The sequence below is a fragment of the Setaria viridis genome, chromosome 5 (genome assembly GCF_005286985.2).
Source record: "Setaria viridis chromosome 5, Setaria_viridis_v4.0, whole genome shotgun sequence".
Lineage (NCBI taxonomy): Eukaryota > Viridiplantae > Streptophyta > Magnoliopsida > Poales > Poaceae > Setaria > Setaria viridis.
Genome location: NC_048267.2, coordinates 31,122,723 through 31,194,811, shown reverse-complemented (window position 1 = coordinate 31,194,811; position 72,089 = coordinate 31,122,723). Strand labels below are relative to the sequence as shown.

Here is a 72,089-nt window from a genome sequence, read left to right as displayed (position 1 = left end):
AGTCTTCTTAGATGCTCAGGAGTCTTATTTTCACTTGCATGTGGGCCTGGCACGTCGGTAGCTTCGGGATGAAATTGATCTTCAATAACTTTCCAAATCTCCGCTTAATCTTTTTTGATTCTTCTTTGATCTCGAAGTCATCCTTGCCATGTTTTTACAAACTTAGCTCTTAAATCATCTCGAATGATTGCTTGCCAAAGATGGGCATCAGGAGGCGCTAGAGGACCCTAGGCCGATCGGCCTGGGCTCCTCTGGGCCGATCGGCCTAAGCCCTTCGTAGTCCCGTTGGCCTTCGTCTTAGTCTGGTTCGATGCTCATTCGGTGCTTTATCCAAAAATATGCTTTTAGGTACAATTTCCTGCAAAAATAAAATATCCTCCAAAATATGTTGCACATGTGAAAATGACCGATTTATTAGGTGTGATCATTAGTTTATGTATTAAATTCATGTCATTATTAAAGATAAACATGGGAAAAAGTGTGTCAATAAAGAGCGTCAGCAACCGCTCGGCCAACGTGCGCATCCCCGCCGCCGCTCCCCCAAGGCCCTGACGCCGTCCCTCCGCTGGACCGCCACTCCCCCGACGCCGTCCATCCACCACGACCGCTGCTCCCCCGACCGCCGCTCCCCTGCCATTGTCCCTCCCCCACTACCGCTGCTTCCCCTCCGCCGTTCCCCCCCACTATCGCCGCCGCCCTCTTCCCAAGTGCCATTGCAAATAGCAAGGAAGCCAAAGAAAGAAGAAGAGGGGACCTACCAAGCTAAAAAGACCCCCAAATGGCTAACAGACTCCTATTAAACATGTTGGAGATGAGTGAGTACATCTTCTGATACCCTTTTTCTTTGGGAAATTCATAGAATTGATTCGTTTCATTGCCTAGTTAATGTTTCAGTAGTGGTTCACTAGTGGTTGTCTATGTTAATGCTTTAGTAGTGGTTTTCTTTTCTAGTTAATGGATATGTAGTATTACTGTCCACAAATTTTCTTGTATAATGTTGCTATCCTATAATAAGTCTTCACTTTTTCTCATAGACAATTTAAGTTTGTGAACGATTCATCTGATAAGAAAATAGTGATTGGTGGTCAAATAACAGAAATCCTAAAACTTGAATACCCTTCCATTGTTAAAGATGGTCCTAAGAAAACATTTTATGCAAAGACATGGGATCATTATAGTATTACCAGAGATGAGCATTGGATGAGCTGATCATTTCAGAGAAGAGTTTTGGGTGAGTAAAAAAGTTCAAACATATGTCATCTTTTTGTTCAGCTTTGTAGGATTTATTAGCATAGGTGTACATGGGCTGAGTATTCTATTTTTTAGTGCCGAGTATCTATTCAGTGAGTGAGGAAGACAGATTACATGCTGAGGAAGTTGTTGAGAGATTTGCTGCCAAGCAATGCAAAAACATGATGTATGAGCTTCGTGTGAGTGCTGTGAAGGTCTATTATGACGATTTCCTAGATCAGCGGCTAAATGACAAAGTTGCTCGCAAGAAATTGCTCCGTGAAACACAATATTTGAAGGTTTGGCCAGAATGGATTTCTGATGAGGCATGGCGCAAGATATGTGCTTATTGGTGCTCACCAGGTTTCTTAAAGAAGTGCCATCTTGCTCAAGGATCGCGGATGCAGCCTGACTTTGCTCAAAACAGAGGCGGATCTCGACCACATAGCCAGACCAAGTGATATTTGGTAAGTCAATGTGACTTTCTATCTTGTATTTTAGTTACTTCTGAATTGTACATTAGTTTCTGTTGAAATAATGGGCCTAGCCCATAAGGAATTTTAGAATTTCAAATAAATCTCAAAGGCCCATGTGGGCAAGAGGTGGAGTGATGCAAGTCTTTAGTCCCACATTGCTAGTGGAGGGGAGGGATGACCAACTTAAATATGAAAGTTGTCTCCACTCCTCCAAGCTATGTGTGTGGGGAGGGAAGAAGAGCTCCACACGCGTGCGCTCGCTCGCCACGCCGGGCCGAGCCGGGCGAAGGGCGCGGGCGCGCGGCACCTGCGTGAATGGTCCGCCGAAATCCGGCCCCTCGCCTTGCGGGGGCGCGGCTTCCTTTTGCCGTTTTATTTTTTGGTTACTTGGTCTTTAAGTCAGCGAGATATATGGAATCCTAACCGGTTTAGATCACGATCGCGACGTGAGAATCGTGGGCTCTCCTATATATGCGACCTACCGGCCTCTACCATAAACAGATCTATTCGAGCTAGGGTTTTTTCCTCCTCTCGCTGCTGCGCCGCCACCGTAGTCTACTCCATCCTGATTGTTGGCGTGCACCGGCGATTGGGAGAGCAGGTCTCCGGAACCATCGCCTTCAGCGATCCTGCACCGGGAGAGGGCGAATAAGGTTTTTGGGAAGCGCTCTGCGCGACTGCTCGATCGCTTCCTCCGCTTCGTCAAGTTCTTCGTCGACTCCTTCACCACGGCTCGTCTACCTCTTCGTCGCTCGGGCCTCACTCGCCGTCGCGAACAACGTCAGGCTGCTGATCGTCATCGGCTGCTGTACCCAGTAGTCGTCCAGGAGCCGGTCTTCATCAAGAAAGAAACGTACGATCTCTTAACTCAAATTATGTCTTCCATACTAGCTATTATGATCTGTTGTAGTCTGATAGCACTGGATAGTATGGTAGAATGTGTGATTCTATTTGCAATGATAGACTTGTCTAGATCTTGCGTAGACATGTCTAGTTTAATCTGCTATCTGTTCATCGTATTCATGATTTATTTCTGGATTAAATTAAAACTAAAAGTGCTTATATATCCAACAATCCAAAAACCTTATTGTAGGCACTTTAGTTTTATGGCTGGATTTCTTGATACACTGAGGCCAGCACCGTTTGTTGGTGTGCACTTCAAGAGGTGGCAGGTGAAAGCGACGCTGTGGCTTACTGCCATGAAGGTGTTCTGGGTGTCCAATGGCAAGCCGGAAGGGGTTCTCTCTCCTGAAAAGGAGAAAGAATATTCGGAAGCCAACACAATCTTCTTGGGCGCTGTGATTGGTGCACTTGCAGAACATCTGCAGGATGTGTACCTTCATCACACGGTCGCAAAGGAGTTGTGGGACGATCTGACTGCCAACTACGGTGGCTCAGATACTGGCACTGAACTGTACATCATTGAGCAGTATCATGACTACAAGATGGTTGATGGAAAATCTGTAGTCGCTCAGGCTCATGAATTACAGTGCATGGTGAAGGAACTCGATCTGCTAAAGATTGTCGTGTCCGACAAGTTTGTGGCTGGGGGCATTATTGCCAAGTTACCTCCATCCTGGAGGGATTTCGCCACTTCTCTCAAACACAAGAGGATAAAAATTTCTGTTTCAGACCTGATTGCGTCTCTTGATGTTGAGGAGAAAGCTCGGGCTAAAGATGGACAATCTAAAGCTGTTGAGAGTCAGACCAGTGCCAATATGGTGCACCAATCACATCACAATGGCAATGGTGGCAAGGGCAAGGGTAAGAACAATAAGCCTAAGCAGTCCACTACCTTCAAGAAGAAGAAGAACAAGGAGAACGAGGGATGCTTCGTGTGCGGTTCTACTGACCATTGGGTAAAGAAGTGCCCAAACCGCAAAGGAAGAAAACCTCCACAGCAGAAGTCTGTGACCATGGTGACCAGCGCTGGAGACGGAAATAGTGGGTATGGTAATTTACCTTCTGTTTTTTCAATGTTTCAGTCTACTAACACTTGGTGGCTTGATACTGGTGCTAATGTTCATGTGTGTGCGGATGCCTCCTTATTTTCATCTTACCAGGTCGCTCGGGATTCCTCCGTCCTAATGGGGAATGGGTCACATGCTTCTGTTCATGGTGTTGGTACGGTAGATCTGAAGTTTACTTTGGGAAAAGATCGTGCAACTGAAGAACGTGCAACATGTCCCTTCTATCAGGAAGAATCTAGTTAGTGACTCCCTTTTGTGTAGGGATGGTTTTAAGGTAGTGCTTGAGTCTAATAAAATTGTCGTGTCTAAGAGTGGACAATTTATTGGTAAAGGCTATGAGTGCGGAGGCTTGTTCCGCTTTTCCCTTTCAGATTATTGCAATAAGTCTGTGAACTATATTTGTGATGGTATTAATGAGAGTGATGCTAGTGTTTGGCATTCACGTTTATGTCATCTGAATTTTGGTTCTATGTCTCGACTTTCCAGCCTGTGTTTAATTCCGAATTTTTCCATTGTCAAAGGTTCTAAGTGCCATAGTTGTGTGCAATCTAAGCAACCTCGAAAACCTCACAAGGTAGCCGAGGAGAGACACTTGGCACCACTTGAACTCATTCATTCTGATATATGCGAGATGAATGGTGTGTTGACCAAAGGTGGAAAAAGATATTTCATGACTTTGATAGATGATGCGTCTAGATATTGCTATGTATATTTATTGAAAACGAAAGATGAGGCTCTTAACTACTTTAAAATCTATAAGGCTGAAGTTGAGAATCAACTTGAGAAAAAGATCAAGAGAATTAGGTCTGATCGTGGTGGCGAGTATTTCTCTAATGATTTCGACTTGTTCTGTGAAGAACATGGTATTGTACATGAGAGGACGCCTCCCTATTCGCCCCAATCAAACGGGGTTGCCGAAAGAAAGAATCGCACCTTGACTGACTTGGTGAACGCCATGTTAGACACCAGTGGATTATCTAAGGCATGGTGGGGGGAGGCTGTATTGACTTCATGTCATGTCCTGAATAAAGTACACATGAAGAATAAGGAGAAAACTCCCTATGAAGAATGGATTGGAAGAAAACCATCACTTTCATACTTACGCACTTGGGGTTGCTTGGCCAAAGTTAGTGTGCCAATCAACAAGAAACGTAAGTTGGGACCTAAAACTGTGGATTGTGTCTTTTTGGGATATGCTCATCATAGCATAGCCTATAGATTTTTAGTGGTTAAATCAGAGGTGCCTGATGTTCATGTTAATACCTTGATGGAGTCTCGTGATGTTACGTTCTTTGAGAATATATTTCCTATGAAACAATTGCATAGTATGTCTAGACTATCTTCTGATATGATTGCTGAGACAACTCCTGAACCTATTGTGCTTCCTGATCATGCTGAACAAACACTTGAGCCAGTTCATGAGGAGGTTAACAGTGAAGCTCCTAAGAGGAGCAAGAGACAAAGAACTGCAAAGTCCTTTGGTGATGATTTCACTATCTATCTCGTAGACGATACTCCTAAGCTATTTCAGAGGCATTTGCATCTCCAGATGCAGATGATTGGAAAGAAGCTATCCATAGTGAGATGGACTCTATTCTTTCTAATGGAACTTGGGAGGTTGTTGATCGACCGTATGGTTGTAAACCTGTGGGTTGCAAGTGGGTGTTCAAAAAGAAGCTTAGGCCTGATGGTACTATTGATAAGTACAAGGCTCGACTTGTGGCTAAGGGTTATACCCAGAAAGAAGGCGAAGATTTCTTCGACACCTACTCACCTGTTGCGAGTTTGACCAGTATTCGAGTATTACTTTCCCTTGCTGCCTCACATGGTCTTCTCGTCCATCAGATGGATGTTAAGACAGCTTTCCTTAATGGAGAGTTGGATGAGGAAATTTATATGAATCAGCCTGATGGGTTTGTAATAAAGGGTCAAGAGAACAAGGTGTGTAAATTGCTGAAATCTTTGTATGGGCTAAAACAAGCACCTAAGCAGTGGCATGAGAAATTTGATACTACACTCATATCAGCAGGCTTTTCTATCAATGAGGCTGATAGATGTGTGTACTACCGCCATGGTGGGGGTGAGGGAGTTATATTGTGCTTGTATGTCGATGACATACTGATCTTTGGTACAAATCTTGACGTGATCAAAGAGGTCAAGTTATTTCTGTGCCAAAATTTCGACATGAAAGATCTTGGAGAGGCTGATGTAATTCTGAATATCAAACTGATCAAAGGAGAGAATGGGATTACTCTCACGCAATCTCATTATGTGGAAAAGGTCTTGAGCTGGTTTGGCTTTAAGGATAGTAAGCCTTCTCCCACACCTTATGATCCGAGCTTGATACTTCGGAAAAACAAGAGAATTGGTAGAGACCAATTAAGATACTCTCAGATTATTGGATCACTTATGTATTTAGCCAGTGCTACTAGGCCTGACATCTCATATGCTGTTTGCAAACTGAGCCGGTTTACCTCTAATCCGGGAGATGATGATTGGCATGCGCTTGAGCGAGTCATGCGCTATTTAGTTGGCACTATGGATTACGGAATTCACTACTCCGGGTATCCTGCAGTACTGGAAGGCTATAGTGATTCAAATTGGATATCTGATGTTGATGAACTGTATGCCACAAGTGGATACGTCTTCACTCTTGGTGGTGGTGCTGTTTCATGGAGGTCATCCAAACAGACTATCTTAACGAGGTCTACCATGGAAGCAGAACTTGCAGCATTAGATACAGCCACAGTTGAGGCTGATTGGCTACGTGAACTCTTGATGGACTTGCCTATTGTCGAGAAACCTATGCCGGCAATACTTATGAATTGTGACAATCAAACAATGATAGTCAAAGTGAACAATTCTAAGGACAATATGAAGTTATCAAGACACGTTAAGAGACGTCTGAAATCTGTCAGGAAAATGAGAAACTCCGGAGTAATATCAGTGGATTACATCTCAACTGATAAGAACTTAGCAGATCAGTTCACTAAGGGGCTGTCACGTAATGTGATAGACAATGCATCAAAGGAGATGGGTATGAGACCCATATGAGCTACACCGTGGTGGTAACCCAACCTATGTGATCGGAGATCCCATGAAGTAGGATCTGGGAAGAACAAGCCATGGGATAGCATGAGAGTATCCTACTAACCCACTCGAGAAATGATGCAACACTCTCAAACCACTGCATGGCAGGCTGGCTACTGCCTTAATATATTTTGTTGGCTTTAATTAGCAAAGATGTTGCCCCTGCAGAACATTTTGGAAAAATATACCTATATGAGCCCGACTGTTGTAAGGTCGCAGTCTGTGAGACTTGGGTGATCTCTATTAAGCTCATGAAGGGACCAGGGGTACGACCTATATGCCCCACCCGCGGGGTAGGCTACAGGCAGCCAGGTACTAGTCCCGACTTTGAGTGAAACTTGTCCGCACAAAACTTGCAATTCAAGGCTTAGTCCATTGTTCAAGTTGTGGATGAATGTAGCTTGAAGCTCTAGGCGAGAGTTCAACTTAACAGTCCTCACCGAAACACTAGTATATAAACAGCAGTGAGAAACAGGCAAAATCTCTGATGGGCATTTGAGATCTGGTGGGGGATTGTTGAAATAATGGGCCTAGCCCATAAGGAATTTCAGAATTTCAAATAAATCTCAAAGGCCCATGTGGGCAAGAGGTGGAGTGGTGCAAGTCTTTAGTCCCACATTGCTAGTGGAGGGGAGGGATGACCAACTTAAATATGAAAGTTGTCTCCACTCCTCCAAGCTATGTGTGTGGGGAGGGAAGAAGAGCTCCACACGCGCGCGCTCGCTTGCCACGCCACGCCTCGCCTCGCCTCGCCTCGCCTCGCCTCGCCGGGCCGGGCCGGGCGAAGGGCGCGGGCACGTGAGAATCGTGGGCTCTCCTATATATGCGACCTACCGGCCTCTACCATAAACAAATCTATTCGAGCTAGGGTTTTTGCCTCCTCTCGCTGCTGCGCCGCCACCGTAGTCTACTTCATCCCGATTGTCGGCGTGCACCGGCGATTGGGAGAGCAGGTCTCCGGAACCGTCGCCTACAGCGATCCTGCACCGGGAGAGGGCGAATAAGGTTTTCGGGAAGCGCTCTGCGCGACTGCTCGATCGCTTCCTCCGCTTCGTCAAGTTCTTCGTCGACTCCTTCACCACGGCTCGTCTACCTCTTTGTCGCTCGGGCCTCACTCGCCGTCGCGAACAACGTCAGGCTGCTGATCGTCGTCGGCTGCTGTACCCAGTAGTCGTCCAGGAGCTGGTCTTCATCAAGAAAGAAACGTACGATCTCTTAACTCAAATTATGTCTTCCATACTAGCTATTATGATCTGTTGCAGTCTGATAGCACTGGATAGTATGGTAGAATGTGTGATTCTATTTGCAATGATAGACTTGTCTAGATCTTGCGTAGACATGTCTAGTTTAATCTGCTGTCTGTTCATCGTATTCATGATTATTTCTGGATTAAATTAAACTAAAAGTGCTTATATATCCAACAGTTTCTACTATATTTTGTTATTGCCGCTGTGTTGCTGATTGCGTCTCCTATGTCCAAGGCAAAGAAGTATGACCCTGAAGCTGCCGCTGACATCAACACTTACTGCTGCATGAAGTCAGGTGTAAAAAATTGTGATAGCAATGGCAAAAGCTGTCTAATCCTAACAGAAAAGGCCCAAAGGCGTGTTGTAAGTTGCCACACTTTGTTCCTTTCAAAATTTTAATGTTTATAACCTGATCTGAAAGATAACTTGAGGTTTTTCCTTTATTAGGATGATTATTTTGCTACTCTTGAAGCTTTGCATCCAAATGACTTTGAGCAGCGTAAGAATGATGGGAAGCTTGATGCTGATGCCCTGTACCAAGTAGTAGGAATGGCTTGGCTCATGGCCGTGTGCCAATAGCAAATGGCGCTTTAAGGAAATGTGATATGAAAGCAAGTGCTAGGGGTACAAGACAATCAAACTCGGGGTCTTATCAATATCTTGTAAGGCGAAACGCACAACTGGAGAAGGGCTACCAGATTGGTCTAGTTTTGTGCAAACATATGCCGGTAATTGAGTTACCTCAACTCACTTTGTAGCCACCTAATGATTCTTGGAAGCATTTCCTGATTGTGCCACTGTTAGGATCTTTTTGCCAAGATGAACATGTCAGTACTAGAAGAAATAGTCGCCATTCTGCAAGAAGCAAATACTTGTGCACCATCAAGCGAGCAGGTGCAGTACTACCATGCACTTTATTTGATCTTGTTCTGTACATGCTGCTGCAAATAGGATCATTGCATATCTCAGAGGATCATTAGTGTTACTGTCCAAGAATACTTTATTTGATCACTAGTGTTACATGCTGCAACTCAACTTTCTGCCCTGGAACTGAGCCTATTTACTTAGCAGATTTCCAGCTGCTAGTTAGTGAGAATAATAAGCCAACCAAGGTAGTGATGGCTGTAGCTATTAGCTTTCAATTACAGGTCCTATTGTAGGTCTCGGCTGCGTGTAAATAGAGAAGAAAAAAGAAAAGGTAGCGAGCAATTGCAGCACAAAAAAGACTACTGTGTATGTGTGTGTTCTGTGCGTGAGCTCCTGGGCTACCTGTGAGGCTTTAGGCCTTTCAACTATAAATTTTGATTCAAAGATATGCTGCTGACAGTGTCAAATTAAAGACACATTCCAAGATATGGTCTAGTTTACCCCCCTTGACTGTTGTAAACACATTCCAGTATGTCTAAAATGTTACTGTCCATCATGTTCATATCTAATCTATCTTTGTGTTAAAATGTTACTGTCCATCATTGTGTGCTGGATGGAACTAAATTTTTGGTGCAATGCTTTTAGCAGTTGAGATCTAATCAGACATGTTGAGCTTCTCATATGTAGCCAAATTTATATTGCAGTTCTTCCAACCATTCACCCTTTTGATTTCTATCTACTTGCAGGTTAGTCAGTCGTCATCCGAAGCTGAAAATGGTGCTGGTAGCGGCACTTTAGGCAACAGGGCTTGTGGCAATGGCAACTATGCATCTGGCAACAGCATCAGCGCATCTGGCAATGGCAATGACGCTTCTAGCAATGGCAACGATGACAATGAAGATGACCCTACTCTGGAATGAAATGGTGAAGGGTACAGCATGCCTCTTTTCTTTTGTGAAGACTTGCTTTTTGTGTAGTATCATGTGGTAGAAAGTGAAAATGCCTCTCCTTTTGCTAGCAGTAGGACTTGCTAGTTTTGTGCAGTTGACATCCTATGTAGTCGACTCATGAACTACTGATCTTGACTTGCTCCTTGGTTAAAGTGTTGGAGCTGGGCATGCTGGACATGCATGCTGCTATGCCTATGTGCTAGCCAGACATGATGGACACTTTGGATGATTGTATCTGTTAGTGCTACTTGAATTAATCTGGATGGCTCATGTGACATGTTTAATGTGTACTGTGTCTTATCCTGGACATTTGAATTAAATTGATGTTGTATGAATGTTGTGGGGCCATTTGAATTAAACTGATGATGGTAATAGATACAAAATGCAGGAGGTTTTCCCTATCGGTGCACACCGTCAGGAACACTGATGAATTCCCGTTGGCCAACAGGTCTATCCTGACGGGGCCCGCTGTCAGGGGAACACGTTTGGTTCCTGTCGATTTTATGTTTCCTGACGGTAATTCCTGTCGGTTGCGGCCACAGTAACTGCAACTGGTCGGCCGGTTCCTTCCCGTCAGGAGCTGCCGACGGGAATTGTTTCCTGTTAGACACCCGTCAGGAGTAACTGGTCTTTCCTGAGTAGCTGTCCCTGTCGTCGTGTTCCTGTCGGTTCCCCGTCAGGAAGGTTTCCTCGCCCCTGTGGTAGTGGTTGTCTTTCTAATTCAAAATATACGTAACGGTTTCAGTTACAGCTATGTGGTGCACATATACTCCGACAGCAACCGACAAAAACTCTATGCCATCACCTTTTCAAAATATGAATTTTCATGGACAATTATCCTGAAGATATTAAAATAAGAAATAAGGAAAACATCCAAAGGTGATATTTTTGCTGTCTTTGAAATAACACTCTGACGGCCGATTTATATTAAAATATTACGTTTCGAAAAAAATTAAATAGTATTTTTTTTGATTCATTGTTTGGAATTGCTGACCCATACCACGAGGTGCAATAATTAAATATTATTTGTAATGAAACTTGTAGCATGTATCTAACATCTAGTAGCACCTATCTTACATGGCCAATCCATGATTCGTTTTCATTTATTAATTTCTAAAAATTGACCAACATCTTGGACCAGAGGCACCGCAGTACTCCCAATTCAAAAAAAAGGGTAAAGTCGAGCTTGGCTAGAGGATAAAAGATAATGCATTGCATCCAACAGCGCTTGCAAAGCATACCAATCTAGCCTTGTTGCTGATCACATTCCCAACAGCTCAAAAACAATTCATCAGCAATCGTGCGTGGTGTTGCCGCGGCTGCTCTCACAGCGTGCATGGTGTCCTCTGGTGACAGCGGGGACATCCGAGTCTGACATCCAAGTTTGGTGGCGGGATCAATGGCTCACGTGGTATGGCGAGGGCAGCCTGTGCACGGGGTTCGGGGATCATGGTGAAAGCCATGCCTGCTACAGGCCGATGATGGTGACGTGTTTAGGCGACGTTTACTTCGTTGGAAGTGCCTATCAATTTGCCCCTTTTCCCCTTGTGCTGCCCGTGTTTATCTAGACTATCTGGTCAGGCGACGGTGACGCCAGCAGCGTCATACCTCTCCCTGGAGGCGTCACTTTGGAAGTTCATGCCTTGCTAGTGAGGAAGGAGTTAATAAAAGAAGAAAAAGAAAAAAAAAGAGAGCTGGTGGCAGGCCTCACGGGTGAGGCGTTCTAGCGGTGTGGTAGCTGGTGGTGACCGGAGGTGGTGCTGTTGTTTAGCTGCGGCGGAATCATGTCTTTGTACGACATGTGTTGATGTCACAATTCAACCGACTGGAGATAGTTTCATTGTATCGAGAGTGGTGATTTGTGTTGTGCGGCACATGTTGATGTCCCAATCCAATCCTGCGTTATTGTTATTTGAGTTGAGTAGTTCGATGGAACTGTGTGGGTGTGCTGATGTCCCAATCCAACCGGTCGATGTTATTGTTTGTTGTTTTATCTGGTCTGGATTCGTTCTTTTTTTTAAATATAATCGGCAGCTCTTCCGTCTGGTTCATTTCAAAGAAAAAAATCATTAGCAATGTTTTATACATCAAAGGGGTGTTTCCTTGAAAAAACATGGAATGGATGATGCTTATGTCATTGCATCTAGATCTAATAGATTTCTCTCAAGTTTTTTTATGCACACGTAAAGTTGAAAGTGCATCAGGCTCTCTCTAGTGGGTTTGGTTGATTATAATGATAAACATAACCAAAGTACTAATAAATATGTTAAGAATACGGACAGGTGGCAAGGTGTATAATAAAACTTGTGATTGTGTATGATCTGCAAATCCCCAATGATCATGATGTATGCCGTACAGGGGAAGATTTAAATTCATTGTCTATTTTGAAATTGAGTTAGTACGCTATACTATAAAGAGAATATGTATCGATGAATCCGTGGACGTTAAAGTGTTCAAGGATCAATCTAGCTATCCATATGACACACGCGTTGAAAAGGATGGTGCATAAATCATTGCAGCGAGATGTAACAGATTTCTCTGGTATTTTTTTACGTACATGTAAAGTCTACTCTATACACGCGGTGGCCAACAGCACGTGCATCATGATTGTTACCGTATGTTGATATAGCAGAGAGGCCATGGGCAACCGACGGCGACGACGGTCGACGCTGAACAGCACAACAGCTAGAGACCGGATCCTACCCGTGGGCTGACACTTATTGGGCTCAGCCCTATAGGCACAAACCGCAACCTTACGGCCCACGCACACATTGGGCCAGACGGCCAGACCGCACACCACTAGGACGCGGCAATCTTCCGGAAGCCAGGAAGCTTATATGGCTTCCGATCTTTGAGATTGGTGCGCGTGATACAGAACGTCCGATCTATTTTCTTCTCCACACCCTTCCCCATCCGCTCGTTCAGGCGTGACGCTCCGCCACCATCGTGGGAGGTTAGGGTTTCAGGAGTGGGGGTTGGGGGTTCTTTGGTGTTTGCCGGCTTAAAGAGGAGGTCGGGGCGGGTGGCTTGCCCGGCAGTGGTAGCGGGCGAGACGGCGGCGGTAGCCACCGGCCGGGATGACGGGAGATGACCGGATGGGCGGGGTTGGGATGGTGGGATGGGAGCAAGGCGGTGCAGTAAGGTGATGGGAGCCGCCGACCGCGGTGGCGGAGGCTATTGGTGGGGCGTCATGTCACGGCTCGGTTAGCGATGGTGGGGCAACAGAGGCAGATCCGGCGGCGGCTGTCACTAGAGACAAAGTGGTTGTCCGGCAAGGTGGGGGAGGACGGCCGGAGAGGAAGGAGAAGCCGTGGACAAGACGGCGGCGGCGGCGCTGGAGGAGGAAGACGACCCATGATGGGCCGTATTGGGCTTTAAAGCCATCTCGTCGATTTTTTATTTCTATATTTTGTATTTTATGATTTTACAAAAATAAATACACGTGCAAAAAATTAGCAGAACTAGACCTATACAGCCGGATGAAATGGCTATAGCTGTTTCAAATGGCGGTAGGTCAGTCCAAAAGGAATAAAAATAGATACCGCCGTTTGAATCGGTGGTTAGGCACGTGGCGGTGATGCAGGGGTAGGGACCCTTACCGCCGTTTGAAACGGCTATAGCCAGTCCAAACGGCTATAGCTGTTTGAAACAACGGTAAGATCCCTCCTACCTTCTTCCGCTAGTTGTAAGAGGTGGACAAGCCTATAGCCAGTTGGAACGGCTATAGTCATGTGAGATGGCTATAAGTTCTAGTAATTTTATTTTATTATTTTGATTTCATGATTTTTTTCTTAGATATGAAAATGTAAGTTAGATTGGAAGCGCTAAATATTTGAATATATCATTATTAGTTGCAATACGAAACTTCCAAATTGGAGAGAGAGCATGCTTCGATGAAATATTGCAAATTGAATTAACTCCCGACTATAAAATACATCGACTCTAGACTAAACAATTAATTATAGATTGTAGTGGCATGTGCGGTACGGATGCTATTTTAAACATATGCCGTTGCTAAACCTAACATGCCTTAGGTAATTGAAATAGTCGGGGATAAAGCCATCTCTACTTTCTAGTAGAACTGGCTTTGCGAGAGCTGGGAGGGCCCAGCCTCATAATATCCAGCACCCCCAGAGGAAGGCAGTGACGATGGGCGATCCTTGTTGTGGTGGTAGGGGTATTTGCACCATGGATCGGTACAAATCAAGTCACCTGCGATGTTAATCATGTTAACCGCTCAAGGATTTGCATCAACTTCGGATTGAAGATCCTCCACCCTACGCTCGAGGTCAAAGATCTTGCACTTAAGGTAGTGGATGTACTCTTGGGTTGACTCAGGAAGTGAAGGATCGACCCACTTCGCATAACGGTAGTTTCCTTCATCAAGATAAGACTAAACATGATGTTAGTTTGTAGCACGAAAAGCTTAGCAAGATTAAGGAAGTAATAAGATAACTCACCAAGTCATACGGGCATCGAAAGAAACACCGGCTTCCATCACCGTAGCCATCAAACAGTTGCACAACGCAAGCCACGCCATGGTAACACATTCGCCATGCATCATGGCGGTTGTCATAAGGTTTAAGGCATTTTGGAGGGGCGTAGTTAGCCCTATCATACAGAGTGAAGTCGTCGAGGGGTTCCTCATACTCCGTTGGCCAAAAGAACCTAGCCAAGTGATGGTGGGAATAAGAACATCCCCTCCTCCTACAACCTCTCTTTCTTGCTGATGCCATTGTTCTTCCTCCTACTCAGTGGTGTGGAAGGATACGGGAGAGGGAGGTTCATATAGGAAGTGTTAAGATGGAGATGCATTGTGCCTCCATTTGTTTAGTACCCCGTTGTGTTCAATCATCCTGAAAAAGCTTAGATATAGGCTTTGTAGGTGCAGGAACGTAGGGCTCAGTGTGGAGTCCCATCTGCCTGAGAAGGCTCACGTTTAGGATCCTTGCGGTGTATTGTGTAGGCTTTTTAGTGACGGTTCACGTCAATAATGGATTAGCACTATTTGAGTACTATACTGGCAGCAGAGCAGTATAGTGGCAATAGGGTGGAATCTGAGTACTTAAAGCATCAAGACGAAATGTTATCACAGTACAAACAACAGTACAATAGCATGTGAGGCGCCCAATATGACAAACCTAAAAAGCACCTTGCCTAGGATAGAATGTCTTAGGTAATGTAAATTGGTGGATCACAACTAATGTTCTACTGAGTGAACGGGGGAAGTTTCCCCATCCTTGCTGTTTTGGAGGAACATTCTCCATCCTGCTTCTTCAAGTTCTTCTGTCGCTGTTTTTCTTGTAGGAGTTGCGCCTGACGAGCTTTGAATTATTCCTCCTGCCATTTCAGTGCTGCCTCTCAAGCATCTAACTGCTTGCACTGTCTCTACAGTTCATCCTCCTTGCCCTTCAAACGGATCTGTTGTTGGCGGATGCGTCGTTCTTGCTCAAACCGAGTAAGACGTGCCGCCTCTCGAGCCTCTTCCAGCCTAGTATAGTATTGGCCTTTGGTCTCTAGCTCCACTGGGATTATGCCCACTTCCCCTAAAGGTCTATTATGGATCCATTCCATAAATGTGCAAGCTTGCATGTTGATTCGTGATTAGTTAGTTACCGGTACATAGAAAACATATTTAAAATGTTTATGAATGGACGGACCTTGAAATCACCATCAATGTTAGGACACTTGAAGTACCTATACCCCTTCTTTCCCTGAGGTAATCGATCCTCCCATACTTGCAACCACACACGGAAGCCGCAGTGGCATTTGGGGTGCCCATTCCATGGTAGAATTCCATTTTGGTCATCCTTCCACGATGACATTTCTTAGAGGGAAAGCTTCACGATGCTCTTTTGTATCACCTTGTCCATGTACTCTGTCATCTTGTATCCATAAATTTTATGATTATTGGCTATTGACTTATTGGCCACCACGTACCGATCCCTGAAATAATTAATGGTGCAGTATAAAAATAATTCCACAATACCAACAAGGGGCAGTCCCTAGCACCTCCCTTGTCATATAGTAATGCCCACTTTTCCTTTGGCTCATGCTCAATCCACTGTGAGAATGTCTTAATGGACCTACCCCGTCTTTGCCTGACATTTGTACCATCCAGTCCGACATCCTCTAGAGACACAGGGTGGTCCACCTCGCTGTTTACTGGCCTCTTACCTAGCTCTTCAGATTGTTTCTCTGTAAGCTCATGAAGTTTCTTCCAAAGTAGATTGAATTTCCTCTCCTGATTCTGGGTACGTAGCCGTTTAAACAGTTTCATAAGGATCTTGTTTTTGAATTGGCTATGAAAGTTTGCCTCCGTATGCCTCATGCACCACCTAGTCTTCAAGTCCGACCACTGCGCTGTCTTGCGACGTTCCATATTGCCATTTAGTAGGTCTTTGATTGCTCGTAGAATGCCTTTGTGCCAATCATGAATCATACAAATGTCCTCCACATCCTTCACAATCATCTGCTTAACCCTCTTCAAGAACCAATACCAACTATCTACAGACTCTTTCTCCACAAAGATGATCGTCAGCTGCAACACCTGGATGTTACCATCGGACCCAATAGCTGTCAAGATTGTGCCTTTATACCTACCATTCAAAAACGTGCCATCAATGCAAATGACTGGGCGACATCACTAAAAAGCCTCAATGCAAGGACCCAAGGCCAAGAATGACCGCTGCAGAACCTGTTTGCCTGGATTCTGAGCACAGGGATAGGCTTTCAGGTCGCAGTAGCTTCCTGGATTCCTCTAGCATATGATGTGCAATAGAGCAGGGAGGTTATCATATGATGTTTTGTATGTACCCCACTTCATCTCTAACGCCTTCTGTTTGGCTCGGTAAGCCTTGTTGTAGCTAATTTTGTACTTAAATTTCTCCTCTATAGCACAAATAATTGACTTGGGCTCATACCTAGGATTCTCGACTACCTGAGGATACATGTATTGAGCAACAAAATCAGCAGTGAGGTTGCGGTGTTGTGCTTCCAATTCATCTAGCACGCATTCATGCTCCACCAATCTAGTCACCTCCCAGTAATCCTTCCACTTGCCCTTGTATGCGTGCACCCTAAACGGGCAATTGCTTCTGACTCAACACGCATCATATATTGTCCGGCTGCTCTTCACCATCTTGAACTGCCATTGCAAAGATAAAGTCGACCATCGCTTTATAGCTGTCTTCACCTCATCCCCACTAGGGTACAAAGCACCGACACAAAGCTCATTCTTCCTGTACTCCCAAGAATATTTTCCCCTTCATTTATTGCTAGGTTTGAATGGTCATAACTTGACCAGTTCTGAGGGACAGGATTAGCATCCTTATATGACGAGTCATCATCCATGGCATGAAGATGCTCTTCTCCTTCCCTCTCTACCTGCTCAACTAACCCAGGGATGTGTTCCCCCTCATCAGCATCGCCATTTGGCTCATGGGGTGCATCCTCTGCATCTTCTTCTTCTACCCCATGTTCAGTATCTTTTTCAGTTTGCCCATCGGTAATCTCCAGGCCTTCCTCGCCTCTAACTTCCCCACCACCAACTTCTTCTTGCAATTGATTGCTAGATCCAATCTTCTAGAACACTTCAACAAAACAATATCAGTGGTAAATCGCGCTTAGTAGCAGCATTTACATAGGCCCTCCAGTTCTGGGTTCCTTCAAGCGGCATCAATGTGGCGGAACCGCCCAAATTAACCTGACTAAAATGCATTAAAGTCGCCTGACACGCGATTATGCACTTTAAGCAAGTCAACTTGGTCGACCGTCGGATTCATCCGATTAACCACATAAACAGGATTGAGAAGCATCGCTCACGCGAAGGTGAGTAGCACAGAGGTTACAACATTCCATCACGACAACATAGTTCAACATTTTATTACATCAGAGTTTTTGAAATTCAGACCGAAAAGCGAGGTTCGAAAGTCAAATAAAACTAGCAGAAGCTAAACGTCGATACATGACATCACGACGGAGCCGATCATGACATCAAAAATTCCTTCCTTCGCCGTCCGAGGAGGGATCCCACTCGACTGTCCAGCCTGGAAGGAGTTGGGTAGGCCAAGTGGTACCAGCAACCAAACTATTGATATTACCTGAAAAAGATTAGCCACAACAAGGCTGAGCAACTAATACTCAGCAAGACTGACCCGTCGGGGGAAAAAAACACGACCAAGACCTAGACATGCAAGGCTTTCTGGCTCTGGGGTTTTCTTTGCCAAAAGCGTTTAAAGTCAGTCCTTACTTTCAACATTTTAGCTCATGTTCTATGTTCTTTATCCAGTCTAGATTAGCAACTTATACTAAACAAGCATGATGTCCAAGCAATTAAAGAACAAGCATCAAGATTAATATCATCATCATGTTCCATCTTTACTCAGTGCATAATAGCGATCAAGTAGTCCCAAACTGTGAGAGGCAGACGAATCGATTCGAATTTATTAACCATGCATGGAAAACCTAATCTCATGACATCCGCGCACCACGAAGGGTCGCTTCATTTGTCAGCCATCCCCATCGATCCCTTAGGCACGTGTCAGGGCCAACTACCTTTGGCGTGCAATGCTCCACAGTCCCGGCCTATTGCTGCACTGTGACCGCACTTGCACCCACATGATGCACCATGGGAATGAAGTTCCAAGGACAGCCGGAGGGTATGCCACGTCCCAGTTCAATCAGGTAGTAGGCTTCCCCATCCCATACTAGGTATGAGATTAGTACTTTCAAACACTTGATCACGAACGTCGACACGTTTCGACCTTAGTCCATTTTCATTTAGACAGACGGGGCAATCCACCAAGTATCAAACATAAGCCTGACCCCGTCCGTCGTCCTTATAGTTGTGATATAACTGAAACATTCAACTCCTATAACTCGCGAGTGACAGGAAATCACTCGAATTTTACCGGGACCTATTAAGCATTGCAACTACTCGACCTTAGCAACTAGTATTCAAATCAAGGTACTAAGTTTATGCATCTACGGTTCCAATCAACTCCTACCAACGTAAATGCACAATCATAAGCATCAATAAGTGGCATAAAAGTAAAATAGGGAATTCATGCACCGGGGCTTGCCTTCAGGAAAAGTTAGTGGGTCCTCGGGGTCTTGCTCCGATTCGGGCTCTCCTTCGAAGGGGTGAAGCTCCTCAGCGGGGTCTTCTTCCGGTGCCGGGTGGAGCTCGTAAGTCCCGTCGGTGAGATTTAACTCTACACGGAAATGCAATGCAAGGGTTAAACATTTTAGATGGTTATTTCAACACACTCGCATGTTTTAACTCAGACACTTGTAGCAAAGCTACAGGAAAGGTTGGGGAGTCCAACTTCAGTTGGTGGAGAACAGGATAAAAGGGTCAAATTTGGAGAAACTGATGGTCTGACCCTCAGATTTAAGGAAAAACCATACCGAGGTCCTCAGACTTAACACAGAGAAATCCCCAAAAAAAAATTCACCGATACCCTCGGGTCAAAGAAAAAGATACAGCCGAGCCCTCGGGCGAGGCGGGGAAAGGTCGGCAAAACTGACAGGGTCGGGCGAGACGAAAATAAAGGGGTCAGGCGACCGAACAGAAGGGGGTCGGGCGAACCGAACAGAAAGGGGTCGGGCGAAACGAAAAAAAAGGGGTCGGCGGCTTACCTCCAGGTCTACCGGTGAAGCCTTGGGGTCGAAAAGGAGTAGACTTGGGCGGAAGGTCGTACGTACTAAGGCTTGGGCGGTGGCGAGGCTTCAACGGTGCTCCGGCGGTGGCGGAGCTTCATGTGGACAACTAGCAAGCTCTAGTACCGCGCGGAGGAACAGGCGGTGGGTGGGTTGGGAGAAGCGGTTTGAGCGGAGAGGGAAACTTCCTCAAGAGTGTGGCGGCGAAGTCGCCGGCGTGCGGGATGGCGCAGAGGGGTGAGCTCCATGGAAGCTCAGCGGCGGCGCAGAGGAGAAAGTGGTGGCGCGGGTGCGGGCGGTGGCAAGGGGTGGCATTGCCGGTGAGGGGGTCCCTTTTATACGGCCGGGGTGGGGCGGAGGGTCGAGGCGGGGCTCCGGTGGGGAAGGGATAAGGCCGGGAGCGGCGAGTGCGCGGGCAAGGCGGTCATTGGCCAGCGGCGCCATTGGGCAGAGGAGGTGGAGCTCCGGGTGGTCTTCGGCGATGATTGGCCTTGGGCGGCGCGCGTCTGGGGCTTCCGATCTGTCGGGCGGGCGAGGCGAAGGGCTACCGTGGGGGTTGGGCGAGCAGGCGGAGGCGCGGGATGCCATGGGCGTTGCAGCTTTCCCGGCGGACGGGCGGAACGGGGTTGACGGAGCAGAGCCATGGCAAGCGGAAGGCGGCACGCGCGCGGCTGTCGGTTGGCTAGCCCGGCGTTCGCCCCGTCCTGTCGCGGGCGTGGGTTGGGCATGGCCTTCGTCCTGTCGCTGTCGCGCTGGTGATAGGGCACCGGCGAGCTGCCGGTGGCCGGCGGCCACGCGGCGCGCGATCGAACGTGCTCTGGCGCGTGGGCGTCGAGGCTCCCTTCGGGCAGCAAGCCCGACCAGCTTTGGGGAGATCTTTCTTCGGATTTTTCAACACAACTTCCAAAACTCTTTTAAACAAACTTGCTCAAGTCTAGACGTTCTTCGAACTTTGTTGAAGGTGTCGGTTTAGATTGTGAGAGGATTCGAAGATATTTCATGCCAAAGTTAGCCAAAAATCTGGAATTCCAGACTTGGGATTTTAAGGCATCAGGGGTGAGTTGACTGTTTTACCTGACTTTGACCGGGGTTTTGAACAGGTTCGGGCCGGATTTGGATCTGGGTCAGTGTAACAAGGTTGGAACACACTCGAGGTACTACAACTTTCATTAAGGCCCGGACTCGAGTTTAGATAGGAATTTGTGAGATGAAAGCTTGCAAAGATGGAGGAAAACTCGAATTCCAGATTTTTAGGGTCCTTTAGTAAACCGGTTTTGATTGCTATTTTTGACTCCCTTCCGCTCCGAATTAGTCAAAGTGCCTTTAACAAAAGATGTTTGAATTAAAAAGTTTTAAAACTCTCATTTGGGCAGAAACTTAAGTTTGTATATAAAATTTCAAGCTTTATTTCAAACTCCAAAAAGAGCTTATTAGGGTTATAAAGGTCATTTCACTTCTTTAATTAGGGATTTATCACTGGTTTATAGTTAAAAGCACTTAATTTAGGGAGAGTTGTTACAGCCTACCCCCCTTAAGGGAATCTCGCCCCGAGATTCAAGTGCAGAAAGAACTAGTGTGGCTGGTGCAACGTACCTCCCTGATCGAAAAGAAAACCGCGGAAGTTAGCGTTGAGATACTCTTCCGTCTCCCATGTCGCTTCGTCTTCCGTATGGTTACTCCACTGAATTTTGTACATTTTTACCATCTGCCAACGAGTATGCCTTTCCTTCCGGTCGAGGATCTTAACAGGATACTCCTTATATGATAAATCGGGTTCGATCTCTAATTCTTCCGGGGCAATGATTTCAGTTGGAATCCTGATGCACTTCTTGAGTTGCGAGACATGGAAAACATCGTGTATCGCTGCGATCTTCTCTGGAAGTTTAATTCGATACGCTATGGGTCCACACACCTCTACGATCTCATAGGGGCCAATATAGCGCGGAGCTAACTTTCCCTTTACTCCAAAACGTTGTACGCCTTTGGTCGGTGAAACCTGTAGGTATACAAAATCCCCAACCTTTAATTGGATGGGTCTTCTTCTTTGATCGGAATAGCTCTTCTGTCGAGACTGGGCGGCCTTGAGATTTTTGCGGATAACTCTCACTTTTTCTTCGGCCTCCATGACCAGGTCAGGTCCATACACCGTTCGCTCTCCGGGTTGCGACCAGCTTAGTGGGGTTCGGCATGTACGTCCATAAAAGGCCTCGAAAGGTGCCATTTTCAGGCTATCTTGGTAACTATTGTTGTAGGAAAATTCTGCTAATGGCAAACACTTGTCCCAGTTCTTGTCATAATGAATAGCACAGGCGCATAACATATCTTCCAAAATCTAATTAACTCTTTCAGTTTGCCCATCGGTCTGAGGGTGATATGTGGAACTACGGATCAATTTAGTGCCAAGTGAAAACTGCAACTGCTCCCAAAAGCGTGCTACAAACTGACTACCTCGATCAGAGATGATCGTTTTAGGTACACCATGCAAGGAAACAATCCGATCAAGGTACAGTTCTGCATATTTCTGTATGGCGTGGGTGGTGTGTACTGGAAGGAAATGTGTTGTTTTGGTTAGTCGGTCTACTATAACCCATATGGAGTCATGCTTGCGGGAGGTATTGGGTAGTCCGACTATAAAGTCCATGCTTATGTCTTTCCATTTCCACGAGGGAATAGGCAGCGGCTGCAAGGGGCCAGCTACCCTCAAGTGGCTTGCCTTAACTCGCTGACAGGTATCACACTCTGAAACATATCGTGCAATGTCGGGTTTCATCCCACTCCACCAGAAATTTTGTCGGAGGTCGTGATACATCTTGGTACTACCGGGGTGAATCGAGAACTTGGAAAGGTGTGCTTCATCCAGAATTTGTTTCTTAAGCTCGGGATCATTTGGAACTACAAGTCGAGCTTCATAATGTACCACTCCTTTCCAATCCTGTCGGAAACGTTTATATCCCTCATCCTCCTGTGCAAGTTTCCCTTTGATAAGGTTTATCTCTTTGTCCTCTAGCTGTGCTAGAATTATTTGGTCAAGCAGGGTGGGCTCCAAGGAAATATGACTTAAGGTGCCGTGGGGAACAATTTTCAAGTTGAGTTTAGCCATTTCGTGACACAGGGTCTCGGCATAATTAACCACCGATAAGTAGTTACAATGGATCTTGCGGCTGAGGGCATCTGCAACTACGTTGGCTTTACCTGGGTGATAAAGCACTTCTAGGTCATAATCCTTGATTAATTCTAGCCATCTCTTCTGGCGCATGTTGAGGTCTGCTTGAGTGAATATATACTTAAGACTCTTGTGATCTGTATAGATGTTGCATCGGGTTCCCATGAGATAATGCCTCCATATTTTCAGAGCATGAACGACTGCTGCTAACTCGAGATCATGAGTAGGGTAATTCAACTCATGTGGTCGTAACGCTAGTGAGGCATAGGCAATGACTCGGCTGTCTTGCATAAGAACACAACCAAGTCCAGTGCCAGAGGCATCGCAATACACGTCAAATGGCCTAGTGGTGTCGGCTGAGCTAAAACTGGCGCAGAAGTCAATAATTGTCTCAAGGTGTGGAAAGCTTCTTCACATTTGTCGCTCCACACAAACTTACTTCCTTTCTTCAGCAGTTCCGTCATTGGCTTAGCTATTTTTGAGAAGTCAGGGATGAAGCGACGGTAGTAACCGGCTAAACCAAGAAAACTTTGAATCTGATGATTTGAAGTGGGCGGCTTCCAGTCCATTACTTCTTGCACTTTGCTTGGGTCTACTGCTATACCGTCTTTGGATATGGTGTGTCCCAAGAATTTAACACTGTCCAGCCAGAAGTCACACTTAGAGAATTTGGCATAGAGTTGGTGGTCTCTCAAACGTTGGAGTACAGTATATAGGTGCTCTGCATGTTCTTCTTCATTCTTTGAGTACACCAAGATGTCGTCAATGAATACCACGACGAATTTGTCGAGTTCGGGCATAAACACCGAATTCATGAGATACATGAAATAAGCCGGTGCATTAGTAAGCCCAAATGACATGACTAAGTACTCGCAGAGTCCATATCGTGTAGAAAAGACAGTCTTTGGAATGTCGCACGGGCGGATTTTGATTTGGTGGTAGCTAGAACGGAGGTCAATTTTGGAAAACACTCTAGCTCCAGCCAACTGATCGAACAGAACATCAATGCGGGGTAGTGGGTACTTGTTCTTTATCGTCACCGCATTGAGAGGTCGGTAGTCCACACACATACGCAGACTATCGTCCTTCTTTTTCACAAACAAGGCGGGACAACCCCAAGGTGATGTACTTGGGCGAACAAAACCCTTTTCCAACAAATCATGCAACTGAGTTTTCATTTCTGCCAGTTTGGCTGGTGGCATCCGATATGGTCTCTTTGAAATTGGGGCAGTACCTGGTTGCAACTCAATGGCAAACTCGATATCTCTCTCAGGCGGCATACCCGACAAATCATCTGGAAACACATCCGGATACTCGCATACCACTGGAATATCTTCCAATCGGGCTTCAGACACGGGATAGGCACAAGAAGTTTGGCACTCTCGGGGAGGTAAGTGTATAGTTGAGCTACCATACTTGGGTGAATTTATATGGATTGCCCTGGCAGGGATATCTAGGGTCACTCGGTGTCGGGTCATCCAATCCATACCCAAGATAACATCTATTCCTTCTATCCCAAGGGTAAGCAGGTCTTCCTTAAGAAGGGTTCTCCCTAACTGGATAGGTACTCTGCGGCTCACTTGGTGTGAAGCTACCTTTCCACCCGGGGTAGAGATTATGTAGGTACCTTTGGTGTGACAGAAATCTAACCCACACTTAGCACTGATTCTAGTCCCAATGAAACTATGAGATGCTCCTGAATCAAACAGAATAAGGACGGGTTGGTTATAGATAGAAAAGGTACCCGTCATCACTGGTGCGCCCTCTGGAAGTTCAGCAAGGGTGGTGAAGTTCAGCCAGCCTTGTCGGACCTGAACCTTCGGCTTCTTCCCCTTGTTTCCTAGTGCATTGCTCTGACCGGGTCGTTGATTCTTGTCGCGGGGGCAGTCCTTGGCAAAGTGTCCTGGGTTCCCGCAAGTGAAACAGCGGTTTCCAGTGACTGGGCGCGGCGGCAACGGAAGAGCAGGTCGGGGACCTTGCGGCTGGAATCCGGGGAAATGAGGTGTTGCCTGCGGTGGAGGTCGAGCAACCCATCTCCCAGGCTGTGCGGGCCTACGAGGCGCTTGTGGGGGAACCATTCTGTATTTTTGGGCAGGCGGGCCGGGTGCCGGCATTGGGGCCTTCCTCTTCATGTCGGCCTTGAGGGCCCTCATGCAATCTTCCTGGGAAATTGCCAGGTTCACCAGTTCATTGTAGGAATCCACTTTGATGGGATTCAGCCTTTCCTTGAGCTCCAAACTCAAGCCTCTACGGAAGCGGTCTCTCTTCTTCTCATCGGAGTCCGCATGATAGCCTGCATAGCGACACAGGTCATTGAAAGCCTGTGCATAGTGCAGGACATCGCGGCCTCCCTGGGTGAGAGCCAGGAACTCGTTGAGCTTGCGCTCCAGAAGACCCTCAGGGATGTGATGGCCCCTGAACGCCGTCTTGAATTCCTCCCAACCGACGACGTGGTCGGCTGGCTGCATGGCGTGGTGATGATCCCACCATAGGAGAGCAGAACCACGCAACTGCTGCACGGCGAACCGAACCTTGTTCTCATCCGGGCAATGGGCGGTGAGAAGGGAGAACTTGGACTCGATAGCGCGAATCCAGGCATCGGTGTCAAGCGGGTCCTCCGTCTTGTGAAACAGAGGAGGCTGGGTCCCCAGAAAATCCTCGTAGCGAGCAACATGGGGCTGTTGATGGGCCCTTCCTCCCTGGGGCTGCTGCTGTTGCCCTTGAGCGATGTGCCTCAACAGCTCGGTTTGAGCTGCCAAGATCGACTCGAGGGTGGTCGGAGGCGGAGGTGGGGGAGGCACCTCGCTGCCACTGGGAATGGAGCCGGAGCGTGTGCGATGTGCCATCTGCAAGATTCACCTTTCCATTAGTCACATAGCCCCAAAATCTTGTTTAACCATAAGGAAACATTATGTGCGGAAAGGATAAAAGCTAGTCTTGCCGATGGTGCAAAAACAACAATCAACTTTGCATATCTCTTCTTTGAAGGGCACATGGTTCTCATCGTTAAGCGAGGGTTAGTATATGTTGTTCACAACCACCTTCAGGTTACACTTGTTGACCGAAAAGGAAGGGAAAGAGGTCGTTTAGATGTTCTAGCAGGTTGCTGTCCAATTGATTTTTCAGCAAGCTGAGCAGTGGGATTTTGGCTCTAGCGGGCGTTTGACAGATCCGAAGGAGTTGAAACTTTACGAGTAGCTAGGATAGAAGTTTTCGCACAACTTTGGTACACAAACTTTGGCTCAAAAATGAGTGGAGACAGGGGTAAAACTGAGGAGAAACTGTCACTGCAATTCTGCCATAATTTTCAGACATTACACCAGAGGTAGCAATGACAATCCTACATAGAATCAGTTTTTTTTTCCAATACCCAAATACTCAACTCAAGCTAACCTATTACATCACTGGCCAAAATATAGGTCGCCGAGGAGTAAAAACAAAAGAGAACCGCTCAACAACCAGCCAACACAACTAGAAGTCGTCGAGGTTGCCCATGGAGGCAAAGCTAAGGACCGGAGAGTGAGCATCACCAACTGGAGGCTGCGGAGAGGCATCCTCATAGTCCATGCTCGAAAAGCCTTCGATCTCCTCAGGCTCCTCCTCCTGGGCCATCGGCTCATCCTGCTGCACCTCTAAGGCGTGGATGGCATTAAGCTCATCGTGATGCTCCTGCAGGTGCTCATTGGCGTTCGCCAGCTCCATGTTCACATCATAGAACTGGTCAGCCAAGATCTCCATATCGTGCTCCATATCCACAATCTCCTCCTCCAAACGAGTAATCTTGTCCTGCATCTCACCAATCTGGACATCCTTCTGTACCAGCTCGAGCGACTGGTCCACCATGCCACTCTGCACGGTAGACAAGGCAACCTGGTTGGCCACTGCCATCCCGATCACCGTAGCCATCGCTCGGCTCTGCAGCTCAACCATCCTGTAGAACACGTTCAGGCAACGAGCTGAAACAAAAATCGTGCGCTGTGGATCCATAAGCCCGAGCAAGTCCATATGCTCCATACGATCCAACCAGTCCGGGTCCCTCGTATCCCAGGCAGGGAACAACCCAATCGGGTCCAGCACGATCTCAAGAGGGTGTGCCCGGCAGAACTGTGTCAAGGTCTGCAAGGCTGCAAACTCCCAGGTGTCGTGGAGCTTGTGTCCCTCGGCCACCACCTCCAACAGCGGCCATTGTGGCTGATCCGGAGGCGGGGGTACCCGCACGTGCACGCGGCTCCGCGGAATCCCGTGGTCCTGGTACGCACGTCCCGCATAGACCGGCGGCGACTGGTACCCGAAAGAGCGCAGAGTGTCCCACAACATAGCTGGGAAACCCTCGTAGTGAAGGCACCGTGAGTAGGTGGTGCCATCCGTACCGACTGCAATGTGCATGGGCTGCGCCATCTGTAACCAAAGGTCAAGTGAGAAACGGAATTAACACTTGGAAATCAAACAGATTTCTGGCAGTTAGAGAAAGCTCATAACTCAGCAAGTATTCCTCCAAAATTTCTCAAATTTTACCAGCATGTTCTTTAGATAGTGTGTAACAAGTTTGGTATTCAATGGTAGGGCTAGAACAGAACCTAACAAGGTGGTAATCTCAGATTTCCATTAAGTGTACATGCTGGAATTTTTCAGATCGAGCCAAGATAATCTGAACATAACTTCCAAACCAGAGACCTAACAAAGCTGAAATTCTACCAGTAAGTCCTTTACTAAGTTATGAAAAACTTTGCTTAAAGGACTCCTCGCAGAAAAGGTCCTTAAGGTGGTCGAAACAGAAGAAACTCCGCTGGTGTGCACTTAGGGCTAACAGCTAACAGGGGGTCACAAAACTGATCACAACTCTCAACCCAAATGGTAGTACCTTGTGAAAATTTTTCAGCAGTTTACTTGGGAGATTTTAACACAACTTTCTTATATATAAAGTTTCTAGAGTTATCATGCGGATCCACCTGAAAGATTAATTTTACCGTGCATGGCAGAAAAAAGGACAGCTAGACAATCCTTAACGCGGTGCATTTCTTTTTACGACGCACTCGAGTTTGGTTTTTATTTACTTAGGTTGCGATTTTTATTTCTTAATGCATGCACGTCCTAGTTGTCCTCTCAATCAAAAATAATTGCCAAAAATCTTTGGACTTACGTGGTTAGTGCCGGTGGCAAGGCAACAATACAACTCTCACTATAATAACTAGTCGAGTTACTAGGCATCGTTTCGAATGCAACGTTGTTAGTGTACCTGCAGAAAAACACATCACAGCTTGAACCTTCCATGCCAGCACTCAGGAAAGCGTCCACAATCATTACCGTTCACTATAGAAACGGCACCCATGCATTTAACGCTGCATGGACAGCGCAACAACCGTGGAAATAGGTTCCTTTGAATGGACTCCTATAACCCTTCGCATTCTCGTGATGCGGAATCATGCACACGTATAATAAACGTGGGCGAACAACCATGATGATAGGCTCGTTGGAATCGAACCATACCATCCTTCGCATGCATTAACATACGGAACCTGCGCACGTATAATAGACGTGGGAGAAGCGGTTTGAGCGGAGAGGGAAACTTCCTCAAGAGTGTGGCGGCGAAGTCGCCGGAGTGCGGGGTGGCGCAGAGGGGTGAGCTCCACGGAAGCTCAGCGGCGGCGCAGAGGAGAAAGCGGTGGCGCGGGTGCGGGCGGTGGCAAGGGGTGGCATTGCCGGTGAGGGGGTTCCTTTTATACGGCCGGGGTGGGGCAGAGGGTCGAGGCGGGGCTCCGGTGGGGAAGGGATAAGGCCGGGAGCGGCGAGTGCGTGGGCAAGGCGATCATTGGCCAGCGGCGCCATTGGGCAGAGGAGGCGGAGCTCCGGGTGGTCTTCGGCGGCGATTGGCCTTGGGCGGCGCGCGTCTGGGGCTTCCGGTCTGTCGGGCGGGCGAGGCGGAGGGCTACCGTGGGGGTTGGGCGAGCAGGCGGAGGCGCGGGACGCCGTGGGCATTGCAGCTTTCCCGGCGGATGGGCGGAACGGGGTTGGCGGAGCAGAGCCATGGCAAGCGGAAGGCGGCACGTGCGCGGCCGGCGGTTGGCTAGCCCGGCGTTCACTCCGTCCTGTCGCGGGCGCGGGTTGGGCGCCGTGGCCTTCGTCCTGTCGCTGTCGCGCTGGTGATAGGGCACCGGCGAGCTGCCGGTGGCCGGCGGCCACGCGGCGCGCGAGCGAACGTACTCTGGCGCGCGGGCGTCGAGGCTCCCTTCGGGCAGCAAGCCCGACCAGCTTTGGGGAGATCTTTCTTCGGATTTTTCAACACAACTTCCAAAACTCTTTTAAACAAACTTGCTCAAGTCTGGACGTTCTTTGAACTTTGTTGAAGGTGTCGGTTTAGATTGTGAGAGGATTCAAAGATATTTCATGCCAAAGTTAGCCAAAAATCTGGAATTTCAGACTTAGGATTTTAAGGCATCAGGGGTGAGTTGACTGTTTTACCTCACTTTGACCGGGGTTTTGGACAGGTTCGGGCCCGATTTGGATCTGGGTCAGTGTAACAAGGTTGGAACACACTCGAGGTACTACAACTTTCATTAAGGCCCTGACTCAAGTTTAGATAGGAATTTGTGAGATGAAAGCTTACAAAGATGGAGGAAAACTCGAATTCCAGGACTTAAAGAGATTTTTAGGGTCCTTTAGTAAACCGGTTTTGATTGCTGTTTTTGACTCCCTTCCACTCCGAATTAGTCAAAGTGCCTTTAACAAAAGATGTTTGAATTAAAAAGTTTTAAAACTCTCCTTTGGGCAGAAACTTAAGTTTGTATATAAAATTTCAAGCTTTATTTCAAACTCCAAAAAAATCTTCTTAGGGTTATAAAGGTCATTTCACTTCTTTAATTAGGGATTTATCACTGTTTTATAGTTAAAAGCACTTAATTTAGGGAGAGTTGTTACAATCAACTCCTAAAATATTATATTAGTTCGAAACCTCACTACAGCCCTAACAGACAGCTCAACTTGATCTCTATCAAGCTTGAAAGATTTAAATAGCCAATTGCATATTGATGCCCAAGTCTTCTCTCTTGCTCTTGGTACTTGTTTCCAGAACGACTTAAATTCAGACAAATCTACCCCTTCTGAAACATATCTAACCTCCCCCGGACCATAGAACACTTGGAAAAATAAATTGTCTAACATGCCTATCAATATACACGACATGAACAGATATTATTACTAAATGTTATTAATTTTAACTAACTCCAACAACACCTACATTTAAAAAACTATATAAAATTATAACTCGTGCATTGCCAATAATATTAATTTTAGAGTTATCTAAATATATCAACAAATTAATTTTACTTTACCCTATCATTATACACGACATCAAGAGAGATCATTACTAAATATTAATAAATTTAACTAACCCTAATCACACCTACATTCTGAAAAACTATATAAAATTATACACGACATGAATGACATTATTACTAAATGTTATTAATTTGAACTAACCCTAAAAATACCTACATTCTGAATAACTATATAAAATTATAACTCGTACATTTCCAATAATATTAATCTTAAAGTTATCTAAATAAATCAACAAACTAAATTTACTTTAACCAAAATAACTAAGCTAAATTCAACTTATATTTGTCTATCTCATATGTACACCTAGATTTGATCTAATACTTAACACTACACCATTTATAAATCACATCGACTACTACATCTACTAACTACAAGTTAAGATAAACTGCGAGATTTCAAATAATACCTGAAGCGAAGAGCAAATCCGGTAGAGCTTCGCTTCAATCTCCACCCTCCTCCCCTCCTCTCCTCTCCTCCCTCACTTTCTCTTCTTTCTCCCCGAATGAACCGGCACGCACCTCTGGCTCAGCCCCGGCCGTTCTTTGCGTTTTAAAGGGTGGGGATGCCTACCGTTGACTGATCTGGCAGGATCTTCCCACTCCCGTCGTTTGAATCGATGGAAGGTTGTTACCGTTGCTTCATCCGGCGGTAACCAGCTACTGTCGTTTCATCCGGCGGTAAGTCAGTGGGCTCCTCGGTTGCTAATATTCCGCGTGCTGACCTGGCGCCACGGTGTCGTAAGGTTGTTGACGTGACACCCCGTTTCCGATTTTTTTTATTCGTTGCATATGTACCGCCAGCTGAAATGGTGGTAACTTTTCTTACCGCCGGTTGAAACGGCGGTAGCCATTTCATCCGGCGGCATACGTCTATATTTGCTAATTTTTTCCTCCGCTATTATTTCTGCAAAATCGTAAAAAAATATATAAAAATGAAAAAAAATTTCCATCTCGTCTATCCAGCTTTACCACCGTTTCATCTGGCGGCATACGTCTATATTTGCTAATTTTTTCCTCCGCTATTTATTTCTGCAAAATTGTAAAAAAAATAAAAATAAAAAAATTCCATCTCGTCTATCCGGCTTCGGTTCGCTGTATAGGCGACGGAGGCATGTACAACCGGCGCTGCAGCTAACATGCTCGCACAGTGCATGCCGTCTTGTCTCGCACCCCCCGCACAGACTACAGAGGCAACGGATCGGAGCCCCCACAGGTCACGGTCGCATGCTCCGTCCACGTCCCGGTTCCGTTACAGGTCGGTCGATCGATCGATCGGCGCTGCTGAGATCTGAACCACCAATCGGAATTCGGAAGGAATATTGGGGTCAGGCGCAGTGTGATGCCCACACCAATTTTTATCTGTAGCTCCTCCACAGCCCGCCTCCCTAAAAGGAATCAGCTCTCTCCTATGGCTCCCATGTTGCAATTTTTCTGCTCCAAGGAAACCAGCATCAGGTTTTCTTTTTTTCTCAAAATTCTACACCGGACAAATTCCTACATTATCTCCAAACAGCAATCTCTTTATTTTATGAGTCGTCATACTCGTCCACATTGTCCACATCAGTTGCATGCATCTCGTCATGTCGTTACAAACTGTTACCATCAGGCTTCAGAGGCTCAAAAAAAAAAGAAAGGGAAAATGAGTTCCTATCAGATGCTTGACTGCTACATGCGCTTCGCCTTTTCCTATTCGTCATCATGCTCTAGATACATATGGTTCTCACGTTGCTTATCTGATGTGCACAAAGAGTTACAGTTTATTACCATTATGCGTCTCGTCATTGCACCGATTGACAAGTCGTAAACGCAGTGAACGGCTACGCTTCACCTTTTCCTATTCGTGGTGCAATTGACAAGTCGTAAACGCAGTGAACGGCTGCGCTTCTCCTTTTCCTATTGTCATCATACTGCATATGCATATGGTTCTCACATTGTTTGTCTGACGTGCATAAAAGGTTACAGTTTATTACCATTATGCGTCTCGTCATTGCACCGATTGACAAGTCGTAAACACAGTGAACGGCATGGAGTCCACGGTGCTGAAACCCCAAAAGATTCTTTCCCGGGCAGGCAACAGGAACAAAAGCAAAGCCGCGCACTATGTGATGGACGAAAATGAAGGAGGCCGTCCTCGTCAGGTCCCACCATTGCGCCACAAACATGACCAATGATGGTGGCATTAAAAAAAAGAAAAAGTGTATTTTTCATCCTCATGTATTGCAAAAGTGTGACATTCACCTCTCATATTTCATTTGGTGCAAATCAACCCGTTAACTAACCAAATTGGTGCATTTATCATCCCACTTAATCTAACAGTGGTTAAGTGCTATATAACGGAGGTTTATGCCGCACAATCATCTGACTAATCCATGCTTAGCGTGTAATATGATGAGTTGAATATATAAAGTCAAAAAAACCAAAAATCCTCTAAATTGCTTATCCCATAAAAATTTATCAGAAAATCAATGGAATGGATTCACACCGAACTATTATACCGATTGACTCAACATCAGACGCTGCTAAGCAGGGACTAGATTACATGGGCAAAACTGATATTATATAACACTAAACCATTGTTGAATTAAGGTGGGATGATAAATGCACCGGTTTAGTTAGGTAAGGGTTTGATTTGCACCAAATGAAACATGAATGATGAATATTACACTTTTGCAATATTTGAGGGAAGAAAAGTACACTTTTTTTCAACAAAGAAACGTGACCAATGATTGTCTCCATGAGGAAGAGAGTGGCACGGAATGCTGCCGCTCTTCATCCCACCTTCCATCGTCTAAGAACCGAGCCTTTTTGAAAGGTCATTGCAATTCACAGTAAACGGCTTTATTCATATTTAATCTAGAAGATCATCCTATGACTGGGACTCGTTTTTTTAAACAAAATGGATATGTAGAGAAAAAGCTGAGACTCGTATTTTGCTATACCATTTTTGAAACAATTCTACCTCAAACCGTGTTTTTCATAGCAAATTACTGCAAGACTACAATAGCTTAGCTTGATGAATGTGACGTTTATACACATGTTAACATACTGAGACCCATGCTAAAAGAGCATGGCTATTCCATATTGACCCTAGGTTATGTAGGACGGATTTTGCATATACATGGTTTGAAGAATTTTCTTTTTTTTGCGTGTGTGGAATAGAAAAAATGGTTTCATGATAATTTACCAAAAAGGTTTATGGTCCTGTTTGGCACGGCTCCACTCCTAAACTCCAGCAACTCCATCAAAAAATTCAGCCAAACACCCCAACTCCAAAACTCCATGGAGTTGCCAACTCCATGGAGCTGTAGTGCAAATGGAGGTGGAGTTTTGGAGCACCTCTTTTGCTACTCCAGAAACCTCTCTTTTGAACCTCCTCGTGGAGTTGGTGGGTAATTACCCACCAATACCACTGGTTACAAAAAAAATATTTCATTCTATTCTCCCTTCTATTCTCCCGAGCCCCACTCGCCGCCAGAGCCCCGCCCGTCGCCGCCCCCGTGGCTGGCCAGCCCCGCCGCCCGGTCGTCGCCCGTCGCCGCCCAAGCTGCCCCGCCGCCCGTCGCCGCCCACCCCGCCGCCCGCCGCCCACGCCGCCGCCCGTGGAGGGTCTCCCGTGTGCGGCACAGTGCAGTGGAAAAAGGGGAAGAAGAAGATGGGATAGAGAGGATGACAAGTGGAGCCTTAATTGGGGGGCAACAATGGCAATCCACACTGAAATCGATCTTTTTTGGAGCTGAGAGCACCCATCTAGCCAAACATCCCATTTTTGTTCTGGAGTTTTGGAGCGGAGCTGGCTCCATGTGAAATTCTGGAGTGGAGCAGCTCCACCCAAAGTTGGAGCCATACCAAACAGAGCATATTCTAATGCATTCTAGCGCTTCTGTACTTGTGCTTTTGCCCATGGGTCCATGAGTTACGTTTCCTATGTCCTGAGTCCTGAAGTAGAAGATCCTGGCTCCCTAGCGTTAAGGCGGGAACGCAGAGACAAAACGAGACATGGACGATACAAAATCACAAAAAGGCAGGCCGCGCTCAGGTAGATGCTGCAGAGGCTTCAAAAGGACAAGGCGAGAGTTGCTCACTTGTGTAGTTGTGCGCATTTGTAACGCTGCCCACACATCAGAGAGCCAGAGCCTAGTGGAGAAGAAGCCTCTGGGGCAGGTTCTCTGCGGCCTCTGCTTGCTTCGTCGAGCAAGCGATTCATCCTAGCCTTCAGGTAACTCTGCTCCTCTTGCGCCTTGGTCTGGTTTCATTTCGTCTCTTTTTGTTGGGGGCGTGCTCCCCTGTTTTGATCTGGCAGGTGACAGGTCTCTCTGCTTTTCCTACTTGCAATTGCAACTGTGGTGTGCCATCTTTGATCATGCTTGGTTTCCTTTTCGTCTTTGTCAGATCTTGTTTCGGGTTCAAGAAGTTGTGGGAGATAGCTGTAGAGGAGGAGAAGGCGGCACTTCGGCGGTACGTTTCTTGATTTTCCCACTTATTTTCTCCCTCCAGTTCCTCATTTCTCTATCTGGGTGTGCTGCTGTGATATTACTGTTCTTGCGGTAGTGGAGAAATTTCCGTATGGCTGTGTGTGTTCTTGGATGGATCTATGTTGGGTCGTGTGCAGTGGCGGAGCTGGCAGATTTCTACGCCTAGGGCCACTTATCTAAGCGGTTGAACCACCCAGATTAGCTCCCATAGCGATAGTCACAGCAGCAAAATATCAAATGCATGCTATGCTTTTTAGAGTATCTTACTATCACTAATTGGAAGTTCTTTTGAAGCCTCCAGGTAAAGCCACCTGTGGTTCTTAGGTGGACACTCTTAGAAAAGAGAGAAATCTAGAAATTCATAAAAAAAAAGCAAAACATCTGTCGGTAGACTCAAATCATCGTAGCCATTGAATCTATTATATTTTCTAAAAAAAATATCCACTATACCATTATGAAAATAGTCTAAATTAACCCCTAAATCTATATCTAAATTACCCATCTCTGCCATTATATAAAATTAACTAAAATAGCCCCCTATCAAAATTACCCACTTATACCATTATAAAAATATTTAAAATAACCCCTAAATTTGTAACTAAATTACCCACCACTAATACTTAAAAAACTTAAAGTAATTCCTTAAATTTGCATCTATGTTACCCATGTATGCCATTATCAAAAATAACATGAGGTAACCCTGCATTTGAATCCAAATCACCTTAATTAAAAATATACATCAATATATGATTCTAAATCATATATTTCTTACACCGTTGGTATATGATATAATAATTAAGATATACATGATGTGTGTCACCATTTATAAAGATATAAAGGAAGTGATAAAAATATAGATTTCTATGTTAAAATTATGGCTCAAAATTAGGGTCCATTAATCAAATGCAAGCGCATACATGTGATGTAAAGTGAAAAGTTAAATATTATAAATGTGGATGAAAATATTATAGAGTAATCACTAACTAATATCTGTCACAATCGGATGAAGATAATAAGTATATATCTATATAAGTATTGTGTTCGAATATTTAACAAATAAGAGGTAGCTCAAGTTTTGTAGCAATGTGGTCTTATTTTTTTCTATTGGAAACTCTGTATTAGTTCCCATGAGGCACGGTAGAAAAAAAAGGACAAATAGAAATTCTCACAAAAATAAAAACATATCAATCCTATAAACTCTAATAATCATAATCATTGATCTATTATATTTTCTAAATATTTACCCACCACTATCATTATGAAAATATTCAAAAATAAACTCCAAATTTATATGTAAATTATCAAGCTCGGCCATTATAAAAAATAATCTAAAATAACCTCATAATTTTCATCCAATTTACTCATACATATCATTATATAAAGCATAACTTAAAATGCTATTGTAATTTGTATCTTAGTTACCCTTGTTATTAAAATAACCTAAAGTAAATACCTAAATCTTAATCTAATTATCTTCACGTGCATAATAAAGAAATGTTATATGATTCTAAATTACCTATTTATGTTGCTGTGAATATAGAAATACTAAGTTAAAGTATATGCACATGATGAGTGTCACCATTTAGACCATTTATACATGTATGTGAGGAATTGATGAAAAATATTGATTTTTATGCTAAACATAATGTATAGAGGTGCGATACAAGATGAAAAAAGTGTGAATGTGAATGAAAAAGTGTATAGGATAACTATTAATTAAAAATCAATCACAGCTAGGCAAAGATAAGTACATACCTATATGAGTATTATGTTGAAGTATTGAAAAAATGATAATGCCCGTAGGTAAACAATTTTGATTATTAGTTAGGAATTTATTTTTAAATAATTTTTAAATACGATGGCTTTAAAAACATTAGCCCGTGCGGGAGCACGGGTTGATGGACTAGTAGTCTTAATTCCAAACCTAATTTTTTAATGAACTCAATAAAAACTTGGAAATTTTCAAAAAATACCTAACTGGTGCTGATTTGGTCCGTCCACACCTATCATATGTTCAAATGAATTAGGCAAGGAAAATGCAAAGTACAGTTAATTTGTGAAAAAGGATAATGGGGAATGCATAGCCCAGTATTAGCGACAAGTACTTATACTGGTAGCACCCATTCCTTCTGTTTCTATTTCCTCTTCATTGAGTAATTCTAGTATAACTGTAGAAGCCCACAAATTGCAGCATAAATAACAAATTAATTAAATTTGTTCAATTGAAATAGAAAGGATTGGGGAGACGAGGAGGAATTAATAAAGGATGGAGCATGGACCTGCCGCATGTGTCTCGCGCACCGCACGAGTGCACTGGCGCCCGCACGTTCCCACCTTGCCGAACCCGGCTGCATGGCGCCACCGTAGTGGCGTGCCGGCAATAGCGCGCGGCCGCACACGCACGCCAGCCTCAGGTGCCGCGGGACCAGCCTTGAGTATCCACTCCTCTGAGAAGGCTGTGCGCTGCCGCTCTACTGTCGGTCGCTGATGCGGATTTCCGGATTTGTTGAGAGGGAGAGACCGTGGAGACTGTAGAGAGAGAGGGGGAGAGAGAGGGAGAGAGAGAGAGAGCAGGCAAAGAGGGCAGCATCGGGATTCCGGGACGCGCAGTTGCATGGAGTGGCGAGGGCACGACTGCACGATGCCGTTAGCCGGTCAGGCGGCATTTCATCATTTTCTAAAAAAAATGTTGAAATAATATATTATTTGAAACAGTATACTAAAAATGTTGAAATGATGTATTAAAAATATTTAACTATTACATTAAATGTTGAAACAATGTACTAAAAATGTTGAATGATGTATTAAAAATGTTGATATATTATATTAAATGTTGAAAAGATATATTAAAAATGTTGAAATAGTAAACTAAAAAAATGTAAAATAACATACTGAACCTCGTTCTGTTACAATAATTTAAAAAATTGCTATGGTTCAAACGGATTTCAAATTGGATCTGAACCAGAAAACACGATTAGTTGGAAATCTCGTTCGAATCCCACCCACTTCCCTCCACTTGCGACACGACACCTGTCCCTGCACGGCTGCACGCTGCTGCTCCGCACGCACCTCGAACCACGCATAATCTGATAGGTCGCACGAAAAACATTAGTCCCACCTTCCGAAAGATAGATAGGATTCCCGGGTCAACATGTGCCTGTACAACTTGGGCTGCGTGGGCCTTTGCCCTTGCTGGCTGCTTGCCTGCCTGCCTGCTGGGCGACGCCTAGGCCAGTCCACAGAAATGCTAGCTGGGTCATGGAAAATGTAGGAGAGGTATAAGGGGCAATTTGGGCCACGCCTAGGGTCGTGGCCCTAGGCCCAAATCTTCCCCTGGTCGTGTGCGTTCTGATGTGGCAACTGGCAACTGGCATAGAGTGAGGGAGATGCTAGATTAGAATAAGCGTTAAGTGTCATAAGCATCTCTTTCTCTGTTCCTAACCTCCGCCTTTGTTTCTCTTGTTTTTCATGTTTTTTTTCCTTTTCTCCCTTCCTTGATATCTGAATATATTAGCGGAGTGGTTAGCACTCGTCACTTGTTAATTCTATCTTCTTGGATTAGTTTCCTAACTGTTTCAGCACTGGTCGGGTCCCGCGTGTCGTTACATTCGTGATGTTTATTGATTTCGTATGACAAAAATTCCTTCGGGCTGCTATTTCCCCAATTAGATCGCATATGTGTACTGTTTCCAACAGAGACCATGATAGTTCCAGGCCGAAGATACTACCATGTTATACTTCTGTTAGCAGAAGGCTGACACTCAGCATGGCTCACTATGGCCTACCCATATGCATTTTAGATATGTCTGAAGTTATGCTGCCCAAAAGGTTTGTAAATTTTGGGCACCCACGCAACTTTGGCGGATGGAACTGGACCAAACGTTTTATAATGTACTCATCCATGCATTGCAATTTAGCTCAGTCAGAATCTGGTTTTGAGATGGCTTTGTTTTTTTTTTTGGCATAGAAGAATCTATAAATATTGATGTGTTTATCAGCAATCTTTGCAAAATCATCAAGACTGTCTTCTTTCTTATTACAAAGCTAAGATAATGCAACAGATATGAGCCTCCAAAGTGTCTTCCACAAGTACCATTGTTTGTTATCTAAAAGAAGTACCTTAGTCTCAATATATACTGTTAATGGGTATACTGTTGTAGTTTATAAAAAAAACTTTTCCTGCCAAGCATAATTTGTCAAGATCCAAAATGAAAAATGTAATGATTTTACAAGTGATTGTCTTCCAGGTCACCAACCATGGCATCTTATCTGCCTATTTATCACTGAGATTACATTTCCACTTACCCAAATGTTGTTAAGCATGATATAATGAAATTGTCCTAAAAATCATGATATAGCATATGTTTGGAAATATTCCTGGTAGAGGGTCAAAATTGACGTTTTAAACTTTTAGAGGCCATATCAATTATTTGATTAATAGACCACTTACGATCCATGCTGTATATTACCGCATACAAATGAAGGAGATCATGACATAACAACGGGCCTGCAGAGAAACAACTATTTGTAATTTTAATCAAGACCTTATGACGTAAATTATATTACTTTATAATTTGAAGTGCATATTTAGTTATAGGATATACGATCCATGCTTGAAATGCTTGCCATTCTACTTCGTCTTAGTGCAAGAGCATTAAAGGTTACTGCTGCTACTAACTTAGGCTCCAAATTCTGGATATAAGCTTCACAAATTAATATTTCTGTGCACTCTGGAAATATAGCTGTACATTCAACTCCTATTTTGCAAAAGTTGGTTATATATACCCCTTCAGAGGGGCTTCCATCTTTTCCAATTTATACTTATTCAGTTGTTTTGTGTGAAAAGTGCAGATGATATTTTTCAATCATTAACTAGTTAAATAGTTTCTATTGAACCACCTGTTTTTTTTATCTTCATCTTCCTTTCGATAATTTTGCTATTTAAGATTAGATACTATCCACAGATGACTTCCCATTCATTGTCTTTGTGTTTTTTTAACCATTTCAGGCGCAAAGCTATTCAGGATTGCAGCATCATACGACCTCAGCTATGATCAATTTTGTCTGAGAAAGATTTCCTGCAAAGAAATAGTAAAGCTTGTGGAGACAAGAACGCCATTATGACAAAGAAACACAAAATTAGGAAATCCAAGTATCTTCTTGAGAGCAAAAAGGGTACTGTCTTAATTCATGACTAATATTTACTCAAAGGAATTTTTATGTTGGCATAGAGATCTCGAAGTGCAGTTTCTACATAGATGAAAACTCCTACTGATCTACTGTTGTTCCTTTTTGACATTCTTGTGGCTGATCTCAACGTGATTCCAATACCCACCGAACATGAATGAGTCTTATATGTTCGTATTTCACCATTAAAGTGTTTTTTTGGCATTGCTATAGTTACATTTTTCAAGAAGAATTCTGGCTTGTTCAACTTATAGCTATCCTATTTCTAGCGAGTCATAGTCTGAAAACAATAGTTGCTATTTTGGTTTTTCAGATGTTGATGAGAATGTGGAGAACATTTTGCGAATGATAGGAGAGGAGACCGAGCAGACTGAGAATGAAAAAGATGATTATGGAAATCCTGTCAAGAAATTAAAGCTGTCTTCCCTTGTGAGGGGCTTCCATGAGGACTATCAATACCTTCACAAGCACTACAAGCAACTAATTAGCAAACTAGAAAATGTTGGCTACAATTTCTCTGGTTCAGATTCATCTGATTCAGACACAGAAGGAGACAGCTCAGACAATGATGTCACTGCACCAAAAGTAGCAGTGAAGGAAGAAAACAACCTATACCATAAGCCTACTGAGCATCATAACATGGAAGCAGAGATTGAGAAGCTGAAACAAAGTACAGAAGAACAGGCCAAGGAAATATCTGATCTGAAGCAGCTAATTGATAAAGCAATCAAAGATAAAGAAGCTACAAGTTCAGAGATTGCAAATTTGTCATCTGAGAATGAAAATATGAAATTGTTAGTTGAAACTGCAAAAAGGGAGGAAGGAAAATTGCTTAACACCGTAAAATCCAAGGAGACTGAGGTCACAACATTGTCTTGTGAGAAGAAGATTATTGAAGAAGAGAGAGATAACCTGAAGATGTTAATTGTAGACATGGAGAAGGAGAAGGAAGATCTGAGGAATAAGCTGAATGAAACAATGGACAAATGCAACCTCCTATCAGTAGAAGTTGAGAAGGCCCAACAGGCTGAGAAAGAAGTGCAGACCTTGTTGGAAGAAAACCAGAAGCTGAAGAATGATAACTTGATGCTATTGGTTGAGCATGATAACCTGAAAGCACTTCATCAGAATTTAGATGTTGAGTGCTTTCAACTGAAGGCAGCCATTGCAGAAATCACCGCTAAAAATGAATCCTTGATCACAGAAAATCATTCAGCTGAAAGAAAACTCCAGCAACTGGGGTTAGAGATAGAGGGGCTTAAAGTGGAGGCCGCAGAGCTAATGAACAATCTGGACAAGGAGCGTCGTACTGCAGCAGAAGAAAAAGAAAGACTAGTATCAGAAAATTCAATGTACTTGAATGAGTTAGAGAAGGCACAGTCTAGTGTTAAAGCTCTAGAAAACGAACTGAAATCAACAATAAATGTTATGAATAGTAATATTGCCGAGCTACAGAAAGATAATGATTCTGCCACATCAGAGATAGAGCAGCTAGAGGCTTCTTTGATGAATCTTAAGACTGAGCTAGCACAACAACTTGAGCGGATTTCAGATATGCAGAAGACTAATGAAGGCCTGGAGCTGGCAAATTCTAACCTGCATAATGAAATTGTTGAATTACAAGGACAAAAAAATGAAGCTGCTGCTTCAGTTATTAATCTTGAGAGCAAGTTAGAACAACAAGTCCAAAAGATTTCAAATCTTCTGGAGGCCAACAAAGACCTCGAAGCAGCAAAGACTGATATGTATAATGAGGTTACGGCACTGCAAGAGGAGAAAAATGCAGCACTCGCTCAGTTACAGCAATCAGAGGCTAACATCAAGAAACTTCAAAGTGACCTGGTACAGCAGCAAAATCAAATTTCACTTTTCCAGCAAGAAAATGAAGAGCTGCAGAATACAAATTCTAGTTTACACAAGCAACTTGAAGAGATAAGGACTACTCTGCAAGATGAGATCATTGTGCTACAAGGAGAGAAGGAAGAGGCCATTAACAGCTTACATCAGTCAAATGATTCAGTCAAGACCTTAGGAGCTCAGTTAGAGCAGGCAGTTGAACAAATTTCTGTTCTGCAGCTTGCTAATGAAGACCTACAAAATAGTAACTCACAGTTGAAGATGCAACTAGAAGAGGCGAAGTTTAGTCACCAAGCTGAAATATTAGCACTACAAGATGAAAAGAACAAAATAATTTCAGATTTGCAGCAGTCTGAGGCTTCTATCAAGAATCTTGTAAGTAATATTGCCGAGCTACAAAAGGACAATGATTCTGCGACATCAGAGATAGAGCAGCTAGAGGCTTCTTTGATGAATCTTAAGACTGAGCTAGCACAACAACTTGAGAGGATTTCAGATATGCAGAAGACTAATGAAGTCCTGGAGCTGGCAAATTCTAACCTGCATAATGAAATTGTTGAATTACAAGGACAAAAAAATGAAGCTGCTGCTTCTGTTATTAATCTTGAGAGCAAGTTAGAACAACAAGTCCAAGAGATTTCAAAACTTCAGGAGGCCAACAAAGACCTCGAAGCAGGAAAGACTGATCTGTATAATGAGGTTATGGCACTGCAAGCGGAGAAAAATGCATCACTCGCTCAGTTACAGCAATCAGAGGCTAACATCAAGGAACTTCAAAGTGACCTGGTACAGCAGCAGAACCAAATTTCACATTTCCAGCGAGAAAATGAAGAGTTGCAGAGTACAAATTCTAATTTACACAAGCAACTTGAAGAGATAAGAACTAATCTGCAAGATGAGATCATTGTGCTACAAGGAGTGAAGGAAGAGGCCATTAACAGCTTACATCAGTCAAATGATTCAGTCAAGACCCTTGGAGTTCTGTTAGACCAGCGAGTTGATCAAATTTCTGACCTAAAGCTTGCTAATGAAGACCTACAAAATAGTAACTCCAAGTTGAAGATGCAACTGGAAGAGGCGAAGTTTAGTCACCAAGCTGAAATATTAGCACTACAAGATGAAAAGAACAAAATAATTTCAGATCTGCAGCAGTCTGAGGCTTCTATCAAGAATCTTGTAAGTAATATTTCCGAGCTACAGAAAGATAATGATTGTGCCACCTCAAAGATAGAGCAGCTAGAGGCTTCTTTGATGAATCTTAAAACTGAGCTAGCAAAACAGATTGAGAGCATTTTAGATATGCAGAAGACTAATGAAGGTCTGGAGCTTGCAAATTCTAACCTACATAATGAAATGGTAGAATTACAAGGACAAAAAAATGAAGCTGCTGCTTCAGTTATTAATCTTGAGAGCAAGTTAGAACAACAAGTCCAAGAGATTTCAAAACTTCAGGAGGCCAACAAAGACCTCGAAGAAGGAAAGAGTGATCTGTATAATGAGGTTATGGCACTGCAAGCGGAGAAAAATGCAGCACTCGCTCAGTTACAGCAATCAGAGGCTAACATCAAGGAACTTCAAAGTGACATGGTACAGCAGCAAAACCAAATTTTACTTTTCCAGCGAGAAAATGAAGAGCTGCAGAGTACAAATTCTAGGTTACACAAGCACCTTGAAGAGATAAGGACTAATCTGCAAGATGAGATCATTGTGCTACAAGGAGAGAAGGAAGAGGCCATTAACAACTTACATCAGTCAAATGATTCAGTGAAGACCTTAGGAGCTCAGTTAGAGCAGGCAGTTGAACAAATTTCTGTTTTGCAGCTTGCTAATGAAGACCTACAAAATAGTAACTCACAGTTGAAGATGCAACAAGAACAGGCGAAGTTTAGTCACCAAGCTGAAATATTAGCACAACAAGATGAAAAGAACAAAATAATTTCAGATCTGCAGCAGTCTGAGGCTTCTATCAAGAATCTTGTAAGTAATATTGCCGAGCTACAGAAGGATAATGATTCTGCCACGTCAGAGATAGAGCAGCTAGAGGCTTCTTTGATGAATCTTAAGACTGAGCTAGCACAACAACTTGAGCGGATTTCAGATATGCAGAAGACTAATGAAGGCCTGGAGCTGGCAAATTCTAACCTGCATAATGAAATTGTTGAATTACAAGGACAAAAAAATGAAGCTGCTGCTTCAGTTATTAATCTTGAGAGCAAGTTAGAACAACAAGTCCAAGAGATTTCAAATCTTCAGAAAGCCAACAAAGACCTCGAAGCAGCTAAGACTGACCTGTATAATGAGATTACGACACTGCAAGAGGAGAAAAATGCAGCACTCGCCCAGTTACAGCAATCAGAGGCTAACATCAAGAAACTTCAAAGTGACCTGGTACAGCAGCAGAATCAAATTTCACATTTCCAGCGAGAAAATGAAGAGCTGCAGAGTACAAATTCTAGTTTACACAAGCAACTTGAAGAGATAAGGACTACTCTGCAAGATGAGATCATTGTGCTACAAGGAGTGAAGGAAGAGGCCATTAATAGCTTACAGAAGTCAAATGATTCACTCAAGACCCTTGGAGTTCTGTTAGACCAGCGAGTTGAACAAATTTCTGACCTGCAGCTTGCTAATGAAGACCTACAAAAAAGTAACTCCAAGTTGAAGATGCAACTGGAAGAGGCGAAGTTTAGTCACCAAGCTGAAATATTAGCACTACAAGATGAAAAGAACAAAATAATTTCAGATCTGCAGCAGTCTGAGGCTTCTATCAAGAATCTTGTAAGTAATATTGCCGAGCTACAGAAGGACAATGATTCTGCGACGTCAGAGATAGAGCAGCTGGAGGCTTCTTTGATGAATCTTAAGACTGAGCTAGCACAACAACTTGAGAGGATTTCAGATATGCAGAAGACTAATGAAGGCCTGGAGCTAGCAAATTCTAACCTGCATAATGAAATTGTAGAATTACAAGGACAAAAAAATGAATTTGCTGCTTCTGTTATTAATCTTGAGAGCAAGTTAGAACAACAAGTCCAAGAGATTTCATATCTTCAGAAAGCCAACAAAGACCTCAAAGCAGCCAAGACTGATCTGTATAATGAGGTTACAATACTGCAAGAGGAGAAAAATACAGCACTCACTCAGTTACAGCAATCAGAGGCTAACATCAAGAAACTTCAAAGTGACCTGGTACAGCAGCAAAACAAAATTTCACATTTCCAACGAGAAAATGAAGAACTGCAGAATACAAATTCTAGTTTACACAAGGAACTTGAAGAGATAAGGACTACTCTGCAAGATGAGATCATTGTGCTACAAGGAGTGAAGGAAGAGGCCATTAACAGCTTACATCAGTCAAATGATTCAGTCAAGACCTTAGGAGTTCAGTTAGAGCAGCAAGTTGAACAAATTTATGTTCTACAACTTGCTAATGAAGACCTACAAAATATTAACTCACGGTTGAAGATGCAACTAGAAGAGGCGAAGAGTCACCAAGCTGAAATATTAGCACTACAAGATGAAAAGAACAAAATAATTTCAGATCTGCAGCAGTCTGAGGCTTCTATCAAGATTCTTGTAAGTAATATTGCCGAGCTACAGAAGGATAATGATTCTGCCATGTCAGAGATAGAGCAGCTAGAGGCTTCTTTGATGAATCTTAAGACTGAGCTAGCAAAACAACTTGAGAGGATTTCAGATATGCAGAAGACTAATGAAGGCCTGGAGCTTGCAAATTCTAACCTGCATAATGAAATTGTTGAATTACAAGGACAAAAAAATGAAGCTGCTACTTCAGTTATTAATCTTGAGAGCAAGTTAGAACAACAAGTCCAAGAGATTTCAAAACTTCAGGAGGCCAACAAAGACCTCGAAGCAGGAAAGACTGATCTGTATAATGAGGTTATGGCACTGCAAGCAGAGAAAAATGCAGCACTCGCTCAGTTACAGCAATCAGAGGCTAACATCAAGGAACTTCAAAGTGACATGGTACAGCAGCAAAACCAAATTTTACTTTTCCAGCGAGAAAATGAAGAGCTGCAGAGTACAAATTCTAGGTTACACAAGCAACTTGAAGAGATAAGGACTAATCTGCAAGATGAGATCATTGTGCTACAAGGAGAGAAGGAAGAGGCCATTAACAGCTTACATCAGTCAAATGATTCAGTGAAGACCTTAGGAGCTCAGTTAGAGCAGGCAGTTGAACAAATTTCTGTTCTGCAGCTTGCTAATGAAGACCTACAAAATAGTAACTCACGGTTGAAGATGCAACTGGAAGAGGCGAAGTGTAGTCACCAAGCTGAAATATTAGCACTACAAGATGAAAAGAACAAAATAATTTCAGATCTGCAGCAGTCTGAGGCTTCTATCAAGAATCTTAGAATTGAATTGAAGCAAGGAAAAGAGCAAATCTCAAAAATGAATCTATCTAATGAAGATCTGACGAACAACATTGCTATATTGAACAAGCAATTGGAGGAGGTCAGGAGCAGTTTGCATGCTGAAATTGCACAACTACAAGCAGAGAAGGGCATAGTTCTATCAGAGTTACAGGTGTCTCAGGCTTCTGTCAGAAACTTGGAGAGTGTGCTAGAAAAGCAGAGTGAGAAGATTTCAACTCTGGATCAAGCTAATGATCAGTTACAGAAGAACATATGTACCTTGACTGAGCAATCAGAACAAACCAAGGCTGAGCTGCAGAAGGAGGTTGAGGCAACACAAGAAGAGAAGGATACAGCACTAACACAACTAAAGCAGTCACAGACTTCAGTACAAAATCTTGAGAATGAGGTGACACGACTGAAAGAGGATCTTTCAGTTCAGCTAGAAAGCAATTCCACCTTGGACAAGCAGTTGGAAGAAGTCAGGAGCAGTACGCATGCTGAAATTGCAGAACTACGTGCAGAGAAGGACGCAACGCTATTGGAGTTACAGACGTCTCAGGCTTCTGCCAGAAATCTTGAGATTGCCCTTCAAACCCAAAATGAGAACATTTCAACTCTACAGCAAGCTAATGATGAGTCACAAAAGATCATTTGTACTTTGACCGAGCAATCAGAACAAGCCAAGGCTGAGCTGCAGCAGGAGGTTAAGGCTACACAAGAAGAGAAGGATGCAGTGCTAACAAAGCTGAAGCAATCAGAGGATTCAGTACAAAATCTTGCGAATGAGGTGACACAGCTGAAAGATGAACTTTCAGTTCAGCTGGAAAACAATTCTACCTTGGAAAAGCAGTTGGAAGAGGCAATACTAAAAGTATCTAACCTACATGAGAATCTCGAGAAGGCTCAGGCTGAAGCAGCTTGTCAAATTGATGACATGAGTACAAAAACAAAAGATCTGGAGAAGACAATCGATCTATTGTCTTGTCGAAAGACCAAGTTGGAGGAGGATCTAAAAATTATGATTAAAGCATGCATAGTAAACATGTCATTTATGACAGAATTTGAAGATAGAGTTACACAAAAAATTTCGGATTATGAGGCTGGACTTGTGGCTCTCCACCAGAGCCTGAAAGGGGTTACTAGCAGCTGTCAGAGGCTTCAGTATGCATATGATGAGGTGTCCTCGAGGGTGTCCCAGCTCGAGATACTTAAGAGGAGTCAGATTGAGGAGATAGGTCAGCTAGAGGTGAAACACACAGAAACTTTGGAGAAACATCGACTTCTGGAAGAGGAAAATTTGTCTGCAAATAAGGTGAACACAAAGCTACAAAAGCATGTCCAAGACCTTGAAGTTCAACTCCAGCTAGCCAAGCAGAAGCTTAAAGTTACCGAGGCAGAAAGCAAATGCAAAGAAGATAGCTACGCAATGGCAGTGGAGACATCACAGGCAGAGATCCATCGCCTTGAACAACTAGTAAAGCAGTTTTCTGGAAGAGTCAGCTTGCTGGAAGAAACTCTCATGCAAGTAAAAGGACATGCCGTATCAGGGGTCAAGGTCCTGAGGAAGAAGCTACATGATCAGCTTGATGAACAGAAGGAACTTGTCAAGGAGAATGATGAGATGTCTGTTAGGTTGAGAGAGAAAGAAAAGTTGGTGTCAGAAATGGTGAAGAACTCAGTTGAAGCAGAAGCAAAGATTGTCCAGCTCGAGAAGATGGTGGCAGAGAAAGAAGAAGAGCTAGCAGCTAGAGTGCACAAAAAGAAGCCAAGATTGTCCACTCTTTTTTTTCGTTTCAGAAAAAAGAGTGCAGGAGAAGAGAGAAGCCATCAAGCAGCTGAGTGACGCGATTGCTTAACATAAGAACTATAGCGATGATCTGGTGCGCTACATCCGCAGTCACAATCGCCCTCGCCTCCCATTCTGTCTGTAAATCTGAATGTCAGTAAACGATGTAAAGGCTTGTATGTATCATAAATAGGGCTGAAATACTTTCTGGAAGTAAGCCATACTGAGTGGCTTGTGCATTCTATTAGCAGAGAGAACTGCTACAGTAATTATTTTTTATTCATTCCACCTTGTCTTGTTACTGGAGCGATCAAATTACTATCAGACTAAGTCAAGGTTCGACAAATATTCTGGCTTGCTCTTTTCAGTCCCAACTCGAACAGGCAGGTTCTTTGCCACACCTTTTCGTTGTTCATGGCAGACTGCAGGATTATCTTTGGGCGCTTCGTAGTTTATGTTTGCACTTTGCCTGTCTTGGAGGTTTTGTGATTGATGGCTAAATGATCTCTGAAAAATATATCAACAGATCATCATTGGTCGCACTATGTCAAACATGCAGGCTGCATTTCTAATGCAGACTTCTGGGGACAATCATACGACATTCAGTTTTGCTGCCTGTAAACCATCATTCCCCCCCCCCCCCCCAAGGGTGGCCTGCAATCATTCTTGATAGCATATTTGTGAACGCACGCAATTCTGGTTTGCATAGGCTGTTCCATTTTTGTTTTGCTGTAGCAATGCATGTCCATATGATTCATGCTGCTAAGGGCTAGTTTGGCAGGGATGTGGCTATGACTGAAACAAGTCCGACGGTGGCTCCTCTAGAGGAGCAGCTTAACTGGTGGAGTTGAAGCTGTTTTAAAAACGTTTGGCAGAACATCTTCTTCTATCTTTTATAAATAGATGGAAGAGTTCAAATGTCCAATATAACCCTCCCTTGTATATATATGAGTTTTATGTTTGCCCTATTAAATGAAAAATAAGAATAGGAACTCTAGATTAACAAATAATTATTCTAGCTGAGTTATTGGACCACAGAGTACACTAGTCCATATTATTTGGTGGGCTTCACAAGAGAATTACGACGTTCTAGGCCCAAGAGAGACACGGGTGAGAGAGAGTGAGGAGTGGATAAGAAGAGAGCGTTCTGCTCTTTGTTCGTGGCTATGTCGAGCTCCTGGAGCTCAGCTCAGCGGCGCAGAAGCTAGTGGATGAGATACGGACGTGGTGGAATCGGTCTTCTGGAAGATGGGGAGCTCGTCTGCGGTGGAAATTGGTGCACAGGAGTAGCTGGTTGGTGGAAGCTGCCCTGCTGCCCCCGCGCGATGCTGTCGCTGAGCTCATCTCGGCGCTCCATCGCCGCACCCCGCGTGACACTGTTGGCTGCGGCGATGCTCTGCAGGCGAGGTAGGTGGTAGGGTAGTGAGTTGGGTGGCATTTTGGGGTGTGATTTCGGTGGATTTCATGAGCAATTTGGTATTAGTGCTTGCATGGATGGGGCGGAGCTGCGGGGAGCTGGTATTTTTAGCTCTCCGGCCGTTCAGTACAAATTGGCGTGCGGCTTCGGATAGGCTTCGCACGCGAAGTCGGTTTTGACTTGTGCGTTTGGTAGGGCTCCTTGAGAAGTTGGTACCGTAGCCGTTTGTGAAGCCATACCAAAAGCACCCTAAATATGGAGTACGCCATCACCAAGTTTATTTGGAGGAGCTGGGGGAGGGGGTTACGAAGGAAAGGTTTCGGCGGAGTTGGTGCTTCCATACCTGAAATTGGGTTGGTATGTCATCGGCGGAGTGAGCATCGTGGTGGCAAACGCGCGGCGGCGAACTGGCGCACACAGCTGCAGCCAGGGTTCTGGCGGGGGCGATGTGCGCGTGCCGTCGCGTGAAACCCGCGATGGAGGCGGCCGCCGCAGCGAGGAGCTTGGCGACGACGCCCCCTGCCCGTGCGCGTGCGGGCCAGGCCGTAGTTTTGTTTTGAGAGGTCTGGCGCACACGCCTGCAAGAACTGGACTTGGGTTCATAGCGATAGAGAAAATGGCCCATATCGTCTCGAAAAAAACATGGCCCATATTGTACAAAAGGAAAGAGGACTTTTTTATTTTTATATTTTTTATTTTAGCATTTTGCAAAAATATATAGCCAAACAAAAAATTACAAATCTAGACCTATACCGCCGTTTGAAACGGCTATAGCCAGATGAAACGGCGGAAGGGGTACTGTAGCATCCTTACTGCCGTCTCAACGGACGGAATCTCCCACCACTCGGCACTACACTTTCAAAAAATTATAATTAATTCATATCAACTCGGATGGAGATAAACTTTATATGAAAATTGTAGATCTCGACGAGATCTACAACTTTATAGTTGAAACTTTTTTTTATTTGATGTCATATTGGTGCTCAAATAATCGACACAAGTTTTAGATTAAAAAATTCGAATTTTAGATCTGAAACTGGGTAGCACACTTTTAAAAAATGATAACTAATTCATATGAGCTCAGATAGAGATAAGTTTTATATGAAAATTGTAGTCCTTGACGAGATTTACAACTTTGTAGTTCAAACCGTTTTCATTTGGAGCTATTTAATTGCTCAAGTAATCATTTTTCGATCTGAAACTTGTGTCGATTATTTGAATACCAATATGACATCAAATGAAAAAAGTTTCAACTACAAAGTTGTAGATCTCGTCGAGATCTACAATTTTCATATAAAGTTTATCTCCATCCAAGGAGATTCTGTCAGTTGAAATGGCGGTAAGAATGCTACAGTACCCCTTCCTCCGCTTCATCTGGTGTTGACGCCAGATTTCGACACAAGTAAAATCGGCGTCAGGAGAGGAAGAAATTAAGAGATACGGCGAGATACAGGGGCGAAAATTGGAAATCGGCCAAGTGGCGCTACAGTTAAAGATCGGTTGGTTGGTGCTACAGTCCAGGATCGGTCGATGCTACAGTCGAGGATCGGCCGATTGATCTTTAGAATTCTGCCTCGCTTGACCTCTGGGGTTTGGGATCGGACGCGCCCGGTTCCCGATCGGTTACCCCTTGCCGATGAGGAAATCGGCCGGTTAGGAGGTTGGAATAGTTGGGCTGGTATGGGCTTAGAAAGGATTATAAAGATGAAGAGGGAATCAGCCCATGAAGCGCATAATAATCGACCTAGTACGAATCGTACTTGTAAATATTCATTTTCCATTTGAATTAGGGATAGAGTTCTAGTCAGATAAGGAGTCATTTGTACGGGGCTATTAATAGCCACTTTTGTAGATCTGTAATCATCAACAACTCAATACAACAAACTACTTTTTCCTCGTACTTACTTTCAAGCAGGCAACTTCGCCAACACTTTTTCTCCTTTTTCACGAGTTCGTACGGGTTGGCGGGGCTGCATCAACTTGACCTCCGGCTGATCTTGTAAGTTCCGTTTATCGAGTAATTTCTAAGCTTTAACTTCGGGCGCATCGCTGTCGTTTCGTTTAGATTTATTCACTAGTTATCGATATTCACTAGAGTTCTAGGTTTTACCTGTTGTTCTAGTTTTATCACCAGTTATCCAGCTAGGAATCGGCAATCTTGGCTTTTTCTCGTATTTCATCATTTAATTTACTTATTTTACGCATAGCCAACTAGATCTGTTCCTAGTGTTGCTACTGTAGCGTTGTATTGATTGCTCCAGCAGTTTTCATTCACGTTGTCCGGTAATCGGCTGCTTCATAGCCGATTTCTTTATTACAGCAAATTGGCCGATTCGCTGATAAGCTTTCTCGAGATCGGAAACTTAGCCGATCGCAACCTCTGGGATCTGACACGTCTTTTTCCTTGCCAATCAACAGGTCAGATTGGCTGGCACGCCGCGCGAACCGCACCAGGGCGATCACCTGAACAGGAGTTAAGCAGATTCTCCCGGGTCGTGTGTTAGACGCTGGGGATTCGGTCAGCCGGGTTCTAGCGCCAACACACTTTTGGCATGCTTGGTGGGACCAATACAACCGCCACCATGTCGAAAGCTGCTGAAGTCTCCGAAGATAACGTCATCGAAGTGACAGAGGCAGATCTCAGGGACGACCAGAAGGAAGAACTAGAGAAGCAGACGGCATACTACCGGAAGGCTTGCCTGCAGTCCTTTAGTCGCACCAGAAGTGGGGAGACTATTAAAAAGACTCCGTTTCCAACTCCCCGCCAGATCACAATCACCGAGGACTCGGACAAAATGTCCGAGATGGTCCAGCAGTCCGTTTATCAAGCCTTCATCGATCAATCCCCGGTGCTTGCAAATACGGTGTACAATGCCGTCATCAGCTCCTTGGCTAGCGGGGTATCTCAAGGGTACAAGGGACCGGCATATGCTCCGCCGATTCCACCAAACAAGAGTTATCTGAATTCGGCTTCTCAGCCGATCCTATTTCCAGTTGGGGGTTCAGGCGCTTCCTCATCAACGATCTCTATGGGGTATACTGGCACACAACACCTCCAGCCACATCCCGTTCAGTTGTCCTGTGCGCAGTTCCCTCCGGTTAACCCAGCACCTTGGGGGGCACCATCAGCTACGGCCGTTCAGGATCAATCGGCCAATCAGGGAAGTCCCCAATTCCAGGCGTCTTTCCAGGCAGCCACTCGACCAACTATGCCACCGTACCAGCCTGTCGCACCAGAGATGAGCAAAGCAGCAGAGCTCGTACTATATGATGAAACGAGTGGCTCATTCAAACAGTCGATCCTGAATACACAGCCGGCTATAACATATCAAATGCCACATACTTTCACTCAGCATCAAGTCATCCCGCCGCCGATATACCAGCACGTACCAGTCCCTCAGCCAACAGTTTACCAGCAACAGCTGGACTGGTCGGCACGTATAGCAGAGGTGATTCAGGAACAATTCGGCTTGAAGCCGAAGGTGCAGACTTACACCTACAGGACACCGTACCCGTCTACGTACGACTTACTGCCGTTTCCCCATCGGTATAAAGTTCCTGACTTCACCAAGTTCTCGGGGATGGACGACACCTCAACCGTAGAACACGTAAACAGATTCATCATCCAATGCGGAGAGGCAGCGGCGCAAGATGCTCTACGGGTGCGGCTCTTCTCGTCGTCTTTGTTTGGGTCGGCCTTCCAGTGGTTCACAACATTACCGCCCAACTCGATTATTACATGGGCTGATCTGGAGAGGCAGTTTCATAAATACTTCTACGCCGGGGTACATGAGATGAAGCTATCCGATTTGACCAGCCTCAGGCAGAGAAGCGACGAGCCGATATCCTCATATGTGCAGAGGTTTCGGGAAATCAGGAACAAATGCTATTCTCTAGCTCTAACTGATGCACAGCTGGCTGATATAGCCTTTCAAGGTCTCCTGCCTCACATCAAGGAAAAATACGCCTCACAAGAGTTTGAGAGCTTGAGCCAAATCGTCCACCGATTGTCTGGACAAGAGGTACGTTCTTTCGATCCACGAAGGAATTTTCAGAAGAAGGTGGCATACTTGGAAGAGGTTGAAGCCGAAGAAGATGCAGAAGTCGGTCTTGCAGAATGGGTTAAAGGGAAAAAGCCGATATCATGTCCGTTCGGCAAAAAGGAGCTAGAAACGTTCGGCTTTGATACTTCAAAGGCCGATAAAATCTTTGACCTCCTTCTCCAGGAAGGACAGATCAAGCTCTCGCCATACCATACCATTCCTTCTGCCGAACAGCTGAAGAAGATGAAATATTGCAAGTGGCACAACGCTACATCCCATGACACTAATGAGTGCAAAATCTTCCGGCAGCAGATACAGTCGGCCATTGAACAGGGCAGACTTAAATTTGAAGTGCCAACAAAACCAGCCAAGCCGATGAAGATCGATCAGCACCCCTTCCCCACCAACATGGTTGACACGGGGAAGAACTCGCTCCAAACCAAGGTACTGACATCCGAATCGGCTAAAAAGAGTGGTGCCGTAGACCCCAGAAATCAAGCGGCGCCTGAAGACATGAAGGGGAAGCGGCGGATGGAGGACGATGACGGCGGATCAGGTGAGCCACGCATTACTTCCCAATTCCTGCTCCACAAATATCAGCGGCAACATGAACGCTCAAGATCCCGGGAAGAAGCGATGAGGCGACATGAAGATCACTGGAGATGCCCGTTCTTCATCCACTGTTGGGAAAGCAACCTCCGGTTACCTTCGGCCGATAATTGCCCAGAGTGCAACGGCCCGTATCGTAACAATCGGCCGTTCAACAGGTCTCGCTCCAGAGACTGGAGACCAGAGCCGATCAGCAGGAACTGGCGCGACCAAGACGACCGGCGCCCTCCCATGCGTGATCGGCTGGGGGGCAAAAGTGACCGATATGACCGGTCGGAAGGCACGCACCATGATAGGCCGGGGGGCAGATTTGATCGACATGACAGGCCAGAAAACAGGGCCAGCGTCCACAGTCGGCTTGAAGAGATGGCCGATGCTCGAGTGTCAGACGAGAATCCTTTAGGACGCGAACCGGAATGGGAACGCGCCAGGCCACGAACCAAACCAGTGAACCCCAGGTGGTGTCCTGATGGATTGACCAAGTCTCAAAAACGAAGAATCCAGCGTCTCCGCTAGTGGGAACAGCAGGAGGAAGAACAACAGTACACGACGGACAAGAGGGAAGGCAGGTCTCAGGTATGGCGCCCCAAAAGAAACGACAGAGGAGGCGACGAATTGGCAGGCGATGAATCGGCAGCCGACATCGGCATGGTTTTCATACTGCCGATGGAGTTCATGACTCCTGCTGACCGACAGGACATATCGGCGATGGAAGAACAGATGGCACAATTGGCTTTGGAACCAATGGCAGCCACATTCGAGAAGCCCGAAGATGACAAACGGCAGCACCTGAAAGCGTTGTTTCTTAAAGGGCATGTCAACGGCCGACCCCTCACCAGATTAATGGTAGACGGAGGAGCCGCAGTCAACATCATGCCATACGCCATGCTCCGGAAGCTTGGGAAAGGCGATGATGACCTAACCAAGACAGATATGATGCTCAAGGAGTTCGAGGGCAACATATCCCCCACTCGCGGCGCCCTCTGCGTCGACCTCACCATCGGCAGTAAGACCCTTCCTACTACTTTCTTTATCATTAATGGCAAGGGGTCCTACAACATGCTACTTGGCCGAGACTGGATACATGCAAATTGCTGTGTTCCATCTACAATGCACCAATGTCTTGTACAATGGGTCGGCGACAACATCGAGGTGGTCACCGCCGATTCCGCATACAGCATCGCAGCAGCCGACACGCAGCAGTGGAGCTGCGAAACCGTCAAGTGCATATCCGGGAAAGTATGGGATACTGACTTCTTGAAGGTGTCCGATTTTGGCCTGCAGCCGATCCGAGCAGTCGGCTCCGAAGACTCAGATTAAATGGATCAGTCCGCCCGAGAAGATGGGAAGCTAGGGCACGAGTTCACGTCGGCCGATTCATTAGAGATGATAGACTTAGGCGATGGCACCAAACCAAGGCCGACATATATTAGTGCAAATTTAGATCCGGAATACAAATGTAAACTGACAAGTTTGTTAAGAGAATTTAAGGATTGTTTTTCCTGGGAGTATCATGAGATGCCCGGATTAGACCGATCTATTGTTGAACATCGGCTACCCATAAAACCAGGATATCGGCCGTATCAACAGCCTGCACGGCGGTGCAATCCTAAAATCCTACCGGACATAAAAGCCGAAATAACTCGGCTAATTGAAGCAAAATTTATTCGGCAATGCCGTTATGCCGAGTGGATCTCCAACATTGTACCAGTATACAAGAAGAATGGAAAGCTACGCGTGTGCGTCGATTTCAGGAATCTTAATCAGGCCACACCAATGGACGGGTACCCCATGCCAACGGCCGACGTGCTGATAGATGCCGCCGCGGGACACAAGGTTATTAGTTTCATGGATGGAAACGCTGGGTACAATCAGATACTTATGGTCGAAGAGGACATACCCAAAACGGCCTTCAGATGCCCAGGTCACCTTGGTTTATTCGAGTGGGTGGTAATGACTTTCGGCTTAAAAAACGCCGACGCTACGTATCAGAGAGCCATGAACTACATATTTCACAAACTCATCAGCATACTGGTAGAAATCTACATCGACGACGTCGTAGTCAAGTCAAAAGGACATGAGGAGCATCTGACCGATTTGCGAAAAGTGTTGGAATGCACTAAGAAACATGGGCTGAAGATGAATCCGAATAAGTGTGCCTTCGGCGTATCCGCCGGACAATTCTTAGGATTCATGGTGCACGAGCAGGGAATAGAAATCAATCAGAAGACTATAGCGGCCATCAACAAAGTCGTGGCCTCGCAGAATAAAACTGAGTTGCAATCTCTGATCGGCAAGGTGAATTTCATCAGAAGATTCATATCTAATCTATCTGGGCGAATCCAAGCTTTCACACCACTATTAAAGTTGAAGCCCGACCAGGAGTTCATATGGGGGGAAGAGCAACGCAAGGCACTGGAAGATATCAAGCAGTACTTGGTCTCACCACCGGTATTGGTCCCTCCTCAAACTGGTAAGCCGTTTAAACTATATTTATCAGCCGATGAAAAGGCTATTGGGTCGGCTCTAGTCCAGGAGTTTGAGGGAAAGGAACGAGTAATTTATTATGTCAGTAGGAGACTTCTGGACGTCGAAACAAGGTATCCTCCAGTGGAGCGGTTGTGCCTATGCCTTTACTTCTCATGCACCAAACTCAGGCACTATTTGCTGTCGACGGAATGTGTGGTTGTATGCAAAGACGACGTGGTAAAATACATGCTATCATTGCCGATTTTGAAAGGACGAATCGGCAAATGGATCTTAGCTTTGTCAGAGTTTGACCTTCGGTATGAATCGGCGAAAGCCGTCAAGGGTCAGGTCATGGCCGATTTCATCGCCCAACACTGCGGATCAGAGGCTACCTTCATGGAACCGGTACCTTGGACTTTATACTTTGATGGATCGTCATGTGGGGTCGGATCAGGAATCGGCATCGTCCTCATATCGCCTCGGGGGGCAAGCTAAGATTTTTCTCTGCCGATAGAAGCAACCGCCACTAACAATCAAGCAGAGTACCGAGCTGTATTGAAGGGATTACAATTGCTAAGAGAAGTCAAGGCTGATTCTATCAAAAGTTTTGGAGATTCCATGCTTATTGTGGATCAATTAACAGGGAAGTCCGAATGCAAGGACGATGTATTGAGGATTTATTACGAAGATTGCCTGCAGCTCTTAAAAGAGTTCAAATCAGCAGTAATCGAACACATCCCAAGGAATCACAACGAGGATGCCAACAAGCTCGCCCAGCACGCATCTGGGTATCGGCCAATTCAAGGCGCTATGGCTCTGGAACTCGCGGCCGATGACTGGCGAAAAGAAATTGCCGACTACGTGAAAGATCCATCTAAGAAAGTGGATCGGCGGGTGCGTTTCCATGCTACCAAATACGTACTACTGGAAGATGACTTGTTCTACCGAACAATTGACGGCATCCTACTCAAGTGTCTGGGAACAAAGGAGGCTAAGACTCTGATGGGAGAAATCCATGAGGGGGTGTGTGGAGCCCACCAGTCGGCCCATAAGATGAATGGATGATCAGGAATAATGGGTATTACTGGCCGACGATCCTCGAAGATTGCTTCAAATATTATAAGGGATGCCAGGATTGTCAGAAATTCGGGAATGTCCAACGTGCGCCCACGTCGGCCATGAATCCCATTATCAAACCATGGCCGTTCAGAGGATGGGGAATAGACCTTATCGGCCAATTTATCCTCCATCAAGCAAAGGGCACAAATTTATTCTAGTGGCCACCGATTACTTTACCAAATGGGTGGAAGCAATTCCGTTAAGAGCCGTGACATCGGCTGCCATGGTCGACTTCGTAAGGGACCATATCGTCTACCGATTCGGCATTCCCCAGACTATCACAACCGATCAAGGGACAATGTTCACATCAGGAGAATTCGAGGAGTTCACAGCTGATATGGGAATCAAATTGTTAAACTCCTCTCCATATTATGCCCAAGCTAACGGCCAGGCCGAATCCTCCAACAAAGGGATAATAAAGTTAATCAAGAGGAAGATGGAGGAGCAGCCGAAAAAGTGGCATCTATGTTTGACTGAAGCCCTATGGGCATACAGGATGGCTTGCCATGGATCCACCAAGTTGTCCCCTTATCAGTTGGTGTACGGTCACGATGCAGTACTACCATGGGAAGTGAGGGCGGGGTCGAGACGCACTTCGATCCAGGACCAGTTGACGGCCGATGACTACTCCTCACTCATGAAAAGGGAGCTTGATGACTTGGCTGGCCAACGATTGAGAGCTTTGATAAGCATCGAGGAAAACAAGAAGAAAGTGGCCAGGTGGTATGATAAGAAGGTCAAAGTCAAACAATTCTCTCCAGGGGACCTGGTTTGGAAGTTAGTGTTGCCGATTGGGTCGAAAGATCCTAAATTCGGAAAGTGGTCCCTATGTGGGAAGGGCCGTATAAAATCGGCAGATGTGCTCCAGGAAACGCTTATATTCTGAAAACAACCGAAGGAGAAGAGTTTACTAGGGCTCTGAACGGAAGGTACTTGAAAAGGTACTACCCTAGTATATGGGTCGGAGCATAAAGGATCGACCACGATAAACAGCACACAGCCGATACAAAAAGGTTCGTCTAGAGAAAACATGTAATCGTCCAAATCGGCCGATGTATTCATTCGGTACGGACGGTGGGTTACACGGCCGACAAGGTACAAGTCGCCCTTAGAACAAAAAATAATTAACCACGCTTTTTCTTGCGCTCTCTTTCAGCCCGACCTAGTTCTATCAGAAGACGGATGTACTCTTCTTCTATCTCTTTCATCGCAACCTCCGCTTCCACTTGACGGGGGAGAGGGTGGCTCCGGTCCATTGACGGGCGTGATGTTCCTGCTGCTGCATCTTCAAGGACGACTTGTTGAGGAAGCAGATGACTTCTGTCGGCTTGAGGTCGCCGGCGGGCGTTGCCGTCCAGAAAATCCCAGATCCGTCGGATGTCAGCAGGGACATGCTCTTGGAGTTCGTCACGATGAGCCCTGATTAAATCCTTGTCCTCTTGCGACAACGGTTCATCGGGGTGCATGAGTTCGATGGCTCGCTCAAGTTCAGGGCTAAGGCGCCGTGGCTGTGAAAAGTAACGATCAAAAAAGGAGATTCCCTTCAGAAGATCTAAACTAAAGAAAAGGATGAAGGCAAAACTTTCACCTGGTTAACAAAGGAAGAGGAAGAGAGGATGAAGAAGACATGACTGAAGGTCGCACCGATGAAAGCAAGTTGGGAAGATGAAGCCGAGCTAGACTGGTACTCTTGGAACGGGGGCCTAGGCCGGCATTTATAAGAAAAGGAGGCGTAGATGTTTGGTAAGGCGCGTCCCGTCGGAGGTGAGAAAGGCAATAAATAAAAGAGGCGCCACGAAGGACGGTCAAAGCGGTCATTAAATGTTCGTACAAAAATGGCCAGTACTTTTACAGGTTACCTAGAAGGGCATCGATAGCCGCAATCGCTCGGCGCCGGATCTGATCGGCAGAATCCAGGACCCATTGGTCATCATTTGCTGATCCGGGGACTTCTGGCATATTGCGGTGGAGTTTAAGGGCTTCGTGGGCCAGATGCTGCCTCTCCCGTTTCAGATCGGCGATGACGGATGGGAGTTCTTGAAGCCTCTTCTCTTCGGCATTTATTGCTTTGGTCACCTGTTCCACCTCCTTGGCAAGCTCTGCCCTTCGGCGTTTGAGGCGATCTATCATGCCGACGATTCCCGGGCGAGAGTCTTCCAGGAAGTGAATTCGTTGATGCACCTCTTGGGCCTGACGCTTGTACGTTCCTTCTTCTTCACGAGTCTTGGCCAATTTGGCGCGATCGGCCATGTGACGCAGGGCCCTGAAAACCGGGATCCTCATTGACTCGATATACGTGGCTGGCGCCAAAGCTTCTTCCGCTTCTTCTGGCACCCGCCCGCTGACGTCACCGAAGAGCTGCCGAATCGGCGAGGCGTCTTCTACCAATCGGCCGATGTCTTCTTGAAGAAGGGATCGGATGCTGGTAAGTTTGGCGCGGACGTCATCAGGGATGGAGCTCAAAGTGACTTGGCGAGAGGCGACTTCCTCGTCATCAGAAAGTGCGACCGCAAATGAGAAGAGACTGTTGTCAGGATTGTCCTGTTCCTGGAAATAATAAGTCAAGAAGAAAAACAAATCAGCCAATGGTGATAGCGAATCGGCTAAGTAAGGGTGAAAAGTCTCTTACCTCCTTGAATCAGATTTCCTCAAGATTTTTTTGGGGAGCCGTCATCCTCGATTCAGGAGCTGGTGCCATTGGTTCATCAGAAGAAGAAGATCCTACGATGATTGGTGCTGTGCTCGGGCCAGCTTCCCGGGAGATGACCATTGGTTGATTAAGAGGGGTGCTTAGCGTACCGGTGACCTGTGTCAAAGGATTGAATGAGAACAACATTCGAATACTAGGAGAATCGGTTGAAGAGTGTTATACCTCGACGGATGGAAGCGGGGGCGCGTCGATGACCGATTGGATTGCTGCCAATTGTTGTGGGTCTATGAAGTGATCTGTGCAGTCTAAGATAAGAGGAGTTAGTATAGAGACATCAATCGGAAGGATTGAACACAAGTTTACCTGCGCGGCCTCCACCAGTAATGATGCAGCAGCTGCCCCAGCTTGCGTGACGACTTGAGTATCTATTTCTCTGGCAGCTTGAGTAGGCAGTGCGGCCGAAGTTTCTGCCGATATGATCGTAGGAGGATCAGCCGATTCTATACGAGCTCGAACTCGGCGACTGGTCTTCTTGGTAACTTTCTTCGGCGCCTGCTTTGATCGGCCAGCGATCACATCCACGGAAGGGGCATCGTAGCCGATAAGGGGGAAGATGGTGTATGGATGATGATCTTCTATCGGCGGGCTGCTCCGGCTGCGTGTTGGGGGGACACGGTTCTCAGACTGAAGCAATAGCAAGAGGTTAGTATACGTATTCAACCGCGTTGATAAAGAAGTGAAAATCGGCTAGGGAAAAATACCTCGGCGTTCGGGTCGATGTTGGTCGGATCCAGGAGATTGCAGTATGTCGACGCGGAGTTGCAGAAAAGGTATTGTTTTCATTCGGCCCACCAAAGCTTGAATGGTTGGACAGCGAAGGGAGCTACTATCCAATCATTCAGGTCAATGGTGCTGGAGTCTGGGACCCGATCTCGCAGCCGACTATAGTCAAGACCTTTTGTGAGCTCATCTCTGAACTTAGCTCGGCCGGCGAAGTACGCTTGAATCGGCAGCTGACCCATGCCGAATTGACGTGCTGCAGCAGAGGGATTGTAAAACTCATACGTAGGAGCATCTTTCCCTGAGAAGAAGTTGGCCGGTAGGATTCCTGGTTTAATTAACTCATCTGTGAGGTCTTCGTCGAATCAGCCGGTAGTCGAGTCGAAGCAAGAAGGGAGCTCAAAGATTGGGTCATCTCGCCGATAAGGAAACCAGATGGTTGCATCTTCATTAAAACCGTTATAAAAACACCGAAAGTACTCAGCCACTTTGGTAGCAGAGTACGGGCAACCGGGAAAGGCCGATGCCGCTTCGCCGAAAGATGTACATCGGCGTCGGGCAGTGGGATCCTCTGCCGATTCGATGCTGGGGAACGTCATGTGTTTCACTCTCTGCTGAGAAATCTTGCTCATGTACAGGTTCAGCAATAAGTTAATGAACCACCAGGGTCCACCTGGATTTCCAATCGGCTCCCCTTGGGATAGTTTGATGCCGATTTGGTGAAGCATGTGGTATGCTGCTCCTAGTAAGTGTTTTCCAAGAGGAACAGAAGTCCCTATTGATAATGCTTCAGCTAAAGCTTGGGTGTTGGTCAATGGGCCAGCTGCTCTCCCACAGAAGAAGTGCTTCTCTAACCACATCATTAGGAAGGCCGTGTGTTCTCTGTTCTCGACAGGTCCGGCCCTTTTGTTGCATCTAATGAAGCCTTTCCACCCGCCGATTCCCCTTGTGTCCAGCCGATGTGATGTTGCAGTTAACAGGCAGAAAGGGGTGTCCGGGAGGAAATGTCCAGGCCGGTCAGCAAAACCACGTCGGCCAGTGTGGGGGTCATGGGTCCGTGTCCAAACAAGAATGCATTAAGAGCATCAGACCAAAAGTAAGAAGCTGCCATCACTAATGGTTCATTCCGCTCCATTTGGGACAGGGATAGATTGATGCATTGGCTGATTTTGAGCTCGTCCCATTGGACCCTCTTGGATGCGGCTATCCGCTGGTAACAATCCCTCCAACCGGGAGTTTCATTCAGCCAAGACCTAAAGGTGCCCAACCAATGATCTAGGTCCATGGTTGATTGTTTGAAGGGGATCCTATGGGTTTCCAAATTGATTAGCTCCGTTGGATCTGGGTTTCCCATGGGTCCAAGGCAAACAAGGCCGGGATTTCCCGTAAGATGAATGGTGATGCGATGTCTAACCGCCTAAAAAAGGAAAAGGGGGTGCGAAAGTAAGAAATAGATCTGAAGTAAATGTATTACCGATAAAGGAAAGATTCGGTGATGACCTCTGGGATGAAGTTCCTTGTAGTCGGCGGGATCGCCGGTGCAGCTGCGGAAGACGAAGCCGCCATTGGGATCTCGAAAGAAGCTTCAACTTTCGCTAATGGAGCTCTTTCTTCCGACGATGGGGCCACCACTGTCGCTGCTAGAACCTCCACCGAAGGCACTATTTCTGGAGCTTCGCGCGCAGGTGAGGTGCCTGAAGGTGCCGCCATTGGAGGGGGAGGAAGGAAAGTGACGGGAAGACGGTGCCGGAAAGCTGGGGAACTAAGGAAAAATGCTGGAGGAAGAAGAAGGCTCGTGCGCTGAGGAAGAAGGACGTGAGCTCGAAAAGGAAGTGCAGGATGTGCTGATATTTAAAGGGGGCCTGAGGAGGGGTAAAAATGGAATTTTTACCGCGCCGGCGTTTCGAGTTTTTCGGGAGTACTGGTTGTCGTGGGCGCCCGTTTCGAAAAGATTACAATCATCAGGTTGAAGACCGCGAAACGGAAGGATATTTTCATTGCGGCTGTTTTGGAGGGGAAGTTGAATAGAATTTCGAAGTAAAGACTATGTTTTACTCCGAAACTGGGGGGCATGTGTTGACGCCAGATTTCGACACAAGTAAAATCGGCGTCAGGAGAGGAAGAAATTAAGAGATACGGCGAGATACAGGGGCGAAAATTGGAAATCGGCCGAGTGGCGCTACAGTTAAAGATCGGTTGGTTGGTGCTACAGTCCAGGATCGGTCGATGCTACAGTCGAGGATCGGCCGATTGATCTTTAGAATTCTGCCTCGCTTGACCTCTGGGGTTTGGGATCGGACGCGCCCGGTTCCCGATCGGTTACCCCTTGCCGATGAGGAAATCGGCCGGTTAGGAGGTTGGAATAGTTGGGCCGGTATGGGCTTAGAAAGGATTATAAAGATGAAGAGGGAATCAGCCCATGAAGCACATAATAATCGACCTAGTACGAATCGTACTTGTAAATATTCGTTTTCCATTTGAATTAGGGATAGAGTTCTAGTCAGATAAGGAGTCGTTTGTACGGGGCTATAAATAGCCACTTTTGTAGATCTGTAATCATCAACAACTCAATACAACAAACTACTTTTTCCTCGTACTTACTTTCAAGCAGGCGACTTCGCCAACACTTTTTCTCCTTTTTCACGAGTTCGTACGGGTTGGCGGGGCTGCATCAACTTGACCTCCGGCTGATCTTTGTAAGTTCCGTTTATTGAGTAATTTCTAAGCTTTAACTTCGGGCGCATCGCTGTCGTTTCATTTAGATTTATTCACTAGTTATCGATATTCACTAGAGTTCTAGGTTTTACCTGTTGTTCTAGTTTTATCACCAGTTATCCATCTAGGAATCGGCAATCTTGGAGTTTTCTCGTATTTCGTCATTTAATTTACTTATTTTACGCATAGCCAACTAGATCTGTTCCTAGTGTTGCTACTGTAGCGTTGTATTGATTGCTCCAGCAGTTTTCATTCACGCTGTCCGGTAATCGGCTGCTTCATAGCCGATTTCTTTATTACAGCAAATCGGCCGATTCGCTGATAAGCTTTCTCGAGATCGGAAACTTAGCCGATCGCAACCTCTGGGATCTGACACGTCTTTTTCCTTTCCAATCAACAGGTCAGATTGGCTGGCACGCCGCGCGAACCGCACCAGGGCGATCACCTGAACAGGAGTTAAATAGATTCTTCCGGGTCGTGTGTTAGACGCTGGGGATTCGGTCAGCCGAGTTCTAGCGCCAACATCTGGCTATAGCAGTTTCAAACAGTGGTATAGGTCTAGATTTGCAATTTTTTTGTTTGATATATATTTTTGCAAAATGCTAAAATAAAAAATATAGAAATAAAAAAGTCCATGGAAAAATAATGTATGGCCCGTCCCCTCCTAAAAAGACTGTTGGATCGTTTCGGTCCTCCCAAGCAAGTCCCAAAAATGAATTGTTTTTGATTTTGAAGAAATATATAATCGAATAAATTTTTTACAAAAATAGGTTTATAACGCTGGCTGAAACGGCGATATGGGCCTTACCGCTGTTTCAACAGGTGATAGGGGCCTGACACCCCATACGGCGGTCCCTGCCACCATTTCAGTTGGTGGGAGAGGCCTACCGCTATTTAAACCGGCGGTAAGACCCTCGCCACCAAACCGCTGCCGCCGAATTAGTGCGTGCACGGATCGAGGAACCCCCGCCAGTTGAAACGGCGGTACGGACCCTTACTGCCGGATGAACCGGCGGGGGTTCACCCCACATAAACCAGCGTCGCGCCCCATCCTCCCACCACCACACTAGAGGCCAAACTCGCTCAGTTTACAGAGGGGAATGGTAACCAAAGAGGGAAAGAAGGAAGGAAAGAAAGAAAGAAAGAGAGGAAAGAAGGGGAAGAAGCTATCGTCATCAGGTATGTTTTTCAATCTCGTAGTATAGTAGATTTAGAAATATCTGGTGGTTTTAGATGTACAAAAATCTAGATTAGTTAGTATAGTAGATTCAGTGTTTAGTTCATAGTAAATCTAGCGCAGTATAGTTTGATGCAATTTTAATATTTATATTATACAACCGTAGGATGCCAAGATGTGGAAAAGCTAGGAAACCAAAGTAATCTCAGTGCACGTTATTACGTTAACTGCTAGTCGTATGGTTTAATGTTAGTTGCTTTCGATTCTTACAACAAAAATGGTAAATGTGGAGTGGTGTTCCGTTGACTGGAAATGTCTTCGACCTTTTGCCTCTGCCTAGTGGTGTTCCAGTACCCATGTGCTTTTGCGGCGATCCTTGCAAGGTAGCCAAGTCCGATGCAGAGGACACGTACAAGCAGAGGTACTGGATGTGTTCAAACTTTGAGTTTGAGCCTACGCTTCGTCAGCGCCGCATTAACAAGATGGTGAGGAATTGATGTTTTGTAATAATTATTTCGTGTCATATAACATCTTGCATGATTTTTTTTGTTTTGTAACAATTGCATTTGTTGCAGACCCCTCCACCGTTCTGTGATTTTAAGCAGTGGATTGACACTGAGATCAAACCTGAAGACAAGGAGGGGATGCAGTACATGTTACGGTGGGCAGCAGAGAACAAGGAGAGGATGGAGAAGAGACTCAGAGAGGAGGCTGCAGAGAAGGAGCATAAGGAAGAGGAGGAAAGGAGGTGTGTTGCTGCGGAGAGAGAGAGGAGAGGGAGAGGAAGCTTGAGCGTGCACGCTGAGCAAAAGCAGCGATCGAGGAGAATCCCGATGCCCTAAGGAAGGGAAAGTGGCCTCGTTGTACTCAGTAATCTTTATTATTGGCTAGTTTCATGGTTTATTTATGGATAATGTTGTGTACTATTGGACTTTTCATTATGTTATCCTTAGGTCATGTACTCCATTATTTGCCGCATATTTGTCCTTCCTTTTGATCGATTATTTCAATTATGTAGTTTTAATAATTATTTCGAAATTGTTTAGACATGTATAGTGAACGCACGGAATCATTGAAAAGCATTAAACTTCTGATGTAGATAGAGTAGTCTGCGAATGAGCACACATCGTATGTTACACAATCGTACACATGATAAAAGATACAAGTCATCTTACGCACTAAATGCGTCCTCGCTTGAAACGAGGTTCACCGGCACCACGGCCACGCCTCGCTGCCCGCTACGCTGCTCTGGTTTGCTGCTGGTCACACGTTAACGGCTTCGGTGGGCCAACATCGCGAGTCAGACGTTGTCGCGATGCCACCGCTGGTGGTGCCGTCGTATGTGGTGTCGCGAGGTGCTGGCTCGCGCCTGGTGGAGGACCCTGCGGGGTGTCAGGCAACTGGGAGGGATCGATCACGTCAGGCTCAGCTCTGAAAAGGTCATCGATCCAAGCGTGGGTGCGGGACCTCTGTCCCTTGTCGATGGAGTCCTCCGAAACCCATCCTCGGTCTATGAACCCTGTTATGCAACAAAGGAAATGGTTTTGTTAGCTCCGTTGCGTAATTAAAAAGGAATAGAAAAAATGTATTCATCATGCACCTGCTGGTCGTATCTCTGTGCGTGGTGCAGCTGAAGAGGGCCACAAGGACCATGCTCCAGTATAGCCGGCATACATCTGCAAGGCTGTCGGTAAGACGTTCTGTGGAACGGTGGACGGACCGGATGTGGCATACCAAGATGGTGGTGGTGCTAGTGTGGTGTAGGATGTCCCGGCTGGTGGCGGATGAACAGTCGGTTGAGAGGACGTACCGGCCTGTTGAGTAGGAGCTGGAGAGGACGAACGGGGGTAGGCAGCCCGTGGTGAAGTACGACATCCCCGTGACAGCCACGGCAGCTGATGGCCCTCATAAACCTACTGCAGGCATCCTGAGCCCTCCTATACAACGTCCGATGCTGATGAGCATTCATGTCGTCGTAGTGGTCGATGCTGTATGTCAGCTCTGTGGCTATCTCAGCAATAACGTCATACTTTTGGGGAGAGAAAATGGTTCAAGTTAGTCACACCAAATGATGCAAGTTGAGTAACAAAAATAATAAAGTAGCTTACCGCGTAGTCCAAGTTGACGTCTCTCGAGCGCGGGTACGTCTACGTGACTGGCGCGGTCTCCGTCGGTGGTTGCCTTGGAACATACGTGAGCCGAATCCTGGTCCTCGGTAAGAACCACCAAAGGTACTCTGCGAAAGCGTGGTCGTCGTGTGCACTGGCCTCCTGCACTACCTCGTCTAGTGCGGTCGTCCACATGTTGACCCACTTCACCATCCTCGGAGCCCATTAGACTCCAGGCCCACCACCACCACCACCCTGATGGCTAGCCCTAAAGGAACCATCGTTGCACTAGTTACATAAACAAAAAATTCATATTGCAAGGTGAATCGAAAGGCTGGGTTTGTACCTGTGAACGACGGTCGGAACAGTAGACATAACCGGAAGTGGGGAGTGCTGGTACAGGCTGAACTGCCTCATCACACGGTGAACCGTGTAGTCCTCGACATGGATATCATAGACTAGTGGCCTCGTCATCCTCCAGTACTCCATGTCCCGATAGCACAGCGAAGAGAGGCCATGCGGGGCACGAGCTTGCACCTCCGCCAAAGTGTGGGTCTCCACGTCACGTTGGTGTCGACAAGAGCATCGAATAGACCGACGAAGTCTGGGTACGACTTCTTCATCTGCACCCCCACCCATATTCCCTGCAACAAACAAAATCACAATTTGGCATTTCTGACTTCGAATTATTGTAATACGAATCGAATAATTGTAGTTGAAGAACCATACCTTCCTCAGGAACCACAAGGACCCCATCGTGGGCCTGTCAACGTCGTTGTCGTTGAACCCTCGGGGTAGGGGGACATGTCAATACGGGGTCGCCCTATCGGGAACCGCTCGTACGACCACAGCTGAAGCAGTAACGGGCAGCTAAGGAAGATTGACTCCGCTGAAATTACCTTGCAGCAGCCCGTGCAAAGACCCCTATAGGTGTCGCCAATACAGCTAAACCCCAGCTGTACTATGGAACCTCGTCGAACGGGGCCTCCGCAATGGCCCTCGCGTAAGGAAGAAGGTGATTAGGCACTGAGTTCCCCTGCGACATGCACAACAAGATCCAGCCGAAGAGCCACAACAGGTAGGCCTCCAAGTGTCGCGCTACTATGGCGTCGTGGCGTCGGCTCTCAAGTACTCGACCTGCAAAAAAATTCCAAACTTGGATCAAAATTATGAACAAGTTACAAAAAATTAATTGGACATGCACGTAATCAAATACTCACACTAAACTGCTGGAGCCATGCCTTCGTGGGCCCGTGTGTGGAGCTAAAAGTGCAGTACGGCGGGGCACCATCTACGCGGTGAACGTTCGCAAACCAACCCAGCAGCTCGTCACGCCAGGTAGGCGGGATGTCCATCGCGGCTACTGCGGGCCCTGCATAGGGAAGGCCAAGTAGCATGGAGACATCCTCCAGTGTGGGGGTCATCTCACCAACCGGGAGGTGGAAGGTGTGCGTTTCCGGCCGCCACCGGTCCAGCAGAGCTGCTAGCAGTGACATGTCGAAGTGAAACCGTGTGGACCTCTCACCGCGTCGCGCAGCGTTGTCGATCATGTGACCCTCCACTAACCTAGCTGCAGGGTTGTATCATGCAAAAAATTAATTAGTTTAAGCAAATTAATCGTTGAAATGAACACACAAGTTCTACTAAGTACGATATACCTAGGATCCAACATGCGTCGATCGGCATGGTCGAGAGCGGGTTACGTGCCTGAAATGTGCTGAGAGTTGAACCTCATACGGCTGACATGTATGACCTATGCTGGCCGTCCAAGGCAAGGTCAAGCAACTCAGGGGTCTGGTACCCCTGTGGAACTTTTGCGCCATACCTGTAACACAAGTAATGACAAAATAAAGACTTGACGACGTAAAAGAAATAAAATACACAGCATATGAGTTATTACAAATAAAAGCATCCATGATAAATATTACATTACATTATGTTTCGATCACAACAACAAATAAACATTACATTACATTAGGGCCACAACTTAAGTTACAATAACACAACTTAAGATAAACATTACATTACATTATAAGTTATTAGATGCAGCTTGGGTGCTCGCACTTCCATACGTCGTTGCCGGGCAGTTCTTGTAGGTGTGACCGGCTTCGTGGCACTTGGAGCAGAGTCGAACATCAGGACCTGCTTCAGATTGATCCATGTCGTTACGGATACGTCTGTTCTCGCATCGCCCGACCCCTTGGAATATTTCTGGATCAGGGTCAGGAATTTAGCGGGCGGCATTTCCAGGATTATTGACAAAGTCTCCTAGTAAACGATATCCATAAATCTTGTTCCTCCAAGTTTGCCATATGGTTCCTTTCAGGAAATAGTGCGGCACGAAACGACAGGGTTGAAATCCCCCCGCCTCGATACATGCAACAATGACATGGGTGCAAGGCCTGTGAAGCAACCTTGGCTTGTGGCAAGATCAAACACAACCTTCATTGCTGATGATGCACTCATGTGTGTGTTTCTCGCGCCTCCCGCCCATTCGAACTTTGTCCCTGCAAACAACTTCGAACCGGCATTCCACGGCTCCCATTTCTTTCGCATGATGCAAATAAGCTTTCTTAATCGCACTCTCCATGTACTCTGTCATGTTGTACCCATAGATTCTGTGGTTGTCGCGCATTGAGTTATCAGTCAATTGGTACCTTTCCTTGAAATACTTCATGGTGCGGTATAGGTAAAATTCCACAATACCAACAAGGGGCAGGCCCCAAACACCACGCAGGATCCAATTGTAAACCTCAGCTAGGTTTGTCATCATTATACCCCACCGTGCACCTCCGTCATCAAAGAGTAATGACCACTTTTCCTTTGGTTCGTTCTCAATCCACTATGAGAAACTCTTGATGGATCTTCCCTGTCTACGTCCTCCAAAGACACAGGATGTGAAGCGTCCCCACATAAGTAGAGACTAAATGTGATCCAATTATCAGTCCCAGGAGGCTGATAACATATTTATTCAACAGATAGTTTAGAAACCGTACAGCTCCCGAAGGAGCGGGCGGGCAAGCTACACCCAAAGTAAAACTAAAGCGATAACAATACAAATCCAAGTTACAGTCCAATCGGACTCCGGGCTGCAATCGGAACTATGCGTCAGCGGAAGCATCCTGCAAAAGGGCCAACACCGTAGGCAGCGTTGGGTGCAGACACAACCTCCTACTCGAAATCCTCGGCGACGTAGTCCGGGTCCTCCTCTGAAGAAACAAAACAGGGGTGAGTACAAAGGTACTCAACAAGTCCAACCCCATCCACGGAGGAGGATACAGCAAGAATATGCACAGGGTACAACAAGGATAGGGTTAAGGTTCATTTGCAATAAAGCTAGATTTTTGACACATGCAGGGGTTCATTTCAAAGAATTTTTGCAAGGCATTTTCTTTAGTAACCGAAACATTAAGTGGGGTTGATCCTACACAAAGGACCCAAGTTTTATCGCTACCGGACTCCCCGTCCGCCGTAGCGCACGGCACAACTGCCGGACACTTCCAAAATCCAACACACGCCATAAAAACCAACCATCCCCAAATGCTAGTTATGTGACCAAGCCGTAACTCATCCAATGCCGTGGACATGGCTACCCGGATAGGTTTTAACTTTGCAGAGGTTGTACACTTTTCCCACAAGTAGGGTACCGCAGCACGATCACCTCAGTGTCGGTGCGGATCCTAACAAAGCCATTACCCACCTTAGCCAAAACTGACTAGTCAACACGGAAGCACCCAAGGGGTTAACAACCCATCCACAAGGCTGGAACCAGGACCTAAGTCACCAAGAGCTTAATCCTTTTCCATGGGCTCCCATTGCTCACCAGCACACCTGCAGCCTAGCAGTTTAGCTAGAGGGGTTTATGCTAAGCCGTTGCCCATACAACGGTCGAGTGGTTGCACGATGGTTGAATTAGGCAAGATGACACATCAACTCGGTCCTTAAACATGACAAGATGGATATCTCCCAACCTTGCTCAACCACTAAGGTACGAGCCTAACAATCTGGCATTTCACACAAGAAACACCCATCCATCTCGTCCATACACCACTTCTGTTTACACCCGAAAACCCATCTCCTCAGTTGAACACACTCACACATTTATTTTCTGAATAAACAAGTGTAGTCATGATTAAATATGAGTAACGAGTTCCTAAGCATTCTAGCAGTATTTATCATCTAAACAGAGCAACTCATATTTAGAGACAAATATACACTAGTAGAGAATTGGCCTTTAGTCCCGGTTGGTAGGGTGCATATCTCCCGAAAATCCATCTGGGATAAACCAACCGGGACAAAAGGGGGGGGTCTTTAGTCCCGGGTCTTTCAACCGGGAGTAAAGGTCACCCTTTAGTCCCGGTTGGTGTCACCAACCGGGACTAAAGGGCCTGCCACGCCAGGCGCGGGACAGGCCCTTTAGTCCTGGTTGGTAAAAGCAACCAGGAGTAAAGGGCGCCCCTTTAGTCCCAGTTGGGTTTCCCAATCGGGAGTAAAGGGTTACCCTTTAGTCCCGGTTGCAATCCAACCAGGACTAAATGGCGCCCTGCATGGCACCTACCTGGCGGCTGAATTTTTCATGCATGCATCACGTATGTAGTACCGCGGCCCTTTTGTTAACCTTTAGTAGTTCAGATTTTTTTAGAATGAAATCAACTAGTATTTAAACGAATGGGATTTGTAATTATACAATTACTATATATATACACAATTCTTATACACAATACATATACACAATTCAACTAGTACAAATCGATCATAATTAGCGCGTATTATATATACAAATAAATCAAAGTATCTATCTACAATCTTCCCGTCGAGGTGTTGCTGATCGGAGTGTCTAATTGTTGTCCATTGTAATAAAATTCTCTTTTTGGATCTATCACCTCGTCCATTAGGAATTCAATGAGACCTTCACATATTGCCGCTACTCTTTCTTCCTTCAAGAGTCCTTGTTGAATATTTAACATCTATAATTTGGAAATTTGTGAATGTTACATGAACAAATACATATAAGGAGCTAGAAAATAATTAACTAGTAATAGTTTTATTTTACGTACTTTAAAGTTGTGCGGCGTCATCTTTAGTCCCTTGGGTCCCATAAAACTGTGCATGTGCTCACAGATGTAGTAGCCACATAGATTATTCCCGGGTTCCTGTCTTAAGCACTTCAGTGTGAAAAAAATAAGTTATGAAATATTCGTGTTATACAATGTAATAAATGTGCAGACTTTATACGTACTGGGAAGTCTGTGTTCCATGTAAGTTTTTCTTTGAATGGACCTTTGTGTGTCCTTATGAATTGTTTCCATGCGCTGCGGATTAGAATAA

The 72,089-nt window shown here is 45.5% G+C and overlaps 1 protein-coding gene across 1 annotated transcript; it reads left to right on the top strand.

The window, feature by feature from the left end:
- The first annotated feature begins 33,981 nt into the window (after window positions 1-33,981).
- LOC117857416 (uncharacterized) lies at window positions 33,982-47,957 on the top strand. The gene is made up of 4 exons (XM_034740066.2): window positions 33,982-34,206; window positions 34,380-34,445; window positions 39,471-39,637; window positions 39,963-47,957. Exons 3-4 carry the CDS (start codon window positions 39,583-39,585, stop codon window positions 47,729-47,731), a joined length of 7,824 nt encoding a protein of 2,607 aa, XP_034595957.1. The 5' UTR covers window positions 33,982-34,206; window positions 34,380-34,445; window positions 39,471-39,582; the 3' UTR covers window positions 47,732-47,957.
- The last annotated feature ends 24,132 nt before the right edge of the window (window positions 47,958-72,089 follow it).

Bases quoted from the DNA above. Each gene is read 5' to 3' on its own strand.
- LOC117857416 (XM_034740066.2), top strand. From the start codon at position 39,583: ATGACAAAGAAACACAAAATTAGGAAATCCAAGTATCTTCTTGAGAGC. The intron at 39,638-39,962 runs GTACTGTCTTAA...TTGGTTTTTCAG, and splicing joins TCTTCTTGAGAGCAAAAAGG to ATGTTGATGAGAATGTGGAG.